Source organism: Nyctereutes procyonoides, unplaced genomic scaffold, assembly GCF_905146905.1.
Source record: "Nyctereutes procyonoides isolate TBG_1078 unplaced genomic scaffold, NYPRO_anot_genome, whole genome shotgun sequence".
NCBI classification, from domain to species: Eukaryota; Metazoa; Chordata; class Mammalia; order Carnivora; family Canidae; genus Nyctereutes; species Nyctereutes procyonoides.
In genome coordinates, this window is record NW_026575048.1 from 17,161,391 (window position 1) to 17,233,479 (window position 72,089).

The window sequence follows — 72,089 nt, forward strand, 5'->3', positions numbered from 1 at the left end:
TATTTGAAAGGAGTTGCTAAATTTTAACTGGAAATACTTCTTTGTGCTAAATAATCTTTATAGCATTCTAAATTATAGCCAAGTAGCAATATCATTACAGGGCTGTTTAGCCATAGCACTTTATGTGGAAAGTCAGAGAAGGTGATGATGCATATCAAAATATATAATAAAGAACTTTTAAAAATCATGGGTATCTTTATTTACTCAAAATACTTTTTATTTAGCCATTTTAATACATTCAAGATTGAAGGAGAGAATGAAACTAACCAGTGGGAACTGCAAAATGTCTGTAAAATGATAATAATAATATTTTTTTACTCCTGCAGTACTTTCCAAGAGAGAAGGTCAAAGCACTTTATAACCATTAACACATTCAACCTCACAGGAGCTGGAAGGATATGTAGGTGGTAAGCAGTTTGAGTTCACTTTGTGGGGAATGGGAATGGAGATGAAAGTGTTAAGTGGAAATGCTCAAGGCTGCAAGCAGTGTTGCACTTGGGTGCACTGGTTATCCTTGAATAGCTCACCCCAGAATTCCCACTGTGCATTACTGGGGCTTAAGAAGACCACCTGCAGCCCCTCACTGGATCCTTCCCTCCCTCCTTGCAATAGAGTTCCTCCCACATAACATCAGAGGAAATGCATGTATACTGAAGGAGGATAGAAAGAGGGCGTTCAATCTAGCTAGGTCCCCTCCCGCAGCATATCCCCCAGAGGTGCTTATAATGGCCTCTGCTTGAACAGCTGTATTCACAAGAACCTCATGATCCTATGGCAGTCCTTTCTAAAGATGACCTGCTCTAAGTAGGATGAAGAGTAGATCAATTAAGGGCTTATTGACTGGGGGAAAATTGGATAGAACTCAAGAACCAAGGCAACTCTTATAATTCAGGATTTCTCCTCAACTCTCTGATGTTCAATATACTTATCCAGAGAGCAGTCCTTCATGTTATCGCTGCCAAGCCATACTCTTTCTTTAGGGGTCATATATAAGGAGAAAGACAGTAAGACCAGAAATAAGACCAAGCTCATGATGTCCCCTCTGGTCAGAACCACTTCAGGCAACTCAATATTCTCTATTGTCTGTTTGAATATTCCCACTCCAGTAAGGGAGCTCCTCCACTTCACCCCAGCCTATGAGTATTTGGAGGTGCTTTAGCAAACTTGTTCTTTGCATATATAATACCCATGGATCTTCATGAGAAAGTAGTAAACTTGATTTTGAGTGACAGAAATACACCAACTCCTGAGGTAGTACTGAGGCATCTGCAGATTCAAATTAATAGAATGTTTTAAATGGAATTATATTAGAGTGATTCCCAGATTTTAAGAGATGATGGAGCTCAGCTTGGACAGCAAGGTCCATTCCATCATACAATTGCTAGAGAGCAAAAGTCCATTCTCTTTTCCACTTGCCACCTACCATGTACAATGTATTGAGGCAGAAATAGTCAGGAATCCAGTGATCTACAACCCACAACCCCTTGGAGGCAATAATGCTGCTGGGAGATGGAGATATCTACATTCCAAGAATTGATAGCAATCTAACCTTGTGGGATGCCTGGGTGGCTCAGAGGTTGTGCATCTGCCTTTGGCTCAGGGTGTGATCCTGGTGTTCCAGGATGGAGCCCCACATCAGGCTCCCTGCATGGAGCCTGCTTGTCCCTCTACCTATGTCTCTGCCTCTCTCTCTGTGTCTCTCATGAACAAATAATTAAAAAAAATCTAACCTTGTATAAGAAAAGTTGCAAGGCAGGTATAAACAAGCAGTATCTATGGATGATGTTGAGGCCAAGGCCTGCAGAAACTCAGGAAAGGGGAGAACTCCTGGAGGACATGGGAATTAAGTGGATTCTTAAACATGGATAACGGGTATACTTGTGGCAAAGAAGACAGGAAATTTTGCATTTTTGTTTTATCATGTATCACCATGTGATATACAGTTCCCCAGGTGAACTGTATATTGGTTTAATGAATGAGTAAGTGAATGAATGAATGAATGAATGAATGAGTGGGTGGATGAGTGAAGGTATTTCAGGGAAAGAGCCTGACAGGAATAAGGTAAAAATTGGAAGATGCACTCACTTTTCAGAGACAAGCTTAGTATTTCTAAGTCTATGATATATCAAATGGTGCTTATATCAGCAATGTTGATAGGAAATAAGAGAACAAAAAGGAGAGTTTAAAAGATCACACCATGATTTATTTCTACCTAAAAACAGATGGGCATGCAATAACCACTATATAAATGCTAGCTGACTTGAATGAATTACCACTCTGGAAAACCTACCACCTTAAATTTAGCTCTGGGGTGCCATGATGATGAGCTGTCTGGCTCCTTTGTAAGCCATCCAAAATCAGAACAGAGTGGGAACACATCAGTCTGAATCAGGGCCTGGCTCTGAACAGCTTGAAATGCCAGGCTTGGAGTCTAGACTTCATGCTTGTGTCTAGTCATGTCCCACCTCCTGCTAGAAGAGCAGATCCACACAAATGCCTTGCTACTGCTGGTGAGAAGCACCGCACCGTCTCCATGTTGCAAGACAGCCGGATTTTTAACATTGTGTTAAGTGGGATCACAATGGGGAAAACTGATATATTACAAACCTAAATAGTTTTCTTTCACTTCTGATTACACAAAAGGAAGTGCCCAACATTGAGATGAGTAACCTGCTGATGCAGAAAAATTTTTCCCAATTGATCTCTCCCATCCCATAATATAATCTCTTCTAATCTCAGCCTGAACCCAAGACCCAGGAGCTGATTATTTTATTTGTTTATTCCTTTTAAAATAATTTTTTTCATTCCTTATTTTTCTTTTACTGAGGTATAGCTTACATATAACAAAATGCAAAATCTTAATTGCTGATACATGCGATGACATGAATTAACCTCAAAAATATTGTGTTGAGCGAAAGAAGTCAGGCACAAAATAGGAAATATTTCAAACAAGCATTTATATGAAGTTCAAGAAGTGGAAAAAACGATTTATAGTGATATTTGTTTTTAATTGAGGTTATGTAAACTTCCTTCTCCTTGAAGATGCCAATGACTGAGTATTTGGTTTAATTTGCACTAGAATTGTTCCTTCTTTAAATGAATACTTGACACGACCTCCAAAATCGCTCCATAAAGTAGCTTGGGAGATGATTGTACTCAAGGATGACTTCCAGTTTCTTCTATTTTTTTTTTCTTATGTGAAAAACCACAAAATCAAGGGATCTTGTAACACAACAATCCCATTGTAGTATCTTGTACAAAGGCCACATTTCACAGATGGGAATGTTCAAGTTAATGAGAAGGTCACAGTGGCAAAGTCCCTACTGAAATCCACATCTTCCAACATACACTGCACATTATCTCAGGAAAAGTCAGAAAAAAATGACTGTATATACAGGTGCATGTGCACAAAACACTTCCAAAGTTGTCAGTATCTCCTGTCTCACAGCACAGTTTAGCAAGGTTAAGAGTTCAGAAAGGTATAAGAAATATCTGTTTTCTTTATCTGGATTTACTTAGAATCCCACCAACATCATCTAAAGGGATTTTAAAATGTGTGGCTTAAAAACACCGAGGCAGATAGACTCAAAACTGAACCCTCATTTAATTTGGGTATTCCTACTTATAGTGATTTGTGTCTCCTGTAACTCAGGTTTAAAGCCAAATAAAATGGGGAAGATATTTATCCAGAGTGCAAAGCCAATTTGATAGCTATAGCATGGGAAGTTATTGACACCACAGTAAAATTTCCAGCTAGCACATTCATTTTTTTTAAGATTTTATTTCAAACTAAGCATAAACTTTCCACTTACTTGACCAAATAGACCATCCTCTTAAGTAATGTGTTCCCACCTCCACCATAAAGCTTCTTCTCAGCCCCCGGCCATGTCTGGCTGATGAACATTTGGCATGCACATCATGTGTACTGTCTTATAACAGCTCTCACACTGTCACATGTCAGCAGACTAAGGTTTTCAGTAATTATTTGCATTTATGAGTCCGATCCCACTAAATATTTAAACACAGAAAACAAGTCTTAATCTAAGCCTCAGTTTCCTTACCCATAAAATGGAGGTAATAGCAATATCTTAAGGTGGTGGTAAGAATTGCATGTACTGATTGCTAAATTTTATCAGAGTGCCCAGCAGATGTTCAACTTCAGTAAATGGTACCTAGCATTGTTGTCATCAGCAACAACACAGGTACTGTTCTCATTACATTCCTAAAGCGTATAGTATACAAAGTAGATATGAGCCCATAGAAGACTATAGAATTCTTAATGCTTTGGAGGTGTCTGGCCTGACTCAATACCTAACCAACAACATAATAGCAGGGAGGTGCTTATTAAGCTTCTGCCTGAATACTGGTAGTGACAAGAAGCTCATCATTCTCAAGGAAGCCTCTTCCAAAGTCCAGAAGCAGACCCTTCCCATGCTTACATTACATCTTTGAGTTTAGGAAACATTTCTTGCATGAATCAGTATTTTCTCATTACACCTCATCTACAGAGGTAACTGACATTGAAGGTCTCAGGACCCAGAGTCTGAAACACTCTTGATACCAAATAAATGTTGTATTGAGTTAGCAAGGCCACTGCTTATTCCTGGTCTTTGTTCAAGTGGCCCTTTCCTCTCCAGAGAGTTTTCCCAGGCCCTGCTTGCCACAAATTCTGTACCTTTGTCTCTGAGTCTGGGTTAATAGTTTTTAAAAGTCTGTCATAGGTCCAGAAATCCTGGCTTTGCTGGCCCCAACAGCCACAAAAGAAACAAATATTTTTCCACTCTGAAGTAGGCCTTGTTGTCACAACAGAAAGAGTGTAATCCACTTTCCAAGGGGGCTATGGATAGGGGTTATTTTTATACATAGTTATATACGTAGATTATGCCAACTCATTTTCTTTGCAATAAAACTGAAATACTAGTAATAATTATTTTTATCACCAACTCTGATCTTCTCTGGCTCATGGCTTAGTGAATATATATATTTTTTTCAAAAATCAATATTTAATAAAGTTATCAGTGTCTGTGTCCTAAATTGAAGCCTCCTCCACATAAACACACACACAACACCCATATTATTTTTTGAGAAGCTAAAGAAATTGCTGCTTTCTACTAACTTACAGCTCTTCACTTAAAAGAATTATGCTTCCTAATAGTAGTCAGCACCCCCCAAATGCTAAGCATTGCATTGTTCTAAAACACTCCAGCCACTTCTTTATTCCTGCAGCAAGGATGGAAACGTATTTTGCTGTGGAATGTTCGGCCTGCTTCTTTGTACTATGTACTGCTGTATGCAGTACACCACGCCTCCAAGGTCTCCTGTTCTCCATGCTAGTCACAAAGCACATATCAGTAATATGACTCATTGGAGAGTCACCACTGTTTCTCACAACATCATTCACTATGGCCCACTTATACCAGAAATTCTAATAAAATAAATCCCAGCTCATTCCCTGAGTCTCTTTCAAGAAACATTTCCAGGAAGCAATGTACAAAGAAACAGGATACATTACCCCCTTAGACAGTATTTACCCATCTTTTCCATGAAACCATCCGTGCTTTTAGGGTCTTGCTTTTTCAAAACGATGTATGTGAAGATATCAAAGGCATATCACACAGCAGAGCCAAATGCAAAGTGTTCTCAAGTCTCCAGGAAGGATATAGACTTCCCCAAATTATTTAACAATTTTCCAAAATTGTCACAGATTCCCAAGTTTTATCTATGACATTTATAAGATGGAGGGCATCCCAAAGCAAATGGCAAAAAATGATGAAAATAATAATGATTTGATAATAGATAACATGTATTTTGCAAGCTTATTATGTACTTGACATCATACTAAGTACTTTAAATGAATTCTATCCTTTATCAAAATAATACCCCTAAAAGGAAACACGTTATCAGCCTCCATTTTCTAGATAAGGAAATAGATGCTGTAAGAAATGACTTGCCCACATCCTATCTGGTCAGGAGGTGCAATAATCATGATGAGGACCAAGAAAATGTTATTAGTTTTCTAACATGGAAAGACCTAACATGCGAGTCTGAGGCTTTGTCAGTGACCACCTTGCCTCATAGCCCTGTTCAAGTTTTGATGCACCACTGTGTGGGTGAAAAGAAGCACAGCAAAATAAACCCATTGAATGATGACCCATTCTTCTCAAGGTTTTTTGTATAAGTGAGCTAAGCTACTCATTCCAAATCTTCTCCTGATTCTGATATACTTTCCAAGCTTTCAAGTCAAAGTAACCCTACTAGCCCATTGAAGATCATGGGAAAAAGGGAATGGGATTCTGTATGTGATTTTGTGAAAGAAACTTTCTAATCTCGACCAATAATTCAACACCAAGCCTTTCATAGTCAAGCAGCCTACATTGTCATTGCATTTCACCACATACTGTGTGACTTACAAGTCATTTCATCTCTACTAGTTTAATTTTCATTATCTATAAAATGTGGGTAACAATATCTATCTCATTGAAAATTCATGAGTTTCAAATTAAATAATGTATGGGAAGCACTTAACAGAGTGACTGGCACATAATAATTGCTCAGTAAATAAGAAATGTTTATCATTGCAATATATCATCATCATCAAAGTAGAAGAAATTTTCCACTTTGGACGATTGATTCACAGACACTTAATTTCCATGAAATTAGAAAAGTGACCTCAAGATCAACAAATAATAATATGTATCCAGTGCAGGAATGTTCCCTTAAATTTCAGAGTTGACTGTGAAATTCTTATTCATAAAATTTTCTGAAGGAGAAATAGGCATTAAATTCAGCTTTACATGTTGAATTGTTTAGTTACTACCTAAATGAACATCGATGTTTTCTCCATATTTTAGGACACACGTGTCATTTTCCTCCATCTATTTCCTGTAAGTTCACTTCAGAGCTCAGATGATACACTGAGCTTTGATTTTGCTATTTAAAATCCCATGGTGACCCTCCAAAATGATGGCAAATTCATTTAAAATTGCTTTAAAATATGATCCAGTTTTTGGAGATCCTACAAAGCTTCAATTTTTAAAAACCATTTAGGGAATGTATAACCTATTTTAAAGATTTTATCTTATTTACTAGAGGGGGGGGTGGGAGGGGCAGAGGGTGAGGGAAAAGCAGACTTGGACCTCAATCCCAGGACTCTGAGATCACGACCTGACCTGAAGGCAGATGCTTAACAGACTAAGCCACCCAGGTGCCCCAAGTATAACCCATTTTGCGGGTAATATAATTTAAGAAGCTAGGCTTTAGGCAGAAACCAACTTGTGTGTGCTATGTAACAGCTGTATAAACTAGAAAAAACAATTAAAGGACTCCAAGTGCAAGTCAAAGAATACCCTATGAACTTCTAGGAGCTGTAGTTAAGATTACACACGATACAATGTGTATAACACTCATTAAATGTAAAGTGGTTGTGCTAATAGTGTTTTGTGATGTTAGCAGCTGTACTGAAGTAACTAGTGGTTATTTTGCCTGAAAGAAAAAGCATCCCAAAATAATGCACTTGGGGTCAGGGCACCCGGGTGGCTCAGGTGGTTGAGTGTCTGACTCTAAATTTCAGCATAGGTCATGATCTCAGGGTTGTGAGACCCAGCCCCACACCCAGCACGGAGCAAGCTTGGAATTCTCCCTCTCTCTCCTTCTTTCCCTTACCCTGCTTTCACCCTCATGCACGCTCTCACTAAAAAATAAAATAAAATAATAAAATAAAAAAATAAAATAAATAATTAAATTAAATTTAAAAATAATAATAATACACTTGGGTTAAGATTAGCACCAAGGATCCTGGGATCAAGCCCCCAATTTGGCTCCCTACTCAGCAGGGAGTCTGCTTCTCCCTCTCCCTTTTCCCCTCCCCCTCGCTCATGTACTCAACTCTCACTCTTTCTCTCTGAAATAAATAAATAAATAAATAAATAAATAAATAAATAAAATCTATTTTTTATAAAAAAGGGAAAATCACTGTTCAATAACACTTTCCCCCAATTCTAGCATCTCAAGGTAAAGGTTGAAGCCTTTTCTCTAGGAAACAGTACCAGTAAAACCTTCATCTATATTATGCCAGCACTAAACAAATTTTGATCATATGTACTTTATATTACTCTGTTTTGATGGATTTGAATTAACTCTAATAAAACTGCTCATCATTCTTTTTAGACTTCCTGAGCCTAAACTGAGCCCATTATGTAAGAAAAAGAATTAATGTTTATTCAACACCTACTATGTGCCAAAGGATATATGTAAATGCTATTTGTTTGCTTGTTGATTAATATTTATCTACAATTTCTGCCTTTTAATTAACTGGAGTATTTGTGCCATTAATACTTCATGCAATTATTGGTACCAATGGATTCAGAGTTCTCATTTTGTTATTTGGTTTTTGTTTGCTCCCTGTAGTTTTTGTTCCACTGGTCCTCCTTTTCACCTTTTTCCTTTTAAAATCTTTTATAATCCCATTTTACTGTAGCAATGGATTTTTTTTTACCTATACTTAACACTAGTTTTTTAATAGTTGGTCTACAGATTAAAATATATATCCTTAATCTTTTAAAGTATATTTAGAGTTAATATTGCATTACTTTAAAAATGTAGAAAATTCGAACTTTGGTGTATTTATTTCCCATATGCAAGAGTTGTCCTAGTTATTAGCCATCCATGTGGTGGAAACTCCAGAAGATAATGCTATCATTTTTACTTAACACAGACATAAGTATTTTACAGAAAATTATGCTTAGACTGGGATGGTGAAATAAGCTACAGATGGATGCAAGAGACATTGAGTAGTTCAAATCTTATCAATGATTTATATCTGAAGGTTGAAAGTAAGACAGAAACCAAGAGAGTACTTGATTTCTGCCTTCTTTAAATGGAGATGTATTTGTGCCATTTGCTATAAGAATAGGTGGCCAGATTTGGAGGCAAAAATATAAGTTTTTTATATCAGTTTTGGACATAAGTTTAAGATGCCTTTGAGACATCTAGTAGGAGATGCCACATCAGCAAGAGGATACATGAGTTTGAAGCTTAGAAGTTAAAATCTTGGGGCAGTTGTACATAAATGGCGATTGAAACCACGAGAATGAGTGATATTATTTAAGACAATAGTATGGAATGTTAAAGAAAGGAGGCCTCACTGTGGGAAAATGCTACACAACCCAAGTCAGGTATCCTTGGCTCTAGTACTAAGTGTTTCTGGATTCCTAAGTAGAAAGGAGGGAGATATAAGGAAAGCCTGTGAATATGGCATGATGGAAGTCAAGAGCAAAACACACAGATTTAAAGAAAAGGGGAACTGCCAATAGTACCAGATACTCCTGGGGTATCTAGCAGGTTAGGGAGTAAGGCATTCTTATTGAATTTAGTATCATGTAGGACCATGGGAACCTTAGCAAAAGCATTTTCTCTGCAGAGACAGGGATGGGAGCCAGAGTGAAGCGGGCTAATCAATGAGTGAAAGTTAGAGATGCATTTAAGTTGCAAGTTAACAAAAAAAAAAAAAAGTTGCAAGTTAACAATCCTTCAGTGATTAGCTGTGAGGTGGAAAGAAATCTTTCTTTTTCTTTCTTTCTTTCTTTCTTTCTTTCTTTCTTTCTTTCTTTCTTTTTTCTCTTTCTTCTATTTCTTTTAATTGGATTTCAATTTGCCAACATATAGCATATCACCCAGTGCTCATCCCATCAAGTGCCCCCCTCAGTGCCCATCACCCAGTCACCCCAAACTCCTGCCCACCTCCCTTTCCACTACCCCTTGTTCATTTGCCAGAGTTAGGTGTCTCTCATGTTCTGTCATCCTCACTGACATTGTCACTCATTTTCTCTCCTTTCTCCCATTTATTCCCTTTCACTATTTTTTTATATTCCCCAAATGAATGAGACCATATAATGTTTATCCTTCTCCAATTTACTTACTTCACTCAGCATAATACCCTCCAGGTCCATCCATGTCGAAGCAAATGGTGGATATTTGTCGTTTCTAATGGCTGAGTAATACTTCATTGTATACATAAACCACATCTTCTTTATCCATTCATCTGTCAATGGACGCCGAGGCTCCTTCCACAGTTTGGCTATTGTGGACATTGGGCTATAAACGTTGGGGTGCAGGTATCTCGGTCTGTCACTGCATCTGTATCTTTGGGGTAAATCCCCAACAGTGCAAGTAGCGCAAGGTGAGAAATTCATCTCTTGGATCACCTTTATCTTCTTTGTGAAGTGAGAAGCAAGGTCATTTGTTGAGAGCAAATGGAAGAGGAGGTGAAACTATAGGTTTGGAAGAAGTTGAATGGTTTAAAACATTAAAGAACAGGAGATCAGGAAAGAAAACATTAGCGTAGAGAACAGGAGATCAGGAAAGCAGAATGGATGGTGAGTATAGAGCGCTAAATTTGGGATTGAGATCCTAGATGTAGAGAGGAACCTATCTGCCTGCACATGTGCACAGGCTATTAGAGCAGACTTCAGAGATCACTTGTCAGTGGGCCCGGTGTTGGTATAACCTACTCCCCAGAGGATTCCCTCTAAAATCTGCTCTAGGTAAGTCCACATGGAACACGCTTTCCCATTAGTTTATGATTACCCACAAGAAGTAGAACTAATGCTATCTGCATTTCTCTGAATTTGAAACTTTTTCTTCCTAGAGCCACCAACTAGAATGTTGGAAAACCCATCTTCCATGATGTTAAATGGACACCCACATTTTTTCACAATGTATGATCACAAAGTCTATAATTTCTAGCCTAGTATATGTTCTGAATGTGCTTTAAATATATGCTACTTGTTAAAACTTTGGAACTGAAGGATTATCTTACTCAACTGATGTATACAATCTTTCACATGACCTAATGTGCAAAACAAATTTTTGCATCCACTTAATCAGTCAAATAAGAAAAATTTTTGTCAGAAAAAGCCTGACTTCAACTTTTTTGAGTTCAAATAAACTTAATAAATTATTTAATGGCCAGCATCTCTCTCCTGAGTTCGAATTCAAATACAGGTTAACAGGTAGGAAAGGCACAGAGCATTGCCAGGAGTTTGTCAGTGAGGATGAGGTTGGGCCCTACTATCTTGCTTTGCTTTCTCAGGACTCCTCTTTGAAGCAACACATTTCCTTCTGGTCCCTTGCTGGACGCCTCAGAAATTTTTACCTCCTCAGGGCAACGAAGCACGGTAAGAGTTGCTATGGGTGAGAAATTGATTTTCATTAAATATGAACAGGAAAATTGTGAAGACTGACATGGGTGAGCATAAAAGAATGGCAGTGCAAAGGAATCTTCACAAAGATCAATTTCAGTAAAGATGATACATAAATCTGAAAACTGATTTCTTTAAAGTATACACTCCCACATGACTTTGGACAGTACTTTTTTTTTCTTTTAAGATTTATTTATTTGAGAGAGAGAAAGAGCATGCACACATGAATAGGAGGAGAGGAAAGGGAAGAGGGAGAGAGGAAACTCTCAAGCAGACTCCCAACTGAACATGGACAGAGGGAGGCCGACATGGGTCTCATTCCCAGGACCCTGAGATAATGACCTAAGCCAAAATCATGAGTCAGACACTTTAACCAACTGAGCCACCAAGGTGCCCCTGGACAGTTCTTGTTTATCTTTAAGTGATCACACACTCCAGGTAGAAGAGAGCTACTACATACAACCTTTTGCCAGAGAAGTTATCTGTATTTCAACATTCACTTAAACACTTTAATTATGGGTGACCTGCGAAGTCCTAAAATGTCAGTACTGGGCAGTTGGAGAACATCTCCACATCTGAGGTCTTAACCATCCATATGTAGGTGAGAAAACTGAGTCTCAGAGAATTGAAATAACGTGACCCTGATTGTCAAAAATAGTTCTTTTTTGAACAATTATGAAATAAGGTTCAAAGTCTACAGAAAGGTCTAAATATACCCATGAATAAAACTATATTCTTTCATCACCTACTCCACTATTCCAGAACATAGTTAAGCCCCTTCATTGTTTTAGGAATTCCTAAGGATACTGTGAGAACTTAGGCATATATCCTGTTCTTAAGGAGCTATCAGAGGATAGAATGTATGCAGAAAAGTAATTATAAATCAAGGAAGGACATAAAGTTGGGAATGTGAGTACCAGAAACAGTGTCCTGCAAGTTTGGAGAAGCTCAAAGCAGTCTGGCTTTGGTCTACTGGGTAGAGCACCAAGTCATGAATTGATATCCAGAGCCACCACATTGCTGATTAAACATGGACCAGGAGATTCCTTTCCAATATTACCAAAGCTCTCCCACTTGCAATCAAAGTCTTTAAAGAGCAAAGACTGAGCCAGCGTTCTGCATTCCCAGGCACTGACCAACTGAGAAGTGGGGATCTAAAAGCTGAACTCCACCCTTCTTCTCAGGAGGCACGAGGGCTACGCATTCATTTCTATACAGATAACTTTCCAATGATCAGCAATGGAAGGTGAACAGGCCGTGCTAGTGGAAGAAAAATGAGGAAGAATTGCCTTTGAAAAATGAGACAAATATAAATAATCTAGAAAACTCATCTTTGTATTCCTTCAAAAATAATTTCTGGGAAATCTATAGTTTCTATCTACAAAGAGTATAGAAGTCAAACAATTCTATTGAAGAATCTGACATTCTCAGCAATAAAACATTGACATCTCACTCCTCCAAACTCCCAGCAATTTGTCATTGTGTCTCTTTTGACCCTGATTTTTGTCTCACTGAATTAGGGTTAATACTTTTATTATTTTCCCCCTGCTTCTAGACTGTAAGCTCCTGAAGGAAAGATGTGGGTCTACCTCACATTTGATCTCTCTGTAACAGGAGCAGAGAATAAACATTCATCTGACCTAAAGTACACAACCAGGAAATCCACCGGTGCCATGTAGATAATCCAAAATTAAGGATTTCTTCCACAGCTCCCAAATCAGCCTCCAGACAATGACTAAATTGTCCTACAAATATTTTTTCCACTAACTTTTTAAATCTAGGCCAGTATGAACTTACTGTAAACTATAATGTCCTTTTTTGAAAGCTATTTCCCCTTAGCTGGTTGCTCTGTGACATCACATGCCTGCCAAGTTAAACTACCATCCATCAGTGGCTTCTGAATGACACAAGTTTCAGTGACAGCCTCAGGGCCAAACCCCAGAGATGTGGCTATCAGGTAAATCAAGACAATTGTGTGTGTGTGTGTGTGTGTGTGTGTGTGTGTGTATTAGGAGAATGCTGGCTTAGATTTAACCCAAAGCAAACTTTTGAGTAAGCTGGCCTCTCTGAGGAATTCTGGCTTACAACAGAAGAACTGGCAGTCTCTTTTCTACAACCTCACAACCAGCTCTCACTCCACTGCCAACCCCTAACTTGATTTTTTTGTCTGTAATTCAATGAGAGGTTTTTGCTTCCAAATCACTTTCAAATCCTCCAGCTGTGCTTTCTCCTGGTGCACGATAGGTACATTGCCTTCCAATTGAATTATCACCCTATTTATCTATTTTTCTATATTAAAGTCTGGTTAGCTGTTCTCTTCCAATGCCCTGGGGTCTGGCCCCTTCCTTAGCAAAGCCTAGCATTACTTTCTCAGTAATAGCACTAGGTAGACTCATTAAGTTTCAATATTAAACAAGCTGTAGGAAACTTTGAGTTTCTTCTACAAAAGAGAAATGAAATCTTGATATACCTATATATATGTGGTGTTTTCAACCCCATCCCAAACTTTTTGTTACATTTTAATGCACATTAATATATGCAGAATAAGCTCTCAAAAGAAAAACTGCAGCTTAGTGAATGTTAAGAATGACAAAACCCAAGACTAATTGAGCCCCATAAGGGACTTGCAGATAATTTTAAATGATAAATTCTTTGCCTCTTCTCCTTATTATTTGAGCAAAATCTGGTGCACATGAAGGGAAAAAAAAGACAATGAGCTTGAGATAAAGCATTTCCAAAGTTATCTGCATATGAAGCTCCCCTACAGCTGCATTGATAGCTTTTGCTCCTCACTGGACTGGCCAAAGATTCCCCTGGATATGCACATCACTGTCTCCAAACATCAAAGATGCACTCCCAGACTTCCCCCAGAAAAAGCACAAATTCCCATGGCTTGGAGGGGGGATGTTCCAGGGTTCCTCCATCTTTGGGTCTGATATCAACCCTACAGGGATATCTGAGCAGGGTGGTATTAAGAGTCTGTGGCTTCCTTGGGCACGGTAGGGCTCTGTGCCCATCCCTTCAGCCTCCTACATGGTTACACTGCCAGCTCAGTCTCTGAATGGTCCAAAATTCACAGAAGAAGGGAAGTAAGGAGATAGCCAAGTAATTACAACAGAAGATGTTGAAGGGGAATTATTTTATACTAAATTACTATATCCTTGTAAATGAATGGGATTATTTCTGGGGGAAAGGGGAGAAAATTATGTTTACCCAAGTGGAAAGTTTTATTTTCAGTCTTAAGCTGAGGCTTCATATCCCATTAAGCAGCAAAAGAAAATAACTCTTTTAGTCTATTCTTCTTCCTGTCAGTTTTGATTTAAATGAAAGAAAAAAATTAACCAGGGCTACAGGTCAAAGGATTTTCTAGCTTTCAAAATCAGAACACTAGTATGGATGTTTTGAGACAGTCGACCAACAGGGAAAGAAATGTAGCATCTCTAGGAACCAGTTCCCACTACAGGTACTTAAGAGAGGGCTCAAGATATTCTGTCCTCCTAGCTGCTAAGGCTCTGACCCTGCCTGGGATGCACATTGTCTCTGCTCATTCTTTCCTGGTAAAGATGGTGAGGTGATTTAATTCCCATCAGGAGCTGCTATTCCTGTGAAGACCTGTCTTCACACACAAGGCAGGCAGGCTAAGTGGTGGGGAGAAAAGTGTTCCACAGTGTGATGGAGTCACACATCTGCCCCAGTGGATGAGTTGGCTCTACCTCCAACCACACACCGACATCCTTTATGGAAAGCACGAGAAGACAGAGTTGAGTGAGAAAAGCCTCAATGCACTGGGAAATTTGGAAACAGCAGCAGCAGCAATAGGATCAGGGCAGAACTCAAAGATTAACTGAAATGAAAGGCTTCAGACAGCCTGTCGCAATAGGATTTCACTATAAATGTGAATTGCTTCAGAATTCACCATCTCCTTCCCACCTGGTTCAGAGGGAACACCACCAGGGTCTATGCTGGTAGCATTTTCTTTCCCTCTGAGCCCTTAAGAATGGAAAGCTAGTAAAATATTTCAATAGCTATGGTCCACAGAATATGCACTCCCCAAATGATGATTACACTGTTGGCTTTAATTCAATTTCTTAGGGTTTCCTGATCAATATCTTGGTGGAAAAAGTTACAACTCCAAGAAAAGAAAGCTTTCTAAGTAATCCCCCCAATAGTCTTCTTCTGATGGTAATGTTAGTCCATAATGACAGAGTATTTTCAGATAAATTCTGTGATCTTTTCCCTTAGGGCATTACCCAGCTGAGTATATTAAACACCTTCCCAGACACACAGTAACTCCTTCCCCTCATCCCTCTTATCTTTCCTCAAGGGCTGTTCCTTCCCAGTCTTTGATATGTTGTTCTCTTTGTTACTACCTATCTTGTCAGGCATTTCCTCTGTGGTTTTAGACATTTCATGCATCATTGCTCCCAATGTCTTTTTTCTCACATTTTTTGCTTCCTAGGCCTTGAATCACTTTTTGGTGAAATATTTCATGACTTTTCATTTTTCATACAAATTTGTAATTTATTTCCATTTCCTTCCTGATCATATCACATTTCACACTCCTTAAGATGCTGAGTGGAGATCTTCTTCCAGAAGGGTCTCCCATGAAAAGAAGGAAAGGAAGAAAAATAATGTGCCATCATCCTGAAATCAGTTTATACACCTAGATGGCTCTAGAAGATGTTATACTGACCAAAAGTAAAAGTGTAGTTTGGGTCAATGACAAGACAAACATGTCTGTTAGAGATGCAGTTACTCTGCAAAGGAGAGAGAACTTGTCTTTCTCTGACATGATTAGTATTTCAATCCTTGCAATCAATCATAAAATCTATACCACCAACCAAGAGTTAAACCATCTTTTTAAAAGATGGTCTTCAAGGTTAGCAGATGTTGAGATAAAAATACATTATAACTCAAAGATAGGTGAAAATCAAGAGATCCTTAGCACAGAAGAAGGCAATGTGTTTTTAACTGAGTTTCAAAGCCATATGGAGAGCTGATGAGGTGGAGAAATGTAAGCAGGATTTTTTTCCAGATGGTGGGCACTTGAGTTGAGGAGCTGAATTTTGTAGAGGCCAAGGACCCAGGGAAAAAGGATTTTGAGGCTATACAAAATTGATTCTCAAGGTCGAAGGAAATGAAGTATTCAATTGTGAACAAGTCTAAAAAAATGGAAGGTCTAGGTAAAGGAGGTGACATGTGGAGCCAGCTGATGGTTTCCAAAAAATTTCTCAGTACATGTAAAGTTAAAAAGATATAAGAGAAACTCACTGATACAACAACAAAACTCCATGTGTTCCTGTGAAATGAGGAAAGGGTGATCTACATACAGAAAACATACTTAGTGAAGAAAAGATAATCAAACTTTCTCAAAATATTGTCCCTAAACCACCCACATTAAAATCACCTGTCTTTTTATGCAAATTCCAGGCCTCAATGCAATGTTCCTGGAAAGGAACCCCTAGTTGGGGCAGAATTTTTAAAAGTTCACCAGGTGGGATCCCTGGGTGGTGCATCGGTTTGGCGCCTGCCTTTGGCCCAGGGCGTGATCCTGGAGACTCGGGATCGAATCCCACGTCGGGCTCCCAGTGCATGGAGCCTGCTTCTCCCTCTGCCTATGTCTCTGCCTCTCTCTCTCTCTCTCTCTCTCTCTCTCTCTCTGTGACTATCATAAATAAATTTAAAAAAAATTAAAAAAAAAAGAGTGAGGAATCTCACTCAAATAAATAAATAAATAAATAAATAGTTCACCAGGTGATTCTTATGGTCACTAAAGACTGAAAAGATTACTGGTAACAAATTTGCTACAGATAGACTCAAGTGCAAAAAAAAAAAAAAAAAGACAATACACAAGAGAATATGCCTGATGCCCCCCAAACTTGTGGCTAATTTTGAAAGACAGTAAAATATATTTTACAATTGGAACAAGAAAGTTAGATGCTAAAATGCTAAAAAATAATCACTTGATTGGATACTGTCATCTCCAATGCCTCCATTAATCAGATACCAGATGATGAGAATTTCTGAATAATTTCATTTTCTACTTATTTAGTTGTTAACTAAAAAATACTGTGCAATATTAAGGTTTTGTTTGTTTGTTTAAATTCTACATCCCTCTTAGAGCAGAGTAATCATGATATATTTATGTTTGGGTCAGTAGAGACCTTTCAGATTTTCATGCTAATCACTAGGGACAAAATGTTTTAACATCTTATGTGGATATGGAAAAAATATGACTGGGATGACAATATATTTACTCTTGCATAAATCTGAAAACTTCCTTTTAAAGGTATGCTGTTTTTGGTGTTTTGTTTGCTTTTTATTATTTTTAGCTTTTACTTTTTCTTGTCTCTTAGAAGGTTAAACAAAAGGGAGTATTTAAAACCCTAAAAATATTGTTATGAAGGAGCCTCAAAGAGCCTGTATATTATAGATACTGTTTTTCCAGAAAGTATCTTTTTGTCAAGATTTCCTCCAAAGTAAGTCTATTACTGCACTGAGATGTTGCTCACAAAGGCCATTCTAAGTCAAAGGGTAATGGTTGAAAAATTCTTTTCACTGATTCATTGTAAAATGGAAAATGTAAAAATACTTCCTTTTCATGAAGACAAATTGCATTTTTAAATTCTCCTAATGAACCAGCATTCATCAATGCTTGCTCATTTGTCTTTGCAGGGGGAGTTCTGGGGCACAGATAAGAAGATTAATGTCTCTGAACTTTTCAACACATTGAGTTCAGTCATGGTCCTCCCCTAGTGAGCAGAATTAAGTCAATATCATTACTAACATTCTCAGTAACATTTTTAGATTTACATTATGTTTCTATTTTTTTTCAGACTCAGAGAGTTCGCACTGATACCAAAGTTTATGTTTCTAATTTACTAAGAATATGGCTTCAATTTCTTTTCATCTTGGTGAAAATAAAATTGTGGCCAACAGGGATGGGCCAATAGAATGAAAGCTAATAATGCTTGAGGGATTTAAAGAACGGAAAAGTAGACAGGCCCTTTGTTCCCTTAAAAATCATTATTTATCAAACATTTATTAAGCATTTACTCTAAGGTAGACATTGGAGAAGGCTCTAGAGAAGCAAAGATAAATAATAAACTAATCTTTCTCCAAGGACTCAAAATTGTTGGAGGAGGCAGGCAAGAAAACAAATCCATGCTATATGTGGTAGACATAGCACTGCTCAATGGAGGGAGAAATATTTTATGAAAATATCAGAAAAGTACTCAAAGAGAAGAGTTGTTTGACTGGAATAGGGCAAATAAAGTTAAGATGTTCCATTCTGCCCTGAAATTTATATCTCCAAGGACCCTGGGAATGTGGCTTTATTTAAAAACAGGGTTGCAGGATGCTCAGTGGTTGAGCATCTGCCTTTGGCTCAGGGTGTGGTCCCAGACTCTCAGGATCAAGTCCCACATCAGGTTCCCCGTGAGGAGTCTGCCTGTTTCTGCCTCTCTCTATGTGTCTTTCATGAATAAATAAATTTTTAAAAATCTTTTAAAAACCAGGGTATCGCTAATATAATGAAGTTAAGATGAGTTCATTCTACATTAGGATGGGACCCAAAGTATAAATTGCTCTCCTTACGAAAAGAGAAAAAGTTAAACACAGAGGGAGAATGCTAAGATGGCACTGAAGTGATAGTGGCAAATACTGAAGTGATAAATCCATCTAGGATCCTCCCTTGGAGCTTTCAGGAAGAATATGATCCTGTTGACACCTTGATTTTAGATTTCTAGCCTCAAGAACTGAGCTGATAATTTAGTGGATTTTTTTAAGACACCCAGTTCGTTTTGTTATGGCAGTCTTTGGAAACTAATACAGGTATAAGTAACAATGAGGGAAAAGAATGGTTCTATACATGCATGCCATATTTGGGGGAAATGAGTTTTTCAGGGAGTCAGAAATATAGAGACTGAAGTGGAAGGCATAATCAGGAAATGTGGTTGGATAGGTCAACTTGATATAGATTTATCTAGTGTACCCATATGGAGCACTTTTAAATTATTAAAAATTTTAGGTATTATTTTTGTACCTAAAAAAGTGGTATATACTTTAAGTTGGAAACAAAAGGAAGCTCTGGGATAGTTAACACAGGGGCAGGAAAAAAAAAATCAAAACTGTTCTTGCTCTTATTTCAGAAAAAACTACTCTGAATGTCCTATATACAAATGCATGTAGGGAGGAGTGCAAGGATTATAAACACAGAGATCAGATAGGAGAATGTTACCATGGTTCAAATAAAAGACTAAAGCAGATGAATAGGGAGTATCACTTCCAATAAATATGGGCTAGCTTGTATCAGTCTAAGCCTTGGAACAAAAACTATCATCAAGATAAAAAAGAAAACAATGTTGAAGTCATTGGACAGCAAGCAAAAGCAGGCAGAAATTAGAAGAGGTGTGACCTTTGAAAGCAATGAAACAAATTAGGTGAGATCAATATTAAACCAGTTCTTCTCTGGAGGGAATTTTCTTGTTTACAGCGCATGGTGGACAGACCTCAGGCAAAAAAGTCATAGTCTCATCTGGTGAGGAATAAGAGAAGAGCTCAGAACTGCCAAAGAGATATGAAATCGAAGAGAGAAACCCAAAGTAAAGAAAAGGAACCCCACATTCTTCATATAAATATCGATCAAATCTTGATCAGCTTCTGATCTGGATATGCAAAGAGCAAGAGTAGAAACCAAGTTTCAAACTGGAAGAATTGGAAAGGTTGGAAGGTTAAGGAGTTGAGCAGAGATTTTCAACAGCTATTCAGTGTCGGAGAGGATAACTTCAGGGATCAAGTCTTGCAATGTTAAAAGGTATTGACAAACAACTGAGAGTTACTTTTAAAATCTTAGAAGGGCAATGCCATAAGAGTAAGAATATGTTCAAGACTCAGGAAGGGCCTTGCCCTAGGATCATAGATAAAATTGAAATAACAGAGCTATATCTAAGCTTTCCTAGTATCAAGATGACCTACCAGTAATTTAACTGCCTGAAAAAATAAAACAACATTTAGAAGTTAACAGAATCCAGAATATCTATACTTCAGCTATAGTATCTATAGAATCAATAATTACTGTGTATACCAAACATCAGGGAAATGTAACCTATATTCAAGAGGAAAAAACATCCTATACACAAAATTGGAGCCTCAAAAGAAAAGAAAAAAGAAAAGGGTGCAGAAAAAATACTTGGAGAGAATATCGGTTGAAATTTTCTCACACTTGATTAAAGACAACAACCAATAGATCCAAGATGCCCAGCAAACTACAAACAGATAAAAATGAAAACCCCACTTAGGTATATTATACTCAAACTCCAAAACAAAACAAAACAACAACAAACAAACAAACAAACGGAGGGACATCAAGAAAATCATAAAAGCACCCAAAGAAACAAGAATAAGAATGATGGCTCACTTCCCACCAGAAACAACAGGAAAAAAAATCTGATGGAACAAAATCTTTAAAATATTGAATAAACAACATCTTAGATAACATCTTAGAATTCTATACCCAATAAAAATATCCTTCAAAAATCACTTTAAAATAAAGATGTTTTCAGATGAATGAAAACTGGAAGAATTTTGTAGCTAAAACAACCCAGTTAGAGATGAGAAGAAAGGTTTACGAGTTGAAAGGAAATGATACCAGATGGAAAATTAGATCTAAAGGAAGAAACAAAGAGCACTAGAATCAGTCCAAGCTTAAATCGATTTTTTTTCATTCCTTAAATTCTTTTTAAAAGCATTATTTAAAGAAAAAGAATAATAGTTCCATATATTGGGGTTTAAATACATGTATATGTAAATATATAGAACTAAATTAGCACTAAAAAGGAAGGACACATTGATTCTATGAGAGATACACTGATTTATATTTTAAGGTTTTACTTATTTACTTGAGAGACAGAGAGAGAGAGCTAGAGAGAGAAAGAGAGGATGAGCAGGGGGAAGGGTAAAGGGAGAGGAAAAAGCAGGCTCCTCACTGAGCGGGAAGCCCTATGGGGGGCTCCATCCCAAGATCCTGGGGTCATGTCTTGAGCCAAAGGCAGACACTTAACTGACTGAGCCACCCAGGCACACCCCCAACACTGATTTTAATTTTTATAAAGTTCTTACATTATAGACGACCTACTTATAATAACTCGAGCAATTACTAAAACTTATTACAAAATTAAAGCAAAAATCTAATAGAGAAGAAAATCTTTTAAAAAATTCCAGATCAACTATATCTAAATTTATTAAAAATAAAGATACCTATCAGTAGAAGCCAAAGAATGGAAAATTTAAAGTTCAACTATCAAGCTTAAGAAAGTGGAGAGGCTTTAATAACCTAAGACTTGAAGACAAGAGGTATCACTTGAAGAGAGGCATTTTGTAAGCATAGAAGGGTAATTTTGTCAAGACAATATCTGAATACTGAATAAATATGCATCTAATGGTGGATTTTCAAAATACATAACGATAAAATTAAAAGGAAAAAAATCCTAAAAAGAGAAATGGACTTAGTTGTAGATTTCAACACTCCTTTGTCAGTAATTGATAGACAGGTTGACAAAAAAAAAAAAAAGAGTTCAATAAGAATGAAGAATATTTGAATAGCAATAGAAGTTATTTTGGCTTAATTAATATTTATGCAACACTGCCTCTGACAACTTTAAATACATCCTATTAAAGTTGATATGGATAGTGCATCAAGAAAGATCATATGCCAGGCTATAATCATTACTTTTAAAGGACTGAAGTCATTCAGAGTATGTTCTCTGACAACAGAATTAAATTACAATCGACAACAATAACCACTGATGATTTTATAGATCTAAAAATGATAAAAAGCGAATATTATGAGCAGCTTTCTACCAATAAAATCAGTAATCTGAAATGGGAAAATTCCTCAAAAAACACAATTTACCAATTTGGCCACAGGTAGAAATAGAAAATATTATTAGTTGGTATCTTTTGAAAAAAATTAAATTTGTAATTCAAACCTTTCCCAAAAAGAAAACTAACTCCAGGTCCACGTGGCTTCACTAGTAAAATTGATCACCATTTAAACTACAAATGCTACCAAGCTTACATAAAACTCTCATAAAACAGAAATGGAGACAATACTTGACAACTCACTTCATGAAGGCAACCTAACCCTGCTATCAAAATTTGACTAGGTCCAGACAAGAGAAGATAATTGCAGACTAAATAACTATTAAAAGATATTCAATTAGAAATTTGATGATATTAAGGAACTGTCATATTTTTCGGTGTGATAATAGCATTTTGACCATATCTTAAAATAGCTCTTATATTTTTGAAATAGGTCCTAAAGCACTGCCACGTAAAGTAACATTACGTTGATGGTATAAAACTGATCTCTCTCGGTCAGAAAAATCTCAAATATCAGCAATTTCACAATTCAACCTAATACAAAGTCTGGAATTTATTCATTATAATCCAGTGCACGTGGAATGAGTGTATGAGAGTAGATAAAACTAGAACACTGTGATGATGAGTGCTATTTATGGACACACCACCTACCCCATGACCATTCTAATTACATAAAAAATGCTGTTTGTTCTGCTTATCCTATCACAAGCATTATTCATGCTAAGAGTCACATTTCAGATATGGGGGGGGGGGAGGAGAGGAAAAAGAGAGGCTGCAGAAGATTCACAGGACCAATCACAGTTCACATGGGCTGGACGTCGTGACACTGTAAGGTCAGTGTGTGCCCACTCTGAATGCCCTTGTGATAGAATTTTTCAAAAGATATCCCATCTTTTTCATAACTTGTAAGAGCCATTTCAATTTAGCTATTCTCTCTCATGCATTCCATTTGGAAATTCTTAAGCAAAACGAAGTCTCTGTATAAATCACTACACATTAGTAAATTGTTCTGAATTATACTTGAATTAGTCAATTTTTGAAGAATGTTACACACATTATCTTTCTTGTAAATTTCAAAAGGCATCACAAAGTATAATCTAGTCATTGATTTATGGACTTGAATATTTCAAGGAAGGTTTCAGATTCACTCTGTGTCCGTGAGTTGCTCAATCTGGCATTTAAGTAGGAAATATTGCCTAATGTGTACTCAGTTCCTCATTCTCTTCTTCCTAGGATAGAGATTCATCATCAGAATATCCAAGAAGTATAAGCTATACTCCCAACTTCAAAATGTACACAGACACACACACACGTGAGTGCACGCATGTGATCACACACACACACACACACACACACACACACCTTGATAGTGTCCTCCACCATTTCCCACACCAGGTGAGAAATGTGCTCCTCCATATGTTCTTCATATGTATCATAGGACTCCAGAGTACTCAGGCTGCTTGGCTTTTTCAGTCTGCATCCAATCAGGAAACAGAAACCACATGATAATTTTAAAAAGGGGAAGCTTGATACAAAGAATTTATTAAGCTATGACCAAAGGATCAGTAAAAATGTAGAAAGAACTCACACACGTACTCTAGGGCTAATGGTGAGGGTACGAAAGCAGAAAAAATTGGAGAGGGATGTCTCTCCAACAATCAAGTTCAGACCTCATTGAGGAAGGCGTAGTTTAATGAGTTTGCAGACTACAGGATGGTGGACAAGTTCACTGGCTAGCCTAGGCTAATGCTTGTCCACAGCTGCTGAACAGGTAGGAAAAACCCTCCAACTCACAAGTGAGCCAACACTGGTGAGTGGATAGGCTCAGGGATTTAGGGCATGGATGACTGCAGGTTTGGAGTGCATGGTGTTCATGTCAAGAGAACTACATGAAAGTGGTTCCTGGCCCGGGCTATGGCTGTGAGGTATCTGAGGTACTGTACTCTCCAGGAATTGCCAGGGCAGAGCACGACTGCATGACCCAGTACACTCACACCACAGACCAGACACGCAGCAGGAACAAACAGAAGCAAACACAACAACCAAAACCATGAAGAGAAGTCCTCTTCTCATGCAATGTACCTCAGTGCTCTCTCCTGACGAAGCTTCACACTGTGCTCATTATTATGGAGAAATGTTTAATCAAGCATACAGAGCAGGTACCAAAAAATGAATTCGGAGCAGAGAGGCAATGAATCCAGTTCCGTCTAGGGTTTTCTGGGATTTATATGTAAGCATAGTCTCCCAAAGGTAAGCCAAAATCTAACTTAGTAATTTCCTTGGCATTCTGAGTTCCATGAAAACAGCTTAACACCCAACCATCACCAGATTCTTTCACATGGTTAAAAATCTCATAGTGAGCCCTGGAGCTGGGCTTCCTTGGGCTAAAACTTGGTTTGTCCACTCTCCAGCTGTGTGACTTTAAGACAGTTATTCATCCTTTCTGTTTCTTCATTTAGAAGTGGGAATGACAGCCCCCACTCCTTGGAGTTGTTGGAAAATATTAAATGACAATATATGTTGGTACTTAGAACTGTCCTAGCTCATAGTCAGAGCTCAACATTTATCAGCTTTTAATAGTATTATTGACTGAGTACCTATGACATAGATCTTTTACCTCTCTGGAAAGAGGTAACAAGAGTCAGAGCCAGTCCTCCAATTACATTTGTTCACAGGCTCAGGTATTTCTTTAATCAACTCATATTGGCTTTATCATGTCTCCTCTTGCAGCCCACAGAAATTACATTGACATTGCTTTGTGCTTGAATCCCACAAGCTCCCAAGAATTCATTACTTTCGCTCCAAATTCCCACACCACGTCTAACTTTCCATTGACTCTTCCTTATATGTGCTCCTCTATTTTCCCTTGCCTCCACTGTACAACCTGAGATAGTTTTTCCAACCCCTTATTCCTCAGTTTATATGCTGATACATTAAGGCATACTCTATAAACAGGCAACTTATTTAGGGGTCAAAAAATGATGCTCAATTTTGAAATTCTAAATTTGAATGTCCTCATTTTCTGAGAATGTTTCCTACTTCATTTATTTAAAATCTAATTTATGCAATGAGATTGCCAGGAACATATGCCAGTTAGTCTTAAATGCTAAAATGAGAATCACTAGGTTTCCCACTACGACCTTTGGGTACAGCTCTAGTCTTCCAGTTTTGAAATATATTCACTTCTCTTGGAGGTGGGTGGGTGGGTGATAAAATTAACACTGAGACACTTCTACTTTCTAATTTCTTCTCCACTTCTGTTCATTATCCTGAGTGTGATACATAAACTTTTACTTCATCACTTTTCAAAATGATTAGTGTTAGGTCAGACCAAAGATCTTTTGTTTCCAGTTCCAAAGAGAACCAAGAGTGATCCTAAGCCAGACTTCTGACATATTCTAGATTAGTTCCGCATAAAGAAAAAAGTGGGACCTGGGATCACATTGACAGCTCCATATGCATACCCCAAGCATGGATATGACATCAATCAACATATTACTGTTATTTTAATAATTCTATCTCCCTTACTATACTGAATATATCTCCGCAGACAGACACTGTCTTATTAATGCCATAATCCAAGTAACTAGGACATTTTTAGCACATAGTATATACCAAATACATGTAAGTACATAAATGAATGACTGAAATTTGCCAAGTTGAAGTTTCATTTGCTCTTTTTTCCTAAATTTTTTTCAGGAAACACAATCCATCCAGATACATAGTATAGATATGGGGTCTTTTTCAATCAGCAGCATACAATAAAAAATTTCCACCAAATCTGAATGGCTCACAGAATTTATTTCAGTGTCAACTATTATAAGACAGGGAAACACAAATGTCACCTTAGGGCGGCTAAATAGTTGTTTATCTTTTCTGAGGATATCTGATGACAAACAAGAATGAGAGTCTCCATATTACTCGACACCTTTCTTCATCTAACAAATCTGTGTGCATGAAAGGCAAGTGTACCTCAGTGAAGAAAGTTTCCAGTAAAGGATCAGGAGAACCTCAGGAGATTTAAATACAAGTGTTTGAAGATGTTAATCCTACTTGCATTAGAGCAAACTCAGCTACAAAGAAAAACAAAGAAACATCAAAGGATGAATAGGAAATGCAAATACTCACATGTGGTAAATCAATCACGACCTGTGGTACAAAGCCTCAAATACAAGATATCGGCAAAGATGCTGACCAACTTTCCAAGTAGAGCCAGAAGAAAGAAAATGCACAGTTCTACCTAGAGAGATAGAAAGAGCACATTAAATGGATAAATCAACACAAAATATAAGAGGGTTTTATGGAGAATCAAAGAAGGTGGTAATTCTGATTTCTCTATGGTGGTCAGATGGATGTTTCTACATTTCTATAGGTCATCACCAGACAAACAGCAAACTACATGGATGACAATGGAATCAAGAGGAGTTCAGAATAAAAATCTGTCACATTATAGAAGTTTCTGGAAAGGTAACAGACTTGTTGAATACCTCCAGATGCCTACACTGCTCTAAAAATTAAGATAAATCAGATAACATTCCCATCATGAGAGAGAGCACAGTATTTAATGAAGATAAATACATATTTGTAAACAGCTAAATTATTGTGCAATGTTTTAGATGCTTTAATGAAAACAGGGACATTTCCATGAGAATGTAGAAGTATGGCCTATTAAGTATACATGGAATAGTAGCAGATTAGGATGTGAAAGCACAGTACAGATTACCTTTATTTTAGTCAGCTCAGGCTACTCTGACAAATACCACTGACTGAGTTAGCTGAAACAACAGACATTTATTTCTCATCGCTCTGGAGTCTGGGAAGTCCAAGGTCAAAGTGCCAGCCAGTTAGGTTCTGGTAAGGACTGTCCTCCTGGATTATAGACAGCCACCTTCCTGCTGTCTCCTCAACATGATGGAGTCTGAGAGGAAGCAAGTTCTCTCATGTCTCTATCTATACTAATCCCTTCATGAGAGCTCCACCATCACAACCTAATTACTCTCCAAAGGCCCCATATCCAACTACCATCACATTAGAGAATAGAGGTTCAACATACAAATTGGGGGTGGGGCACAAACATTCAGTCCCCAGAAATCTTCATTTCGTCAGTGGACTACCAAAAAACCCTTCTATCCAGCCTGGCCTCTCTCCAAGCCATTTCCCATAAAGCAACTAGACTGATCATTGAAAAATGAAGATCTGAGTATGTCATGGCACTGATTCAAACTCTTCAATTGCTTCCCATTCTAATTAAAATAAAGATGACTCTTTGCATGGTTTATAAAATCTGCAGGATCTAGCTTTGGTTTTATGTTAGTTTCCAGCACTGCCACAACAAAATACCATAGCTTGACTGGCTTAAATAACAGACATTTATTTCATCATAGTTCTGGAGGCTGGAAGTCCAAGGTCAAGGTGTTGCCAGATTTGATTTCTCCTGAGGACTCTCTCCTTGGCTTGCACATAGCTGTCTCCTCCCGGTGCCCTCGTCCTGGTTTTCCTCTGTGCATGCATATCCCTGATGTATCTTTCTCAGTCCAAATTTTCTCTTAATGTAAGGACATGAAATAGATTGGATTAGGTCCTAACCTAATGGCCTCACTTTAACTTAATTATCTCCCAATACAGTCACATTCTGAGGCCCTGGCCATTAGGGCTTCAACATTGGAATTTCAGGGTCAAGGGTAGGGGAGACACAATTCATCTCATTACAATGCATGTCTTTTTAGTTCCTAAAACATGCTATATATTTTCTCAACTCAAGTCTTCCCATGTGCTATTATTACTTCTTGGGTGCTCTTATCCTTCTGTTTCAGTTGATTAATATTTACTCATTGTTAAGATCTTAGGAAGTTCTTCCCTCAATTTCAGTGTTGGAGGAGCTACCCCATTACATAGACATTATTATATCTTATTAACAGAAATTTGCCCTCTTGTAATTATGTGTTTAATTTCTCATTATGGTTCTATTAATCTTCTCTTTAAACAGTGCATTCTATGAACACAAAAACAATGCCATTTATGCCTATATTCAATTTCTTACTCATTTCATGAAATTATACTCTATTTTTTGTTTTGTTTGCATTTGTTGTATTCTCTATTTTTTTAAATCAATTGTCCTTGTATTTAATTGCAAACTTCTGTCCTCTCTTGCTGTTATCTTATTTCTAATTATCTTGACTCCTTTGCCTTTATGTTCTGCATTCTTTTTATTAAAAATATAGATTCACATTTCAGTTGTGTCTATTCTTTGCTTCTGGTTTTATTTTATTTATTGGTTCTAAAATGGAGTTTCTTTTCACCTCATTTTTTTTAAACATTTACAATCGCCTTTTTCACACCATTCTATTATTTTATTGCCTTATCCATAAGACATACAAAGAACTTAACAATCATATAACAAATGTTAAGCATTAAAATAGAAATAAAATCTATGCTTTCCAGACAAGTAAAAGGAAAATGAATAAAAATCAATCAATATTAAAGGCATAAACAAATGAAATAAAGACAAAATCAATCCCCAGAAGGCAGAACATAAGAAAAACATCAATTGTAAGAAACAGTCTAATTTTAAGGATGTTCCAATGGAAAAACATAAAATAAAGCCACAAAGTCACAAAAGGTTCAAACATAGTAGCAATCTTGCAAATGTAAGGAAAATACATACCTACTTACTTATTTTCTCCCAGTAAAAACAAATAAATATTTTCCATTCAGATAAACTACTTCAAGAGTTAACTTTAGAGGAAAATGAACCCAAAATTTCATTGTAGGAGACACAAAAATACATTAAAGGGCAATCTTACTAAAAAGGAAGCTTTTATAATAGTGTCCATATGTGAAAAAAATCTAAGATAAAAACATTAATGGTTAAAAAGACAAAAACTATGCATTCTAAAAGTATATCCACTAAGAAGAAAATCATTGTGAACTGCAATGGCCTATAGATGCATAAATTATAAAACTAAAATAGAAATAAAAAAAAGAATAGTAATCGAAGAAGGAAATTTGAATTATATCTTCCAAAAATGGACTGATTATGCAAATAAAATCTAATATATATAGAATTTTTGAAAACCAATTGAAAAAAACAATCTAATTTTATAGAGATAATCTTTCACCTGAAACTAATATGTTACATGTCAATTACACTTCAATAAAAAAATCAATAAATATATGTGGGGGATAGGCAAAGCATCCATATAGAAGTATTCCAAATAAATGTATGCAGGTACTCCTCCCTCAAGTAGGTGGAACACAACTCACCAATCCTTTATTGTGCACTGTACACAATGACCCTTCAAAAGAATAAAATATGGAAAGAGGAAGAAAGAGTAATATTACACAGATCTCTGACAAGCACTATATCAAGCAAGGTGATCAAGGTCAACATCAACAACCATGAGTTATGTTGCTAATGCGTACCCTTGAAATTCTGTGATAAAAATGACACTTTACCTCTCTGGTCTTCCTCCCCCCAAAATCCATAATTCTAGTCTATGATGAGGAGAAATATTACATAAGTTCCAATTGATGAATACTTATAAAATGCCTCATTAGTACCCCTCAAAACTGTCGAGATTATAAGAAAAAAAAAAAGAAAGCCCAAAACATTGTCAGTCAAGAGGAGCTCAAGGAAACATGTTAACTAAATGCAATGTGAGGGATGCCTGGGTGGCTCAGTGGTTGAACGTCTGCCCTCAGCTCAGGGAATGATCCCGGGGTCCTTGGATCAAACTCCTGCATTGGGCTCCCCGCAGGGGCCTGCTTCTTCCTCTGCCTGTGTCTCTGCCCCTCTGTGTCTCTCATGAATAAATTTTTAAAAAATATAAATAAATAAATAAATAAATAAATAAATAAATAAATAAATAAATCATACATACATACATACATACATACAATGTGATATCCTAGATAAGATTCTAGAAATGAAAAAGGAAATCAATGAAAAAAAATTAAGGAAATCTGAATACAATACACATTTTAATTAACAATAATATATTAATATTGGTTCATTAATTGTGACAAATGTGCTCATACTAATGTAAGTTGTTAAACATAGAGGAAATTGAGTGTGGGATACATAGAAACTCTCTGTACTAATTTTGCAATTTTTTTTTTGCAAATTTAAAACTGTTCTAAAATAAAAAGCTTATTTAGAAAATCTACAGAACACCTACAACTAAACCTTGAGAAAAGACATACAAAAACTTTTTGAAGAAAAGCACAAAATGCAATTAAATGTTCATGAAAGAAAATCTGAATAAATATCCTATATGCACAGTTGTGAATGTTCACAATCATTTATGTGTCATTTGTGCAGAAATACAGCTATAAAATTAATATAATTTCAGAGAAAAATCTCAAACAAAATTTTAAAAGACTTAAGACAAACTTATTTTAATTTAAATGTGGTTAAGTTTAGATTCAAGAACATCTAAATTTTTTCTGATTATAAAAATAACAATATATTGGTTGATGTATGTCATACTGAATATCTAGAATTAGTACAGAATTGCACTTGATGGGATGAGCACTGGGTGTTATTCTCTATGTTGTCAAATTGAACACCAATAAAAATAAATTTATTATTAAAAAAATAAAATCATACAGTTTTCATATAAGGATAGACAAAGATCAATGGAACTGAATATGGAAATAAGATTTAGACTCATACATAGGAACGTTGTAAGTGACAAAGATAGCATTATAAATCAAGGTGAAAGGAAACCAGTATTCACAACTATAGCAGGGACCATTTTCATATGGAAAATATTAACTTAGATACCTAATTCTATACACAACTAATTTCAACATATATTTAAGAACTAGGTTTGTAAGATACATTATGAACTTATTAAGAAATAAATACCTTCTGTATATTAATGAATCACAAATAAAAGCCAAACAACAGAATTGGAGAAGATATCTGCAGTACATAAATAGGAACAGTATGAATGTCCACAATATATTTGATTTGCAAATAAGAAAACATGCAATCTAATTAACAAGTGGACTGAAATAATATGATGTCAAGGATTAATTCAAAATATCTGTACATGAAGAAGGAAGTGGGTAGGGATATAGATGAAACGAGATTGCTTATTATTTAAGTTGGGTGACAGATATATAGGGAGGAGAAATCATGATGTTATTTATCCTACTTCTGTGCCGTAAATTGTTGATGCCCCAAAGATGATCAATAAACCTTTTGATTTACCTAAATTGAAGTTGGTAAATGAGGCTAAATTTATCAGACTTATTATGACAAAGGAGAATACCATGATAGAGTCATAGTAGTGACTCAGAAAAAGGATATCAAAGAAGGACATTTATAGGTTGTTGAGTTTGGGTTCAAATGATACGGTAATTCTTTCAAGGTACAGAATTGCCTTATTTTGAGAGAAGTTTGTGACAAAATTGTGCTGGACAGAAAGAGGTAATGATCTTGAAATGAATCGAGATAAATGAACTGTTGTTTGATAAGCTAGTTGTTTACTCAGGTGAGCAATCTAATATCTTATGGGATGACCATTTGCCCAGATGAGCAAACTCTTTGTCCAGACCTATTGGTATGCAAGAATTTCCTGAAGCAAATAGTGAGAATACTTACTGGTTTATAGTCTCATTTTCTTGGGCAAGAATTTCCTGGAATAAATCATGCTGACATGCTGACACAGGTGGCCTTGGTTCTCAGTCATCGTATTTAAGCTATGTGGACACACATCTCAGTATATATGTTTTCCATAATAATGTTTGTTTGTCTTGTTAAATAGGCAATCCATCAAAAAATAAACACCAACAAATATATGAAGGAACACTCATCTTCTTTAATTATCAAGGGAAATTATCTATATGTTATTTAATACTAATTAAATTTAAAAACTCAAAATTCTGATATTGCCAAGATTTGACAAAGACAAAGGAAACTAAAACTCTCAGTCATTGGCTGGTGAGAGAGCAAAATGGTAAGACATTTTAGAGGGCAAGTTGTCAATCTCTGGATATTTAGATATATAATCTGTGACTCAGCAATGCTGACTTTAAATATATGCCCAGGAGAAACTCTTGCACATATTCACCACAGAAAATATGCATGAAAATATCCATTGAAGCAGTGTCCTTAGTTAAGGGAATGAATAATAAATTATTGTTCATTCACACAATTCATACAGCAATAAAAACCAGTTAATGCATGTGAACATGAATAGATCTCAAAAACAATACTGAGTAAAAAGATATTCTGGAATAATATATACACTATGACAGCATTAATATAGATTTTTAAAACAATGTAAAGCAATGCTTTGCTCTTGGATATAAAAATGACAAAATGCTAAAAGTATGAACAGGAATGATGCACATCATATTAGGGAGAGCGTTTATCTCTGGGAAAAAAAGAGATAATGTCATTGCAATGGTGAACAAAAAGGGCTTAACCATCTTCCATAATGTTATACAGTATACCTTTTATTTAAAAATAAAAAGAAACCTGAAGGAGAAGCAATAAAATATTAGCATTTCTTTATTCTGGCCGTCTGGTATTTTTGTATCTGATATTTTATTATGTGTATTTTTCTATAGTTTTAGAACTTATCAACTTTCATTAAGGGGAATGAAAATATTCATCAAGATGGGAAAATAGTTCAGCACAAGCTAAATAAAAGCAGAATGTAGGGCAGCTAGTATATTTTCCTGTGTTACTACTGACACTGGAAATCCCCAAACCAAAATGTTATACATTTAAAACCTCCCTAATCTTCTAGTTAGCTTAAAATCACAGAGATGCGTATCCCTACCCCACAAATGAATCTCTTTTCCCATTAATATAATAGCCTATATGAGCATCTCTCTCTCTCTCTCTCTCTCTCTCTGATGTCCAAATGCTTATATATTTTTACACTATAGATTTCTTGTTCTTTCAAACCTCCACTGAATCTTAAGAAATCCGAAGAAAAAGAGAAAGAAAAAGAATACAAGAGCCAAAATAAGAGAATAAAAGGTTCTTTGCCCTAATGTCTAAATTTATGAAATGCTAGATATCCCAGATTATCTAATATGGTGGTAACTTCCAACCAAGAGGAGACACATCCAGGTCACTTTACTGGCCAAGGGAAATAAAAAATACCAGAAGAGAGAATGAAAAAAAGAAAGAGAAAAGGAGATCAAGATCTTATTTGAAGTATACATGGACCCTTTCCCTCTGGCTCAATTATTGGACACAACACTGATTAAATTACATTGTGAATCCCAAGGATCCATCCTTCAAAATATGTGGCCAAATGGCTAACTTGATCATCCTTAGTTTGAAGGATAACAGAAGACTTTTGGAATACTATTAGAGATTTGGAAACACTGATGAACATGTTTGCAGAGATGACATCTTTGAGTGAAGAGAAAATGCAGCCATTCACTGAGCTGAGGATGATGGAGATGAGAGAGTTGAAAGTAATGCAAATCTGCAACTCAACATACTGCTATTGGGGTGCAACCATGGCTTGTGGAGTCAGAAGTATACTGAGAGTTGTTTAAAGCATGGGAGGAAATGAGCTTATCCACGAAGAATGCATCCATTGAAAAGAGAGTAAGAATGGAGAATAGCAAAATTTAATTTAATCCACAAAGGAAAAGAAGCCATTGAAAGAATAGAGGAGTAGCCAAAGAGTTTGAATAGGAATCAGTAGAGGATATGGGAAAACTCAAGAAATGAAAATGCTTTCCTGTGTAGGATAAAAAGGTCCATAGTACTGAAGGCCTTGAGGTATCTTATGATGAAACTTGAAATGATCCCATTGTATTAAACATCTGAGAGGTCCAAGGTAAAAGTGAGAGCAGTGCTAAGGGAAATGGAATAGTGGAAGCTCATTAAAGCAGTATGAGGAGTAAATGGAAGAGAGGAAACAGTTTTGTGTTTATGTGGTACTCCAGAGTATTTAAAAGTAGTGTTCAATGTGAGACGGGACAAACATGAAATGTTAAACCTTATCATCTTGCTGCTAAACTCTAACAAAAAAGAGGAATTTTTCTGAAATCTGAATAACCCATCTTGTAAAAATACTGTGCATTGGGCAGCCCTGGTGGCACAGTGGTTTAGTGCTGCAGGGTGTGATCCTGGAGACCCCAGATCAAGTCCCATGTCGAACTCCTTGCATGGAGCCTGCTTCTCCCTCTGCCTGTGTCTCAACCTCTCTCTCTCTTTCGTGTCTCTCATGAATAAATAAATAAAATCTTAAAAAAATATATTGTGCATTTAATCTCTAATAAATGCATTTTAAATCTATTATTTTCTTTAAAAAAATCAAAATATATGACCTGCTTTTGGAACTCATTATCATTTAAGTTTATTTATCCTGATTTAAGTTCTATCATGTATTTCATTTTAGCGAGACATAATTAAAGTGTACAGTTCTGAGTTTTGGTAAATGCATACTCCTAGATTCTCCACTGAAATCAGGATATGGAGCAATTCCACTGGCCAAGAAAATTCTATAGGATGTAGGCATCTCTTCCCTTCCTCTCTGAGTCTCACATGCACACTCACTGGTTTGCAGAATATCACAACAGAATAATAAAATATGTAGTATAGTGCACTATGCACCTAGCATAGTTTATTTGAGATTTATCCTTCTTGTTGCAGTTTTATTCACTTGTATGGACATATCACAGTGTGTTTATCCATCTGAAAAATGAAGATTTGTGTGATTTACAGGTTAAGTTGATTATGAGTAAGGCCACCAAATATATATGTATATGTGTCTGAACATAAGTTTTAATTTATCTTGGGTAAATACTTAGGAGTGGGATTACTGGGTTGTATGGCTATTGGATATCAGGTGGGATTCTGTTTTCTTTCTCATCTTCCTGGACGTTTTAATCAAAATGTAGTGAGATATCTCATTTTGGTTTAATATGCATTTCCCAACTGACAAATAATATTCAGTATTTGTATTAAGCATCTCATATTGACAATTGTATATTAATCTTTGGTTCAGTGCCCATTCAAATACCTTGTCCATTATGTTTTATTTTTTAATTATTTATTTATTCATAAGACACACAGACTGAGAGAGAGAGGCAGAGACATAGGTAGAGGGAGAAGCAGGCTCTTCACAGGTAGCCTGATGCAGGACTCGATCCCCGATCCCAGGATCACCACCTGAGCCGAAGGCAGGCGCCCAACCACTGAGCCACCAAGGCGCCCTGATTATGTTTTATTGCATTGTGTCTCATCTTATTATTGAGTATTGAATATTTTTTGTAAATTCTGGATAGAAATCATTTAGCAGATGTGAGTTTGGCAAATATTTTCCCAATCAAGAACTTGTCTTTCCATTTTCCTAATACTGTCTTTTAAAGAACAGAAATGTAATGTGCTTTATTTTTAATAAATTTATTTTTGATTGGTATTCAATTTACCAACATACAGAATAACACCCAGTGCTCATCCCGACAAGTGCCCCCCTCAGTGCCCGTCACCCAGTCACTCCCACCCCCCACCCATCTCCCCTTCCATCACCCCTAGTTCGTTTCCCAAAGTTAGGAGTCTCTCATGTTCTGTCTCCCTTTCTGATATTTCCCACTTATTTTTTCTCCTTTCCCCTCTATTCCCTTTCACTATTTTTTTTATATTCTCCAAATGAATGAGACCATATAATGTTTGTCCTTCTCCGATTGACTTATTTCACTCAGCATAATACCCTCCAGTTCCATCCACATCGAAGCAAATGGTGGGTATTTGTCATTTCTAATGGCTGAGTAATACTCCATTGTATAGATAAACCACATCTTCTTTATCCATTCATCTTTCGATGGACACCAAAGCTCCTTTGTTTTAATTTTAAATGAAGCCTATTTCTTATGTTTTTTTTGTGTGTGTGTGTGTGTTTGTGTCATACATAAGCAAATTTACAAAGATTCTCTTCCTATTTCTTCTAGACATTTTATAATTTGGGTATTACATAAGGCTAGAATGTATTTTGTGTTAATTTATATACTTGGTGTGACAGTGTCAGGATTAATTTTTTGCTTATAGATGTCAACAGTTCCTGAACATTTATGGAAAACACTGCTATCTCTGCATTGAATTGCCTTCAATTAATCCCAAAAGCTAGTTGTTCATATATACATGTGGGTCTGTTTCTGGATCCTTTATTCTATATCAATGATTTATGTGTCTAACTTATCACCAATACCATATTATCTATAGCAAATATTAAAATTTGGGAGTGTGATTCCTTCAACGTTTTTCATTTTCCCAAAGTTATTTTCAATATTCTCTGTTGCATTTCTGTGTACACAAATTTCATTTTAGAGATAGTTTGTCAATACTTAAAGTATCTTTTGTCAATTCTTAAAATATCTCTTAAAATATCCTACTGGAATTTTTATAAGATTATATTGAACTATATATTGTGGAGAATTGAGTCTTTAGCAATACTGAATCTTCCAAACCATCAACAAGATATAGTTACCCATATATTCATATTTCTTTGACTTCTTTCATCAATATTTTGTGGGTTTTGACATATAGAACTCACACATATTTTGATAGCTTTATATGTAACTTTTTATGTGTTATAAATGTTTAATTTCTATTTTCAGCTGTTTATTACAAATATATAAAAATATAATTTGTTCTTTTAATATTATTTTTGTAGTCAGAAACCTTGCTCAAGTCAGCCTTTAGTTCTAATAGCTTTTTTTGTAGAATCTTCAGAATCTTCAATGTAAACAATCATATCACTTATAAATAGAATTTCATTACTCCTTTTACAATCTGGATGTCTTTTATTTATGCTTCCTGTCTTTTTACACTGGCCAGTACATCCAGCATGATGTTGATTAGAACTGGTGAGAGCAGACATCCTTGGCTTTTTCCCTCCTAGGAGTAGAGCATTCAGTTTTGACTGCTTAAGTGGGTGGTTAGATAGGGGGTTTTGTAGATTCCTTTATCAGGTTGAAGGAGTTTCTTTCTGTTTCTAGTTTGCTGAAAGTTTTATTATAAGTGGATGCTTTTAGTTTTCAAGTGCTCTTTCTGCATCTATCAAGATGATCATATGAGGTTTTTTTTTTAATTTGTTGAAATGGTAAATATCATTGATTGACTTTCAAATGTTGTACCAACCTTGAATTAACAGATAAGCTCCATTTGGTCCCTGTCTTATGTTCATATATTGCTGGATTTGATTTGCTAATATTTTGTTGAGGATTTTTGCTTGTGTTTTCATGAGGCATGTTATTCTATTTTTTTTCTTATACTGCCTTTATCAGTTTATGTTTTCAGGATGATACTGACCTCAAAAATTGATTTGGGAAGAGTCTTCTGCTTTTCTATTTTTCTGGAAATTGATGGTTTAAGAGAAATTTATTGAGTTTTAAATACCTAGGATAAACCCAGAGATATATTGTTATTCTGAATTCTTTCAAAAATATTTCCAAATAAAAGTGACTGCAAATAAAACATGATCAAAATTTTAAAAAACTATTTTAAAATAGATAATGTAGAATGGGCTTCATATAAATGTATACATGTACTCCACATAAATGGATGAAATTACTGGATACTATACTACAATATTGAGAAAATTCATAACACTAGATAAACAAACATAAAGAAAAAAATGTAAAAAGGAATGTTGTATACGGACAGAGTAGTCATGGAAAGCTGAAGTCCTGGTGTTCATTACTTCTTTGCAGCATAGATTTAAAACTAGTGGTATACAAATACCATACATATGATTTCATTCATAAGTGGAATTTAAAAAACAAACAAACAAGCAAGGGGGACAAAAAGAGACGCAGTGAGAGAGAAAGACAAAGCAGAAACCAGATTTAACTACAGAGAACAAACCGATGGGTACCAGAGGGGAATCAGGGGAGGGATGTAAACAGGTGATGACAGGGATGAAGTAGTAGTATACTTGCCGTGATGTGCACAGGGTGATGTATGGAAGTGTTGAGTCACTATATTGTACACCAAATTTACTTTTTTTCAAGTTTTTATTTTAATTCCAGTTAGTTAACATAGTGTGTTATATATCTCTCAGTCACATGCAAATTCACTCCATGATAACTGGGTGATACAGATGTTACATACGTACATACATAACTGATATTTTGCAGGCATGTGCTCAGTGTCTTCTGGGGGTAGATGGAGAAGAATATCCACATTTTAAAAGCAAAACCAACAGGTAGGTGACTAATGAAAACTCTTCTGAGTGCTTTTATTACCCTAAGTGCTATAAAGTTTCTAATGTGTAAGTAAGGGTGACTTAACATATCAGAGGCATTATGTTACTTGTTTGTTTCAGTTTCTTTCAAGTTGGAAACTCTTTCACTTGGAAGAAAACTAGGGATGTTTAAAAGCCATGAAAATCTTATTCTTAACAGAATATTTTTATGGAAGTGATTTCATTTCTACAGTTAACTTTTCTCACTGTTACTGTTAGTCTATGGCTCTTGGCCCAAGTGGTTGTTACTTCTGTTGATTCAGTGTGAGCCTGGCCCAATTTAAGCTGCTGAGTAGAGGAGCAAAATGAGGAAAGGAAGGAACCTGGCATAAAAGTGAAACTAGAGTTTGTAGTTAGTACTAAAACATTACCAAATGCAAAAGATTCATGGTTTTGAAACATTAGTACAAACTCAATCAGTGTTTCTTTGACCTGGATCTAGAAACCAAAAAATAGTTAATGAGGTCTATAACTTAGAAAATGAGCTCAACAAGAATATTAATCTGAAAGTGCATGCCTGTGTCCGCTAGGCCTAGGCCCACACCTGGCATGTAATAAGTGCTTGATAAATGTTATTTCTTCTTGGAAGTAACAGAGGATGTAAAGAACTTTTGTTCATACCTATTAGCTTCCATATCATTCCCAAGAAGGGCCTTCTTTTACAGTTTTGTATATCAACGATACAGAACTATCAATAAAAGCACATTGCCGTACACAGGGTAAACCAGTTTAACCCACTCAGTTTCACATCAAAAGTTGTCATTGTTCTTTCTTCTAGGAGTATCACATCCGATTCCTTGCTAATTTTCTTTTATATTTTTCTAATCTGATTAATACATTTCCATTTTTATTAGGTCTAATAGATAGCTGATCTAATTTGGAGCTTATAAATTATACAGTTATAAGTGAATTGATTATAGCACATAACTCTAATAGACTGGCAATCTTTCCAGAGATTAGAAGTGCTGCTCCGTTCCCTTTCTATGGATGATTAATTTTCAGTGGTTATCAACTCTCAAACTGAAAATTAAGCAATACATATTTGCTTTGTGGATGACCAGTTTTATTAAAGCAGTAGAGTTGATGCAATTAATTATCGATACCCTATGAAAAAAAGCCAAAATTAAAATGGCTTAAAAGAAGCAGGCAGGTATCCATTGTCAATGGTAAAATTCAGTTACTGTTGTAAAGAAATAGTGCCAGACAGTTCATGATTTATGCAACAATCTGAGAATCATGCACAAACTACCCCTAGATTTCTTGGGTTTTATATCTTTCAAGGAAAATTGGCTTATATCAATAACCATTTAAAATAGAGTGCCTTGAAAATGATAAATGCTTCATTTGTGCAACAGAAATCTTTTCATCCCATTGGTGCTCAGAAGCTGCTGTCTATAGTGCTGACCAGTACTCAAAGCAAAAGAGAATTGTTCACTGACGTCCAAATATTTAGCTCTTATGCTTGTTTGAACACCATTTCTGAACAAAATAATGCAATTAGTGCTTTGAGAACTGAGAGAGGGTAGCTAGACTTTCATTTTGGTCCTTGAAATTCTACAAACGAGAGATTCTGTGACAGTGCTCCTGGCAGGGAAGCAACATTATAACTGCAGGCTGGACTCCCTTTCTCAGAACAGTGGCAAAATTGGCCCAGGTGGACTATCTCTAGAGATTCCCCTTGCAATATGGAACTCGTCTGTCATATTATCATTAATAATATCATTAATTAAGGCTATGAATAAAATATAAGATCTGCTATGCTTGCGTGGGGGCGGAGACTTGTGGTCATAGCTTTGAAGTTATTGATCACTCATATTTTATGGCAAAATAATTTATTAGATCTTATCCTTTGTGACAGCTAGCTGAGAGTATGACCTTCAGTAGAGTTTTGAAAGAGAAAAGATGAAGTCTCAAGAAAATCATCTAGGACAATGAGACCTTTTCAGGGAAAGGAGGGGATCCTGCATGTCAGACAGCCCTGAGGCTGGGGCTTCCAGGAGCAAAGAAAATAATGACAAAGAAAAACACTACTAAAGCTACAATCTTTGCTTCATTCTTACTGATAACAAACATAAATGTGGTCATGATTTCTGCCTTGACTGAAAAATCTATCTACATTCCCCAAACAAATCAAGCTTTAGCTTCCAAACAGATCTCATTCCAGCATCATTGTATCAGGTAAGCAATTCCCTAAAAAGAAAAGGCAGATAATAGTATTTATTCTTTCTTCTCCTCATAATACTCACTAGTTTTGTTAGAAACATAAGTACTCTAATTGGCAAACACACAAAGAAGATATATTCTCTGCTCCTTTGGCTCCCCCTTGAACCCAGATGCTATTTGAAGCATTAGTGTGTACCCAGCCTCCTGCCACAATGGACAATTAAATCCACGCTTTTTTATTATCTCTTGGCACCTGCAATTTCCAAGAATTTTTAACCTCCCTTCCCCTCTTTTGTCTGGTAAAAGACTTACTTTTCCACAAAGTTACAGTTTAAATATTAAATTTTCTGTCAATATCTCTGTCCCCTCCCAAAGAAGCATTAATCATCTGGTAATCAGTATATACCAAATTGGTCTCTTAAGGCTGACCAAGGTCATTTTCTCAGCTGGCTGGACTAGGTAGTGCTGGGCAGAGAGCTTTAAATGTACAATTTTATTTAATCTTCTCATCAAAAGTATGAATTAGGTACTATTATAATTCCATTTCACAGGTCAGAAGACTAGATTCAAAGGCTTAAAGAATATGTCCATGGTCATAGAGCTTATAAGAGGTTAAATCTAGGTCACCTAACTCCGAAGGCTATGTGTTTAACCAACATCACTGCCTCTCATATGCTGAGAAAACACAAATAAACTAAAGTTTATTAATAGAGTCCTGAAATAAGAAACAGACAGTTTAATACATCCTAGGCCTCAAATAAAAAGAGAAAGCATCAATTATGATGAGACAGTCATCAGATCTGGGAAGATGAATCCAGACAGGGATAAAAGAGAAAATATTCCAATAGCTAACACATTCGTTGCAGTTTTCAATAAATTCTTAAAGACCAGATATGCATTTCAGAATCCACTGTGTCTTAATAATTCTTTGTATATTCATTAATAGAAACATAGTCAATTTCTACTATTTTTTATGTACCAGGAACTATCCCGAGTGCTTTATATATTTTATTTTATTTTTTATATATATTTTATTTTAAATAATTATAGTAATCCTCTGAGACAGATGCTATTCTTAGACCACTGAGCCCCCAATTCCTATCAGGGAAAATTAGTGAGAGATAAATTGGCAAATAAATGTTGGAGCAAAGAGTTGAGTTTAGCCAGTCTGGCTCCAGAGTCCAATTTATCTAGGATATCTATGTTCTTCTAACTATTGTAGATCAAACAAACACAAAAAGAGCACTCCATAAGTATGTAACTAGAACATATTTCTTACCTTGAATCAGGCTGAGCCTTTCTCAATGACAAACCCTTTTTTCATTTCCATGTCCTCAATTGACATATTATTAAATATTTTTAAATATTCTAATCTAATAATCTAGCATAAAACCAGTAAGTATTTTTTCCAGTAGATGGTGGTTTTAACAAGTATCAGTTCAGTCTGATCATAAGTTTTATTAGTAAATACTACCAGTTGGGAGCCTGGGTGGCTCAGTCAGTTAAGCATCTGCCTTGGGCTCAGATTATGATCCCAGGGTTCTGGGGTTGAGCCCCCAACAACTGGCTCTGGACTCCCTTCAAGGAGCCTGCTTCTCTACCTCCCCTCTGCTCATGCTGTCTCTATCTCTCTCTCTCTCTCAAATAAATAAATAAAATCTTTTTGTTAAAAAAGTAAATATTACCAGCTGAAATTACTAGAAATTCCCAAATTCCAATAAAATACGGGAGTTTGAATAACCACCCCCCATGGGCCTCATTATTTGGTGTAGTGTAGGCTTTTACTTAATTCCCTTATCTTTGTGTTGGCTCTCTACTTTCACATGTGTTTGGTACCTCAATCACCTTCTTTTGGTTTAATCTCTCCAGAAAATAAGTGTCCAGACCTCTACTAGGTCGGGGAGGGGCAATTTCCAGATTGTAAGGGGTGAGGGGAGATCCCTGGGTGGCGCAGTGGTTTAGCGCCTGCCTTTGGCCCAGGGCGCGATTCTGGGGACCTGGGATCGAGTCCCACATCGGGCTCCTGGTGCATGGAGCCTGCTTCTCCCTCTGCCTGTGTCTCTGCCTCTCTCTCTGTGTGACTATCATGAATAAAAAAAAAAATAAAATAAAAAATCTGTAAGGGGTGAGGGAGGAAAGGGGTGTGTGTGTGTGTGTGTGTGTGTGTGTGTGTGTGTGTACACACATAGAGACAGAGAAAGAGAACTCTAAGATTCTAAATCCTTATTGGGCAATAGCCAAAATGAGTTAATATTCATTTAATTGATCTTTTTAAAAACAAGATATTTTTATTTCTCTCATAATTTACAAAATGTGAATATTCTGTAATTCACAGTCTTTACCGTAAACGTCATCACTGGGTTTCAATTCCCCTTAAAGTAACATACTCTTTTCCAGAAGGCAATTAGCTTTGCATCATTTTTTCTTGCTAGATAACATCCAAAAACAAATCCCACAGGGGAGAGTCTATGAATACACTGGTCATATGCCATCTGAAGTAATTCACGATGATGGCTTGGCCCCAGTGCCAGCAATGAACCCAAGGACCAAGGGCACCAGTGAGCTCAGCACCCCCAAATTAATTTAAAACAAAGGAAATCCTTTAACTGTAACATCATGTAAATGTGTGTGTTATCAAATTAGAAACAGACAGTTATTCAAATACAGTTGATTAAAAAACAATAAACTTGGAACAACTGCAGATGGAGAAACTGAAATTTTCCTGGGGGATAAGAATATGCATTTGTATTTTATAGAGACAATGCTCATATTTGCATAAACCATAAAAGGCAGAATGTCAGGTATCCGCAAACCTGAAGAGTGAAATTTGTTTTGGGGTTTGGGAGGATGAAATGGGCGGGTGTTAAGAAGATCTTCCTTTTACTGCAAAACTGTCACATGAGTGAACGAAGACTCTTTGAGGGGGGAAAACCCATACACAGGGAAAATACAAAACAAAATAAAGACTCTGATTTACACCCACCGGGTGTATGTGAGAATGGGGAGTGAGTAGAGAGATGGTGGACCCAGTCTCTTATCTCTGGTGTCATTTCTATTCTGATAAGAGTGTGTCACTTACTATCCAGTCTCAGATACTACAAAAGATGTTTCTAGTCCGCTTTACTTCTTAATTGATTCTCTTACTAGTTATAAGCAGATACATTTCTGACTTCAGTCAGAAACTGAAGCCTCGTAACAGCACAAAACTTAGGGAAATTCTATAAGAAGCCTTGAGATTATTCATCCTGGATGCATAAACATTTTACTAACCACTTATCAAGTCTGTGCAAAATTGCCAAAAGAACAAATGAACGCTAGCAAAGATTTAGCTGTGCCATTTGTCACTTCACTTCCGTACTGTAACACAAGCTCTGTTTTAACCAAGACGTTGCTTTTTTACTTAGATCATGAGTGGTTTTAGTGCACTGTTTCATCTTTTTCTTTAGAAGTGTTTTTCTTTAAATATATATGTACCTTACCAAAGTATCTATTAAATTCACATTTAATTAATTGCACAGTTCTAGAGACTTTTAACCAGCAGGTAAGATGCACAGAAATTATTAAAAGTTTTAACTGTTACACAGCATGGGTGTTTTCAGTACCTGCTTAGATTTAAAACATTTTAGTGAAAGAAGTCCAGGACCAAAGGGTCATTAAATCTCGACTAGTCTCTGGTTTGTTACCAATTAGTTGTGATACCTTGGCCCTGTTATTCAAATTTTTGTGGGTCTCAGTTCCAGAAAGGAATGGGGAAAGACAGATCAAAAGGGACGTAGAAAGAAATTCTAAAATTCTGTTTCTCAAGAACTGTAAAGGGTCTAACATGTTATCCTGCTCCAAGCTAGCAAGTCAGTTTGCCACAGTCTCATGGATGCTGGCACAAAACTCTTGATTCAGAGATGAGAGACAATTTATTATTCAGAACAGTAGCAGTAGCCAGAGGATCAGCAGTGTGTGTGTGTGTGTGCGTGTGTGTATGCTAGCTATCTAAGCTCCTATTCCTTAGGAAGCCAAATGAGACCCGCATGCACTACAGGTCACGTCACAGGAAACCTAAACCTTCTGTCCTGGGCAGTACGCATGCCTGCCCTGTGCTCTGGAGGGAAGCATTATTTCCACTTTCCATGCTTCTGGTGTATATTCTTGAACATTTGGTCCAAAACTACAGACAACATCATTCTTCTAAGACATGCAGAAGAAACATGAGAAAGACCCAGAGAAATATCTCCTCTAACATCTAGCCCTCTTTTCTATACCATCTTAGCACATGTGAATTTTCCATGAATATGCTACTGCCAACCACTCTGAATAATCTGACTGACAGAACTAGGAGCCAAATCCTTCAATTTAACTCACACAGCATATAATTAAGGCTACATCCGGAGGACTCCAGGCACCAGGATGAGGCCAATGGCAAATCTCAACCATGCCCACCAGGGTCCTATACCCATGGAGAACTGTCTTCACCACCACCCAGATGTGTCTTACTGTTAATATTTATGATGTGTCTGATTTATAAAGGCAAACTTGTTTTTTTAACAAGAAATTAATTCACAGTACTCATTTCCCTTCTCAGAAAAACTTAAATGTTAAAAGACATTTGGTATAAACTCCTCCTTCTACAGACAAGAAAAGTAAGACCCATGCAGAAGAAATTTCATTTGTTCTGGGTCACAAAACAAAGTATTGACCCAGGTCTATTAGCTCCCTGTCTACTTCATGGTGAAAATGGATGGCCAGCTAGTGTTCCCTGGCACACTACTGTGTCTAATATTGGTTGGTTGAGGGTGTGAAGTAGAGGGCAAAAATCCCTGCCTGTGTGAGGAAAGAGCAAGACCAGATAAGACAATAAGGCAGCGTTGTGGGAGACCCTGACAATCAGGGAGGTGAGTTTATTCCTGAAAAGCTGGAAACCAAAAACCCTTACCCTCACTCAATCCAGCACTTAGGCAAAGTCAAGCTTGGGTTCAAATACAAAACAGGACCTATGGTTATTGTACACACACACATATTTACACACTACACCATATATCATATATATATAGCATATACTACATATGTTCTAAGCCATAGTAAAATTATTCGGGGGGACAATTAAGTTATATATCAATACAAAATAAATATGTTTCCTAAATATTCATAAATTAGGATTTTCTATTTTTAGTTTATTGTTATAATTTCTACCAGACATTAGAAAGTAAGTTCTTTACTGAGAATCAATTAATCTGAAATCTTTACTCATTTCTTAATGATATAAGCCAATAAATCATTCAAAGGAAAAATGAACATATATTTAGGATTGGTTTTATGTATATATGTATATATGTATTATATACAAAACCAATCCTAATTATATATCCATTTTAATATGTAAATATAAAGTATATAATAATATTAAATATATATTTAATAAACATACAATAATATTAATTTAGCTAATATTTTAGTATTATATTAATATTAAAAATATATACAAATCATAATGTATATGTGTGTAGACACATTGTAATTTGCCAATGTATCAGACATCTACCATTCTTCAATATATGATCCTTCAAAGATTCCACAAGTACCAACTACGTAATGACCTAGCTCTCTAAAAATCACTGAAAGGATGACAGTGCAGTATAGACAAGAGTCTCTATCCCTGAGGTATCTACATTTCAGCTGGGTGGTATATACTTATTAACATTGATTATTTTTTCACATATATTATACACCTAAAAACGCTGATTATTTTAATATATAGTATATACCTAATATAGTATATGGTTCACCTAAAATTAAGTATATTAAAATATTACATATGTATAATAGTATATATCTATTCGTATAATGTACCTAACAATGCCAGACTGTAAGAGACAGAGAACACAGACTTGGTATGCATAGAAATGAAGAGCAAAGCTACATCCAATCTTAATACCTCCACCAATTAGAGGTGTGATCTTGACTAAGTTAGTTACTCATCCTCTCTGCACCTCAGCTGTTGCTTCTTTTCTAGTTTATACTTAATAAGATTTCTTCCGCTCTAAAATGACTTAAAACATGAAAAGTGCTTACTGCACTCCCTGGCACACAATAAGTCCTCTGGAAGTATTAGGTATTATGACTAACAGAAGGTAGGAGAGACAGATTATCAATGCTGATCGGAATAGTTTCAATACTGTATTTTTTTTCTTCAAAAACCTTTTTATTCCAACAACTTGCCTTTAAAACCCCAAGATCCCAACATACCAGACTCTTCATCTTTCTCTGAACTTGCCTTACTGTCACACACATGCCCACACGTGCGCAGTGGTGACATTTCACAGACTATGTTCCCTGAATGCCAGCCCAACCATGTCTGCCAAGTTCTGATGACTTCCTCCCTCATGAAGCTTTCCCCAGTTATTCTAGGTAGAATGAGTGGCTTAACTCCCTTCCATTCCCAAAGCTCTTTTTCTATGCTATTTCCCAGCCATGTGACTTTTGGCAAAACATTCAAACCTATCTTTTTTTCAGTATCCTTATCAGTAAAGTGGATATAATAACATCTAATATATTATTGGTATTTCTTTCATTACTAAAAGCATTTACATACTTTTTTATTATACTTTTGTCCACTTCTCATTAGACTTTATATTATGGGTGTGAGGCAAAGGGATCATGTCAAGTTTTCCTTATCTTGGTATCTTTAGCACCAATGCTCAAAACATGAAAGAACCAAAGAAATATTGGAAAATTGATTCATTTTATACCACTAGCATAGTGGATAATACAGAGTAGGTGCTCAAATTTTTTTTTTCAGGAAAGAACTTGAACAAGTTCCTTGCCAGACTACAATTTGAGCATGTCCATTCATGTATAATCTCTATAATTATTGTGACTATTTCATAAAGTTTGCTTTGATATATCTGGGAAATGGTAAAATATGATATCACACTGAGTGTTTTTGTTCTCCTGCAAGGTCCTATGTTGAAATACTAACTCCCAATGTGATGGTATTAAGAGGCAGAGTTTTGAGGAATTAATAAGTCTCAAGGGCCCAGAAGAGGGCTCTCATCATAACTGACCATGTTGGTACACTGATCTCAGCCATCCAATCTATGGTACTTTGTGAAAGCAGCTTGAAATGACTAAGGTAATGAACCAAGAATGCATATTGGTTTCCAAAAGGACACGCTTAAGAGAATAATAAAAGACCACAGAAAAATATAGAATAAGTACGTTTTTAGAGTGACTAATCCAAGAGAGGTCAAGAAATCAGGAAAGAAGAAAAAAGGAATATGAAATGAGTTGTAAAAATAGAAAGTAAATAGTAAGTTGGAATATATAAACCAAAATCACTAAAATACATTAACACATTAAAGGTAATTTTTTAAATGTTTGATTGAAAGACAAAATTTGTCAGAATTAATAAAATAAAACTTAACTAGTTTACAAAACACACAAATATAAAAATAAAATGGCTGAAAATAAAAGAATCAAAGTTGACATAAACAAAAAGAAAACTTCCTCAAAATGCTAGAAAAAGATCTAACATATGATATAGCAATTCTGGATATATACCCGAAGGAAATGAAAACAGAAAATCAAACTGATATATGGACAAGTTCATTGCAGCATTATTCACAATAGCCAGGGTATAGAAACAACCTAAGTAACTGTCAATAGATGAATGTATAAAGAAGATATAATAAGATAGTATATACATATACATATATATCAGCTACAAATATATTATATTCTTTTCTACATATAGTAAATAAATCTCAGATATGTAATATACAGCATGGTGACTATAGTTAACAACACTATCTTGTATATTTGAAGGTTGCTCAAATAACAGATCTTAAAAGTTCTTATCATGGGGGCACCTGGATGGCTCAGTGGTTGAGCACCTGCTTTTGGTTCAGGTTGTGATCCTGGGGTCCTGGGATCGAGTCCCACATCAGGCTCCCTGCAGGGGGCCTGCTTCTCCTTCTGCCTATGTCTCTGCCTCTCCCTCTGTGTCTCTTATGAATAAATAAACATTAAAAGAAAAAGTTCTCATCACAAAAAAAAATTAAGTAGGTGAAATGATAGATATTATCTTGACTTAATTGTGAACAGGATTTTGCAATATATACATATATTCAATCATGATATTATATACTTTAAATTAATGAAATATTATATATCAATTGTATCTCAATACAACTGGAAAAAAAATGACAGCAAGTAAGAATGAAGGAAAAAATTTGGTGTGATTTACTAGTAACTGTAAAAAGACCTGGAGTGAGACACCTGGGTGGCTCAGTCAGGTAAGTGTTTGACTTTTGATTTCAGCTCAGGTCATGATCTCATGGTCATAAGATCTAGCCCAGTGGCCCGGTCCAGACTGGGCATACAGCTTGTGTAAGATTCTCTCTCTGCCTCTCCCTCTGCCATTGTCTCCACCCCTGCCTTACATCTACACATATATGTGGGGGGAAAAAAAAAGCCTAGAGCAAGAAACCTAAATGCTTTACTCTAAAATTGGGAATAGACCAAGGAAGTCAGCCATATCCATTTCTATTCAATAGCATGCTGGAGGTTTTATCTAGTGCAATGGGGCAAGAATATATAAAAAATGTGAGGTTTGGAGAGAAAGTTATAAAAACAATCATTAATTTGAAGATGACAGAGAGTACATAAAGAAATCTAAAATAATCTAGTCAAACTATTAAAAGAGTTGAATTTGACAAGTTCACTTTTTAAGTTATTATATAAAAACTAATTATCTTTCTATAAAACAAAACAACTACATAGAAATAAACTGTTTCAAATGCCACCGTTTACAAAGCAAACTCTTTCAATAGGAAACAAAAAGGATAGAAGAAAGGATTTGACTATTGTAAAATCAGAAACATCTCTTCATTAAAAGACACAAACCATGGATTGAGAAAAACTATTTGCAATGCAGATATTCAATAAAGGACTCCAGAATATATGAAGAATTTCTACAAGTCAATAAAATGAAAGACACCCAACACAAATGTGGGCAAAAGCCCCAAATGGGTATTTCACACATACACATCCACACACACATCCACACACATTTACACAATCTAAATGGTCCAATAGACATGTGAGAAGGTGTTTAACTTCATTAATCATTAGATAAATACAAAATAATAGCAGGATTCAATACCTTTAGGCAAAAATCATAGTGGCTAGAGTTTCAAAAACCTGAAAATAATCTAGTGCTACAGAGGATGAGGATATGAAGCAACTAAAACTCTCATTCAATGCTAGTGAGAATGTAAATTTGTAAGCCACTGTAGCAATCTTCGATACTTTCTCATAAAGCTTAGTATAATTTTATCCTAGGATACATCAATTCCATTCTGAGGTAGACACCCAACCAAAATGTGCCCTTTCAGGCCCTAACAGATGTACACCAGACACTACAGCACTATTTCTAATAGTTAAATATGGAAAACAACCCCCATGTTCATCAACAGAATAGATATATTGTAGTAGATTCACAAAATTGGAAAGTACATAAGAATAAACAATTGCAGTGTGCAACAACATGAATGAATTTCAAGAACAAAATGCTGAGAGCAGGAACACAGTTACAAAATAACACATACTGGATGACTCCATTTCTATAAATTTCAAAAATGGCCAAAATCAATGTGATATAAATTAAGATAGTGATTAACTTTGGAGAGGGTAGATGAGCACATGGAAAGCCTCCAGGCTGCCAGCAGTATTTTGTTTTTTGATGCAGGTGGTGGTTCTATGAGCTTTAGCTTTTATAAAGTCTTTGAGCTGTAAATTTGGTGCATTACTCTTCATGTATCTGATTTTTCAATAAAAAGTTTATACATATATGTATGTGTGTATGTATATAGATGAGAGAGAGAGGGAGATGTATTAAGAGATTGAGCTGTATTGAACAGGTTTTATAAATGCAGTGAGTGTAAAAGAAGGATAATTCGCTGGTACCATATGCCATTCCTCCACAATAGCCAATCCATCATGTCTGAAAGAGCTCATAAAGTAATTCCAGAATTACACAGAGATTGTTGTGAAGTACAGAATCACAGTCAGCACAATAAGACCTTTTTTTATTAAATAGCTATGCAAATATTTTGGGATCTGTTACTAAATAACTTTATCAATATAAACATGTTGAATCAAAATTTGCTGGGGAAAAAAAAACACCTAGTTTTAATAATAAACACTATCCTATCTCAAATAGGTTGAAGACTCAGTTGGAAAGGAATGGGGTTTTTTTCCCCCTACCAAAGACACACACACACACACACACACACACACACACACAGTTTGCAGACTAGCCCTTGTACAGGGAGGGGCAAGGAGAGATTGAAGACAAAGGCCACTCCAGATTGGTAGGTGGAAGATTTAATAAACAAGTGAACTTACCTATCAGGCTTTTCGGGTGCCACAGGACAAGCACCTACCCACCAGAATTTTGGAGGTTTATAATAGTGACCTTAACTGGGTTTCATCTTATATCCCACCCCTATCACCTTAACAACACCTCACTCTCTCAAGGCCACTATCTTGATGCTGGCTTATCATGTGAGAGTGGTGGGTGGAAGGTAGATTCCAAGGACAGGTGAAAGGAACCTCTAATTAGCTGGATCCAGCTTGCAGGTCAAATGGAGGTCATATCCTCTCAATGCCTTCCTCCAACCCTCCACACCTCCTGACCTGCTCTTACAATCTTAAAGGCCCTGCCCCCTCCAAAACGTGCCTTGAGCATAAGCAAGGGTTTCCACTACCCTGGAGCTGTTCCTTTGGCAGCTATATGGCTGCATTGGAGACAGATGCCACAGCAACAGTATAGACACATGCAAGAGAGAACACAAATTAAGATAATGATTCCCAAAATAAGTGACAATTTTTTCCATCAAGAGCCCCATGATCCAAATCACTGACTTATTAAATCCCCTAGGCTGGGGGTGGTAGGACCATTCAGGGCATTCACCTGTGTCCTCGTGTGATTTAATAAAGATACATTAGCAGACCCATCAGGTGTGAACACATAACATTTGGTATAGATAATGGCCCAGGTGCCTCTTTGGGAGGCACTACTAATGTCCGAGGCCATCCTATTTTGGAGGACTGCTTTTCTCATTAGAGCACTTCAATGTTCAGTGAAGATATGCTTTGTTAGCTACCATGTAAGCCTTGCTGAGTGAATTTAGTAAGGTCTTCCATGTGAACTATAATGTCCTCCAGGCCAGCAGAGGGAACAAAGATAGCAAGCAAATAATCATACCAGTGGAATAAAGATTATGCTTAGCTGGCCTTAAGAAGAGGGAGATTGGCAGCTTTAGGAATTTGTCCTGGCCATGCACACCACACATTGGCCTAGGGAGGCAGCACTGTTAGCCATGAAGAGATGGACTGGGAGCAGGATATGCCAGACCAGGACCACCCCCCAACCACCTTCTCCCTTCTTTTAATGGAGCTTGTCCCATTTTAAGTACAGTGTGTTTCAATATGACAACAGATCCCAAGGGAGGCCGAGCAGTTCACCGTCACCCAGGAGCATGAAATAATTTATCCATCCTGGTGGGATATATTATTGCAAATTCCAGTAGATAATGCTTTTCCCAGGTATGTAATGGGCTTGGTGTTCTCAGCCACATGGCACACTGATCCACAGTAAGACTAGGGCCCGGGCTGTTTGCAGCAATTTCTACACCCTCTTGGTGTTGGATGTCTCAGCAGTCTGGCTGGGGGCCATGGAGCTATGGGCCCTACGAATTGATCATTCAAATGTATTGAAGCCTAGGACAGTATTTTAGTCCACTCAGCCAAGGTGGTTTTTCCTGTTAATAATTTAATCTGCCGTTTTAATATTTCATTCTTTATTTCTACTAATCTTGCTACTTGTAGGTCATAGAGATGGAAGCTTCCTTCATTCAATGTCATGTTCTTTTGTCTAGTCTTACCTTTGAAGTGTAAACTCCTATCACTGTCTATGCTATGAGGGTATCTGTCCACGGCACTTAGCTTCTCTAATCCCCTATTAGTGGCGGTCTGGTTTGCACCACAACAGGAAAAAGTTTGGGTTGAGCCAGACACAGTGTTCATATAAACTAAGGCATATTTAGAACCCTCATTTGGAGGCAAGAAGCCAATATAACCAATTTGCCAATCCCTTACCTGTTGAGAACTCTGGTGGATGGCCCCAGATTCCTCAGCAGTTGCCTTGAGTGTTGTTTAGAAAACACAGGATGTGCTATTATTGCATTAACCAAATTACTGTATTTCAAAGGCATTTCAGCATCCTTGGCAATATGTCATCCCACCATCCCATCCCACTGCTACCGTAGCAGCTTACCTATACACCCAATCTACTGGAGGAATGGTCATGAGGGTTTGTACCCAGGCTAGTGCATCAGTTTCCAATAGCCACAGGGTAAAAGGCTAATAGCCAGTACGGTAATAACCAATACATGGAAAACAGTGAGGACTGCCTCAGGCTCTTGCACACACACCAAAATGTCTTAACATGTATCCTGGACCCGCAAGGGCTTATTCATGTTTATTTGTCCCTTAGCAACCCATTGCCCAAGGCATAGGGTTAATTCCTTTAAAATAATCCATCTGTCAGGGAGAGATCAAAGAAAGAGACAGACCACTCCAGATTGATAGGTGGCAAACTTAATAACCAAGAGACCTTACATATGAGATTCATCTTGGATGACTGTAAAATAAGTAAATTTCTGTGCCTCCCCAAGAGAATCCTTGAGGTTTATAAAGAGGCCTTAATTGGATTCAGTCACTTTAGTCCAGATGATCAACAACACCTTATTCTCTCAAGGCTACAGCCTTGAAACAGCCCCTAGTGTGGAAATGGTGGGTAAGACATACATTCCAAGCACAAGGAGGAAGGAAGGAGCCTCCCCCTGCCCAGGTCCAGTGGTCAACCAGTGGCCATGTCCTCTGGGTGACCTCTTCCAACACACACACACACACACACACACACACACACACACACACCTTCTTTTTCTGTAGTAAGATTGAAGGATCAGAGAGGAATTAGAGAGATTACTGTTCATTTGTTTTGTTTCTTAAATTCTACAAATGAGTGAAATTATATGGTGTTTGTCTTTGAGTTATTTCACTTTGCATGATACCTTCTAGACCCATCACATTGCTGCAAATGGCAAGACTTCATTCTTTTTTATGGCTGAGTAGCATTCCATTTTACACACACTCACACACACACATACACATACATACACATCTTCTTTATCCACTCCTCTATGGATGGACACTTGGGTTGCTTCCATATATTTGCTACTGTAAACTATGCTGCAATAAACATAGGGGTGTTTTTTTTTAATTAGAAAACATTTTTTGAATTAGAGTTTTGATTTCTTGTAGTAAATACCCAGTAGTGGAATTACTATATCATACGGTGGTTCTATTTTTAAGTTTTTGACAAATGAACACAGTAAAAAAGACAAACAATAAAACAGACTCAAATATAGATAATAAACTGGTGGTTGCCAGAGGAGAAGTGGGTATGGTATGGGTGAAATAGATGAAGGGGATTGAATACATTTATTGTGATGAACACCTAGTAGTGTAAAGAATTGTTCAATCATTATATTTATACCTGAAACTAATATATAACACTATGTTAATTATACGTGAAGCAAACAAACAAACAGATCACTGACTATCCAAACAGGCTCTTGGATGACCTGCATTGGACAAGTATGGGGCACAATTATACTGTCAGAGACTTGCAGCCAAGTGTCTGATCTCCAGCATTGAATCCAGAAACCACATCTTATCCAAGAAGTTAGAGAAGACTGAACTTAAAGACATGAGTCAATTAACTAAAACCATAACAAACGGATATAGTACACTGATGCCATTATCATTAATTAATGAGAAAGTAAACTCTAAGCAAGTCAGAATGTTCTCATTGATCTGTCAGTATACACTCTCACTGTCCTAAATAGGAACGTGAGAAGTCAGGATATGCCCAGACTTTGGTAAGAGAAACGAATGGCTTAATTTTGATGACATTGGCATTGGACAGAGTACCTAATGGATCCATCTCCACTATGGGATCAAAAACAGCTGGCTGTAGAATCAGACACTCATGCAGGCTCCTTCCCCTTGGAGTAAAAGAGAGAGAAACAGGTAATTCTAATTAATTTTCTAAACTTCAGGCAGTTCAATCCTTGCTGCTTCCCTCATATGCTTCTAGACAATACCATTGGTCAAGCCTGTTCACAATGTGTGAATTTCATTAGTTAAATCCTTCTGTTTCCAGATTCTAGGGATATTTTCATCTAAGTCTCTATGAACTAACCTCAGGACTCTATCAGAATAGAAAAATATAATGCAGGGATCCCTGGGTGGCACAGCGGTTTGGCGCCTGCCTTTGGCCCAGGGCGCGATCCTGGAGACCCGGAATTGAATCCCACATCGGGCTCCCGGTGCATGGAGCCTGCTTCTCCCTCTGCCTATGTCTCTGCCTCTCTCTCTCTCTCTCTCTCTCTCTCTCTCTCTCTCTGTGTGACTATCATGAATAAATAAATAAAATCTTTAAAAAAAAAAGAAAAATATGCAGAGGAAAACACTCTATGTTTAATTAGTAATTGTATTAATATAAGTGAAAACAGAAGTTTCTTAAGAATGATTATTGGAAATCTAGTTTAAAAATAATGCAAAAGTGAAAATAGCAATGCAAAAGTGGATATCCAATAAAAGAATTCTCATAGGAAGAGATAAATGCTCTATACTTGCTTAAAACGAGTGGGTGTTTTGTTTTGTCCAAATTTACAAACTCGGAAGCTCCTGCAAGGAGAACTTGCACCAGCTCCAACAACGAGTCTGAGAGACATTAACCTGACACAGTTTACCATGAGACCTCCTCCTTCCAGAGGAACCAATGGATGCATTTTATCCTGTAAACTGATTAGAAGTTAACAGAAATGTGAAACCTAATTAAATATATAAGAAATCACCTTTAAAAAATCTACAAGGCAATAAAACCTGCAGAGAATAATATGGGAGATATCTATATTACTCAATTCATCCAGAAAAATAATCAGTAAATCATTAAATCATACAGATTATGGTCTGCTTAATGCTAAGTATTTGAATATTTATATCATTCATAGTAAATGATTGTTTGACATAACCCAATGGACATTTTGTACATTCTAGATACTGTATTATCATGCAAATATCACTGCACATTGGGGAGTGCCCTGGAATAAAAATCAGGGCAGTGGTGTAAAGTCACACAGGCTGTCCACTACTTACTTCCAGGGGCATGATTGGCACAGACTATGAAGAGATCACACATATGGAGCCCCCAGGTGTCGTGCATGTGGCAGTCTTAAAATATTCTCAATCCAATGAGAAAGAAAAAGTTATTTCATAAAGATTGGTATATGGCCACATTATGAAAATTTTTTAAAAATTTCAAAGTTACAATTTTATTAATTGACTGATGCCAGCATTACTACCTGTGACAATCCACCTGGAATATCATATATCACTGACCCCAAATCACATAGGACGCTAGCTAGAAGAGACATCATAGAATCCATATCTATCTCCTCGGTTTTCAATTATATTTTCCTGTAGACACAACTGTTTCTGAAATATCTTTGTTCTCCCTTCTATCCATATTTATAACCTCGATAGCTCTATTTGTATTATTTATATGTCTTCCCAAATGTTTTTAATGCCTTCAATTTAACATCACTGAAAAAGGCATTATTGTGCTTTGTGCTGCTTTCTGATCATTAATGAAGACATTACACTTTAAAAAAAAGTCCACCCTTGTTAAACACATTTTTGCAACTTCAAATTGTATAAAGCCTAAAATATGAGTAATTTGAAGACATTGCCACATATTATTATCTTTGCTTACCATCTTTTACCTCATTTTCAGTTTTTGAGGCTGAATTTTTCTGGTTTGATTTGAATCAATTTTGCCAGCAAAGTCTCACTGATGTTATATCAATTACTGTAGGAGGAGAATATAGGATGGGCACCGTACATAATCCTCTCTATTCAGCTCTGAATTTAGTTATTCTAACAAGAATGCTATTTAGGGTGTGTGTGTGTGTGTGTGTGTGTGTGTGTGTGTGTGTGTTGAGGGATAGTGGTGTTGGGAGATGGAGGGTGCTTTTTAAAAATACACAATTTGCAAAAATAGATTTACTATTCTGGGAGAGACCAGAATTAAAGTAAGAAAGAAATGAGCTCTGGCTCTGATCATCATGTGAAATGACAGAAGAGAAAAATGTGGACATCAGAATGGTATTCCCCTTAGACCTAGGTGAGCATGGCCCTTGCTTCAGGGGGACTGGTGCTTTGAAGCTCCTCTCTTAAAATTTTCTAATTTCAACTCTGGTCCACACTTTGGTGGCTAGGACTAGCTGGAATTGGCAGTGCCCTGGAGTAGAGCACCCTGAGCCCTGACTGGGACCCACACGAGCCCCAGTCGGTTTCTCTCCTTTGGAGCATTCTAACATCTCTCTTTATACGTACCCCTACACTGCAGAGTCAACCAGTTGCACAGATGTGCTTAGGGATTGTAGAATATGGGGTCATGCCATGGCTGGATCTCAGTCTAAGGAAGCTGACTTATTAAAATAATTGTTCTCATTTGTGGGCTTAGTATTTCTTTCACAGATTCATGAGAGACCGACCTAAAAGAATGGAGCTGACATGCTGATTTGGGGTGATGCAACTTGTTTATATAGACAAGCATTTTGCAAAAGTAATAATATTTGCTGGGGCTGGCATACTCTAGGCAGCGCCCTGTATGAAAATGCTTGGATGACCGGAAGTCCCTCTTAAAGAATTCTACACAAGTCACTGGAAACCCCATATTTTTTTTTAAAACAGATTTTAAGATAATCTGGCTATAGGGTATCTACATTTGATTTGAAATTATAACATGGAGTCTTGTCATTGATTGGTTATATAAAAAGGCATCTATCCATTTTCTTTTCTTTGAAGAAGTCTGGAAATGTCTAAACAGTTGGCACCTAATAAGCAAGATCAAGTGCAGATGTGTTTAATATCTATAATAAGTTGACCTTAAAAGGAAATCAAAAGGACATTTTAAAGGACATTATCTTCAGTAATCTGGGTGAGCCTCATCTAAGCAGTTGAAGGACCTTAAATACAAAAGGAAGATTTCCTTGACACAGAAGAAATTCTCCTCTAGACTGTAGCAGCAGCCTATGCCTGAGGGTCTCCAGTTTGCCCCCTACTCAATAGATTTTAGATTTATCAGTTCCCACAACCACATAGGCCAATTTCTCGAAATCTATCCATACATCCATTCATCCATCCATCCTCCTGGTTCTGTTTCTTGAATAGGAACCTCAGGGATACAAGTCAAATGTATCTCTCCAAAATGTTCAAATACATATTCTTACATTGAGTCGCCTTTGGCTAATGAGGAGGATGCCTTGCCTTTACTTAGCCAGTCACTGTGCTCAGAAGAATTGGAATACATTGGTGGGTCACAGGCCCACCCTACAGCCAGGCAGGTAAGGCATATTCCACAATAGCATGAACAGAAAATCAGGAGAAATAACTCAGCAAAGAAAATATTGGTTCTTTTATAGAGGAAAACGATGCTGGATAGACATTCACACTAAACATCCAACAAAGAGAACTTACACACTTTCTGGGTTTCAAATCTGACGTTAATGGGTACCAAGCAGATTCAGGTTGAATAAAACTTGTAAATATTTTGAGATCTTACCAACCTGGATTATATGTTCTGGTAAGGTCAAATTTTCTGCCTAGAATGCAGTTTACTCATGTGTTATATAACTTACAGTGGATACACTGGAGTCTTTCAATGCAACTCTTGGGTTCGTTTTGTTTTGTTTTTTAACAAACCAGTGCAGAGCCATGATGCCTGAAGTTTACCTGCAGTTTTGCTAACACTGTTTTTCAGCATTTGGCTTTATTTTCTATTTCCCTCATTGACACATAGACCTTTGCTGTCTCATATCTGCACTGTGTTTTCTATTGCTCTTGAACCTGCCAGGACCAGAACCTGGCAAATTTGCACTGTATTGGTGGGCTTGATCCTGACCACAGGGGAGTTACACTAACTAGCTAGGAAATGAAGAATCGGGGTTAGGGTAGGGGGAGGAGTGAGGGGAGAGGAGGAAAGTGCAGAAATACAGCGTGACTGAGGATCCATCTGGACTTGAGTTTGGCATTGAAGACACTACTGACCTAAATGCAATGTAGTCCCAGAAATGAAGAGACTTCCCAGGCACTGTGTTCCAGGGGTCAGGTTTTATCAAAGAGGGAGGTACTAGGGCCAGAGGAACCAGCAGGCCCCAAGGCCTGAGTAGGAGCTTGGGTTTTAGTTGAACTCTGTCCAGTGGGTCAAATTGGTTATGGAAAAGCTGAAATATAGGCATTCTGGGTGAAATCAGAATGATCAAAGATTCCATCCTCCCATGTGGGATTGTGAAGTGCTCAGCCTGGCTGAAAAACAGTGTGTGAGACAAGTATGGAAAGAAAGGCTGGAGTCAAACCATGAAGGACTCTAGCTGTCACTCATAATAATACAGGTGAGGAAAGAGGGACAACCTTCTTAATCCAGGAAGAAACGTGAGGAAATAGATATTTTTTTAGATTGTTTAGTGTCTCTGTTAGGGATACAGCCTGGAACTAGGAGGAGCTTGCAGAACATTCTAATAAATGCAGCTTGAAATCGAAACAAATAGTCGTTACCATTCATTTGGGATTTGTGCTACTTTACAATGCTCAAAGAATCCTTTCAAAAATATGGGATCATAATGGAAAAATAATGGGAAAATTGAAATACATTATGAAAGCAACAGAAACATGCACAGATTTTCAGCACAGTAATGCTAGTGCAGTTATATGTATTGATTCCTCATTCAACTACAATTAAGCTTTGAAATCAACTGCATATGGATTCAGACAGTTGAAAATGATATATTTCTTCAGTACTTAATAGATGTCCAAACTGTGTCTAGGAATGATAGAAAAATGGGTGAGTAAATTGTTCTATTTTACCGTGCAGCTAAATTAACTCTTCCTGATTTCGTCTGTCTGTAGTTTGTATTCCCCTTTACAAGTTTTCACTGCTTCCTCACTCTGCTAATCTCTGTGGATCTTCAAGCCATTCCATTGTACAGATGAGAAAAAATGAGTCCAGAGATGGCAAGTCATTTATCCCACATATCATTTGCTCTTTAGTGGTAGAGCTGCAGAAAGCTCGGACCTCAGCACTGTTCAGTACGAAATGAGCAGTTGGTCTGGGAGGTAACCATGAGCTCAGGAGGAGGCAAATCAAGGGGGAAATGAATAAGTCAAGACGGACGGGAATGAGCACTGGAGCTAAGGGGGAACAATGGTCTTATTTAGGTTTAGAAATGGGCAGAATCGACTATTCAGACTCTGCCTATTTTTTCCCCCTACATTCAGTGTACTTTCCAGCCAGGACAGATAGCAAGACTCAAAGTCCCCAAGGGTGGAAGCAGCTCCCCTTTGCTCTGGTCACACAGCACCAAGTCCTGTTCAGATTTCATAGATCAGTGCTACCTACCTGGAAGGAGGAATGGGGCACCATCAGAGGAGCCAGTGCAGCAGTGTGGCTGCCTCTTATCCCATTTGGTTGGAGAGCGGGGACATCAGCTTGCAGAATATAAATAAATAAATAATAAATAATAAATAAATAAATAAATAAAATATCAAATAGTCAGGGCTTCCACTGTAGTTGTGTGGGTTAGGCCCTACAGCGTGTCCAGCTGATGGCTGGAGAGGGTAATAGCTTATCTGTGCTCTCCCCAAGCCAGGCTTGCCCTGCACAGCTGTGTCTTCCCTCTTTCTAATATGCACAAAGACACCATCTGGGCTTAAAGTGACCCTGATAGAAGGTAATTCCTGTAAGAGGCCTGGCCATAGTCTCCCATAGCACTGGGCTCCCGTATGCCTCAATCACATGTAGTGTGTCAGTGTTCTGTGAGCAAGAAAGAAAATAGAAAATAATCAGATGGGTAAAGCAAGGATTCAAATCTATCAAAAAACACATTAGCCTTTTAGAAAAAAAGGTTTACTCATTTTACTGAAAAAAATCTAACAGTATATATGGTGAAGTCATTTATATCACACAGAGACCCAGTGGGAAGACCAAGAGAAGACAAAGAAGTAGCTCAGCATCCTTATCAACTTTCTTTGCACCCTGAGGTTGAGGTTACCAAAACACTTTATAGGTTCTAGAACCTGAGGTCATTGTAGCTGGTCCTTCTACCTACCCTTCTGAAACTACCTCTTCTCATTTGTATCATCCACTCAGTCTCTTTCTCTTTCTCTCTCTTCTTGGTCACTTTGCACCAGCTGGACACTACTTAATGGATTGAATATGGACTAATATCTCAGGCCTACAAAGCACCTCCATTTCTTTCCTGCATCCAGCCAGTATTCCCAGAATCCCTGCAAAAGACAGAGCACTGGCTCTGCCCTTCTTCTTTTTTTTTTTTTTTAAAGATTTTATTTATCTATTCATGAGAGACACACAGAGAGAGGCAGAGACATAGGAAGAGGGAGAAGCAGGCTCCCTGCAAGGAGTCTGATGCAGACTGGATCCCAGGATCCCGGGATCACGACCTGAGCCAAAGGCAGATGCTCAACCACTGAGCCATCCAGGGTGTCCCTGGCTCTCTGCCCTTTTGAGTGTGGATGCATACAGTGACCATTGTCCTACTGGAGGCAACTAGACTTGACCCAGATTAGATGTCTGAAGGTACATTTTGAGCAAACATTTTTTTATACTTGGAAAAATGGTAAGCTGCCATCATGGGAATAAGATTACTGAAATGGAAGGACTGCAACAGAATATTTCAGAGGAAAAGCCCCCCATCAAACTAAAGCCCTCCCTTCCTCACCTCACCTGTGAGATTTGGCCACCCGTGTGTGTGGTCTATGAATGGTAATTATTTGAATGAGTGTGCACGGTTTGTGGGAGTCAATAAATGTCCACTTCGGTACACCTTGTCAGTTGCAATTTGCATCAGACCCTCCTTTCTCATCACAGGCTGATCTAGGTTGAGAGGTAAGGAGAGGCTAAGGAATATCCAAGATTAATTAGCAAGTGTTTGAATGGAAGATGCTGTGAGCCAAGGGCAAGAGGTACATGAATGGGTGTCAAGAAATCAATTGAGGGAAATCAACAAGACATGTAATTAAATGAAAGACAGACTTCAGGACAGATGCCTGGGATGGTCTGACTTAATTCTAGGGAAAGATAGTCAGGCTTAAAGCTAAAATTTAAAGGGCAGAAAACAGACCTGCCCACTCACTTGGTGCCTTGCCTTGTTAGACATGTGAGCTCAGGTGGTAATAATAGCAAAGTGACACTTGTTACCTCCCAGGTAGTTTTAAATGCTTTGCATACTCTAACTCTCATATCATATGGCTGGTACCATTATTTTCCTCTCCATATTAAAGATTGGAAAATTGTGGTACAAAGTGGTTAAGAAAGTTTATCTAAGATCACCCCACAAGTAAGTTGGCATAGTTAGCATTTGGCTCCAAAGCATATGGTCTCAACTACTATGCTACATTCCCAAATTAGGAGGCATGTCTTTCTCCTTTGAAAAACATGAGAAATATATCAGATAGAGAGAGCTAACAAAGTGAGAGTCCCAAAGAAGCTGCCACAAGGAAATGAAAGTAGGCAGAATTCAAACCGAACTATGGATAATGTCTGAGGGATACTGCCCCTCACACCCTTAAAATTCATTCTCTCTGCTCTTTCTTTTTTCTTCTTTTTTTTCTTTTTCTCTCTGTTCTTTCTGCCTGGAGTAACACCACCGATTCCTTGTCCAGGTGAAACCTCATAATCTCTGTTATTGTTTACATTTTAGTTGGGCCCAGCATGAATGATAAGGTTCAACCATCCTAATAGGATCTCCTTACTCAGAGAAGGATGTGGCATCAAGAAAGAGATTCTGGGGATCCCTGGGTGGCGCAGCGGTTTGGCGCCTGCCTTTGGCCCAGGGCGCGATCCTGGAGACCCGGGATCGAATCCCACGTCAGGCTCCCGGTGCATGGAGCGTGCTTCTCCCTCTGCCTGTGTCTCTGCCTCTCTCGCTCTCTCTGTATGACTATCGTAAATTTAAAAAAAAAAAAAAAAAAGAGAGAGAGATTCTGTAAGGGGTGGGCAGAGTACCAGAGAATGCAGAAAGACCAGGAAGAAAAAGGGAGGATCCTAGTTATAAAGTCTGTACAATAAAGAAAGCAGAAGCTTTTTTTCTTTTAAATTGGAGTCATGACACTGTGAGTCCAGAAATAAATTGACTTACATCCTGAAATACACAGAATGAATCCCCAGATGGAGAAACAGTGATATCTATGTTGGAAATGCAAAGGAGAAAGTATACGTTTGAGTGTAATGATTTTCCATAATTAGTATTTTTTCACCTTAAAATACCAAGGGAATAGGCAACATAAAGAATAATACTGGATAAATACTATTGTTCTCCAGATTCTGTGGATCAGGAAAGTGAAGTTGAAAGAGATTAAGTCTCTTGCCCAAAGGCACTCAACGAGGGAGCCTGGTGTGTACTCAGGCTGGACAATTCCAAAGTCCATCCTTACGGTCCACACTGTACAGCTCTTTATGTGACACATGTGGGCAAAATGTTGGCTAGGTGAAGCCCACAAACTGTAATTGAGACCATAGCACTTTATTTGGCTCAGGGCAAACTCAACAGAGCAACCCTTTTCAAATCAATGCCTACACATATGTCTCAGCACTTTGTTGCATACTCCTGGGAAAACAAATATAAGACTCAGCCCTGAATGCAGGAGACCCTCAGCATCTCAGAGCATGGGGAACAACATAGCAGCAGTATCACACAAAGCACACAACATCCAGAGGGTCTAGACAACCTCTCCAGTTTGTGGGTTAGTTAGAATTAGTGAGGAGGAGCATTTATCCTGGATCTAAAGGAACCTGTCAGGTGACGTTGGCAAGGAAAGAGCCATTTCACTGCTCTGTCTGGCTAGAACATCGAGGCAAGCAGGAGGATAGGAGATGCAAGAGTAAATTATATTTAAAATTTAATACAAATAAGTATAAACAGGTAAGTGAGGCAAGGGTGGGTGATATAATGAAGAAAAGAGCAAGATTCAGAGTCCAGCCCAAGCTGGGTAAGGGGACAAGGCTCTATTCAGGTTAGAATTCAGATGAGTAGAGAAGCTAACAGTATGCAGTTTTATTCTATGCAAAAACTGTGGTCTCCGAGTTCAAGTGTCCTTCCATGGCTATTAGAACCCCTGAAGAGTCACTCATGCAAAAAAATCCTTCATTGCTATTGTTACCAGGATCATAAGTTTGCACAGCCAGATAAGTAGACACACGCTCCATTGCATCTTGTGAATATCACAGCTTTTGTTCAAGTACCACATTGAAATCCTAGGACTATGTCATTTACCCTACTATATATATATTTTTTTACTTAATTTAAAAATACAACACAAAAGATATGTGCATAATGGCAAAGCAACGACTCCCAAAGATTGCAATTTAGTTTAAAAATGGAAATTGGGAGGTACCCAAAGTTTTCAGTTAATATCCACCATATGAAATGCGCAACACACAATAATTTTAAATATTCACAAATTGAAAGCTTTGTAGATTGCTCTTTTCTCCTCACCCAGGTGAAGTAAAAATCAATAAATTCACACCTCTTTGTTAGATGATTTGGGAAATATATGCAAAGCAGAAAATATGTATTTTTGTCTTTCAGGACTTCGTAGTTTCATTGGAAGGGTGAGACTTACACTATGGACCTGTAAGTAGTGCCCTTATTGATGGATAGAAAGTAGTCTCACAGAATTATATACTTACAGGGCAAATAGATAATTCTAAAATGCTTTAAAAATAGCTTTATTCAATAAAGAATTTTCCCTGAATGTATTTTTTTAGTGTCTGGTATGCCCTAGATACTGTGAAAACAGAGAAGACTAAGAATGGTTTCCACCCTTAACAGTTCATCAAGTTAAAAAAAAAAAGACACAACAATTCAAGTACCATATAAAACCACGTATAACAGAGGGATGAACCATGTGCTGCAGGAACACAAGAGTGACCACCTCTCTCTTTACCATGATGATTTTATTACTCAAAAAAGTCATTCCACTAAGACTAATGCCAGGAAACTTCTAGCTTTTGCTGCCATGATCACAAAATTCATTTTAGACAAGTAACCCCGCTGACTCTATTTGAATGAACAACGTATCCAGTACTTGTCATTAATTTTAGCCTAAGATGTATGAGAGGGTAAAAATTGTGCCCAGTTTCAATTTAATTCTGAATAATTCTGATGACCATGAGACATGATGATTTATCTAAGCATAAAAGCACGCAGCAAAATCAAAGCCCAGATATTTGAGACTTAGATTCTTGTGGTTGTGAGAATCAAGAGTGAAGATAGCCAGGGTGCAAAATTTGGAGAAGCACTCACTCTCCCCTAAACAATCCTGACAGTGGGCACCTCTTTAAAATGTGTGTCCTTGGAAGCTAGTTGGCCTCACTCAGCCCTGGAGTGAATATTTTCAAGGGAGAGCAAAATAAAAGGAAATGTTGTTAAAAGAAGCTATAGCAGCTGGAGAAATAGACCTAGACCATCCATTTCAGAAAAGCCTTTCTGTGTGCCACATTGCCCCCTTTAGAACAGCACCACAATAACCCTAGGTCATTTCCTGTTGCAGACACAAGGCTTAGAATACATACTGGGTCTCTTTCTTCTTTTGACTAAGCCTGGTCAAAGTCATCCTTGACCAAGTCCTTGACTTAGCTATAATCAATGAAAGATACCACAGAACTGATTGGATCAGAGCTACTTTTGAGTGAAACTTTACATATTCTGATTTAAAATGCACTTGGGATTTATTTTAATCAAGTATGGTAACACATTCAGACATTTACATGAAGGAATGAATTTTTCACTCATAGATCCTAGAAACAGGAGGTACAGCATGCCATGCAGGGCACCAGGGTTGGTCAGAAGGAAGAAGTAGCAAGAGGAAAATATAGGAAAGGGGCTTTGTAGTGGTTTTCCATAGGTAGAAATGGGCAGGCAGGGTAAGCAGGTTACACAGGTTTAGGATGGGCTAGTTTGAATAATTTCAGCAGGCTCCAGCAGGGCAGGTCAGCCTCTGGTTATCTGATACCTGGCCCTGGGGTGATTAGGGCAGGATATAGTGGCTCCTAGGGTAAGAGCATGATAAAGGAAGTATGAACTCTGGATTGGTTGGCTTGTATATGAAAGGCACACTTCCTGGAGGGCAAGATGATTGCTATCTCTAGGAATGAGCTAACTTTGAAATGGAAGCCAGTCCCTTCTAGTATCAGCAAGATTCTAAGAAGTCAAAGCATCAGAATAAAAACTGTGTTTAGTATATACTCATATTTTTTAATAGTCACTGTCTAGTAAATTTCTAGAATTTCCAAGGCCTGTAAGAGAACTAAGCTTTAGTCTCTTTCTTAGAAATGACGGGGAAGCATTAATGCAGCAAAGTTTGGAAAAAAGGTACAATATCACTGCAGGAGCTATAATCAGAGGACCTTGGCTTCCCAGAGTTTTCAATCCAGCATTATTCACAACTCTGAAACTCCTTTTAAAAAATACATAGAGAGAAAGCTCTTACTGGACTCTAGGTACATATTTTTAACATTTACACTAACTCAACACCCTAGGGTTTTAATCACCAAAAAGCTTATATAAAAGGTGCAAAAACCATGGGCTTCTTTCTACGTTATGTTTGTGAAAGAGGTGGAAAGACAAAGTGTTCAATGCAAGTAAGAGCTATGAAGACAAGATTCAGGTTCCTGCAGCAGTTGAACACCAGGTTGCTGATGCGACCACTGGGCTCTCAGATAAAATTAAATGTGTCAGAAGTCCCTTCACAGATAATACAGGTGGCCACATCTTCATTCCCACTATATGAGGTACATGGTGAGATTTTTAGTGCTAGGAAAACTGCCAGCTGAGGAGAAAACTGAAGAAAAGAGCAGCTTACAATTATCGGGGTGCTGGAGGATCTGACTAACCAGAAAAGCCTCGAAGAAGGAAATTTTGTTCAGCTTGTGTTAACAATGTTGAAAGTGTGAGAAATGGAAATGAACTTAGTTTCAAGATATTTGAAAGGTGCAAACATCAAAGGGGCATAATTAGAAGCAAGTGTTTAGAGTGAAAAAAAATGATGAGAGATTCATGGCTGATAATCAGGAATTAACTTCAGATCTGCTATTTCTCCAAAGCTATAGAGACAGTCTGCCTGAATAATCCCTTCCTTCTTCTTCCCAGGAGATCTCCCTGACTATATCAGCATCCTTATTTGTAAACATTACCTGAGAAGCAGTCCATTCTCCGTATGGCCTGTATTCCACTCAGTGTATCAATGCTATGGGTTGAATTGCATCTTCCAAAGAAAGATGCATTAAAGTCATAACCCCTAGGACCTCAAAATATGACTTCATTTCAAAATAAGTCATTGAAGATGTTTAGTTGCAATGAGGTAGTACTGGAACAAAGGTGGTCCAATCCATTATGACTGGTACCCCTATAAGAAAATGGGCACATGAAGAAACAGAAACATGGGGACAAGGCATGTGATGGCAAAGCCACAGGTTGGTGTGTTGCAGCTACAAGCCAAGGAACACCAAGGATTATGGACCACCCACCAGAAAAAATGAAGAGGAAAGAAAAGATTCCCCTACAGGCTTCAGAGGGTGCGTGGCCCTGTGGACACTTTGATTTCTGACTTCTAGGCTCTAGAACCATGACACAATAAATTGCTGTTCTGAGTCACTCAGTTTCAGTGCTTGGTTACAGCAGCCTGAGGAAATTAATACACAGTCTCTAACTACTGACCAGAAGTCTTGTAGTACATCCTCAAACCTTAATTTTGAACACTTGAATCCAATCCTCTTTTTTGCTAGTTTTCAGGAAAGCTACTTTCTAGCTCTGATGTTGTTAGATTTTGCTGTGACACCATGAATCAATTCCTAAAGAGCAGAGAGTTAGTCAACATAGTAACACTAAGAACTTGTTCTTTGACTGAGAACCTGAGGTCTGGACACTGAGGTTTGGGACTCTTCAGGACTTCTAGCGTCAACAAAGGGTTACCAAGGCTGAGCTCCTGTAAGATATGAATGCCAGAGTACAATCATGAATGGCCAAGGAGTAAGATGTGACATCAAAACACTTTTGAGATGAATTTGAAATCAATAAAGCAACCCTAACCTCCTAGAGAATGTAATGATCTCCTACCACTGGAGGAAAAAAAATAATGAAAAAAAATTCATCCAACTACCCACTAAAAATAAAGCAAAATAGAACAGAACCACTTTGTGTGTTGAAAAAAAAAAAAAAGTGAGAATTCGAGTAATTTTTGTATGTGATGAACAGCAAATATTACTCAGTGCTCACAAGGTCTGGAGGAACAGACCACCCCCTATTTGCTGCCCACAGGAGTATAAATTAGGTTAGCTTTCTGGAACAGTACCTAATAATGTATACAAAGAATCCTTAAAACATGCATGCATTTTTCAGCAGCTCCTATTTTATTTCATGGGTCTACTCAACCACCAAGATATTTTGCAGTGTGTTCAGGTCTTCTAGTGTTCCAGAAGGTCTAGGGGCCAGCATTTTATTTTTTTCTACCCTTTACTCAAGGAAACAGATACAAAGGGGCAATTAGCCACACCCAGGCAGTTGTGCCTCTTCCTCCGTTGTGAGCCATGCTTCTGTCACGTGATGACACTTTAGTGCCACTGTATACATATACTCAAATCATACTCCTGTCCTGGAATATCTTACACCTTCTACCTTTACAAGTTCTACCTACCCTTCAAAAACAAACGCCATATAGCTCATCAATCTCACTCATAGAAATGAATACACATGACCCCAAATTCTTGTATGTTTTTAGTTACTTGATTCATAACAGCCAAAAGTTGGAAACAATCCGTATGTCCATCAACAAACTGTGGTATATTCATACAATGAAATATTATTCAGCAGTAGGATGGGACAAACAACTGATAAATTTGTCTTTATCTATCAACACATTTGTTGATAGATAAAGACAAATTTATCAACAACTGCGAATTAATCTAAAAAAACACTATGGTGAACAATAGAATCCATATGTGATTTAATCTATATAAAGTTCCAGAACAGGCATAACTAGTTTAAGGTGAAAGAAATCAGAATTATAGTTGTGTCCTATGGGGAAGAGTTAAGGATTATCTGAGAAGGGGAAACTAAATGTTCAATATCTTGATGGGGTGTGGGTACACAGGTGTATGAATTTGTCAAAGCTGAACAAATTGCACACTTAAAATGTCTGCTTTTCAATGCAGAATAATTATACATCAATAAGAAAATCAATCTCACAGAGGAAGACATAGACATGGCCAACATGCACATGAGAACATGCTCCACATCACTTGCCATCAGGGAAATACAAATCAAAACCACAATGAGATCCCACCTCACATCAGTGAGAATGGGGAAAATTAACAAGGCAGGAAACCACAAATGTTGGAGAGGATGCGGAGAAAAGGGAACCCTCTTACACTGTTGGTGGGAATGTGAACTGGTGCAGCCACTCTGGAAAACTGTGTGGAGGTTCCTCAAAGAATTAAAAATAGACCTGCCCTACGACCCAGCAATTGCACTGTTAGGGATTTACCCCAAAGATTCAGATGCAATGAAACGCCGGGACACCTGCACCCCGATGTTTCTAGCAGCCATGTCCACAATAGCCAAACTGTGGAGGGAGCCTCGGTGTCCATCGAAGGATGAATGGATAAAGATGTGGTTTATGTATACAATGGAATATTACTCAGCCATGAGAAATGACAAATACCCACCATTTGCTTCAACGTGGATGGAACTGGAGGGTATTATGCTGAGTGAAGTAAGTCAATCGGAGAAGGACAAACAGTGTATGTCCTCATTCATTTGGGGAATATGAATAATAGTGAAAGGGAATATAAGGGAAGCGAGAAGAAATGTGTGAGAAATATCAGAAAGGGAGACAGAACATAAAGACTTCTAACTCTGGGAAATGAACTAGGGGTGGTGGAGGGGGAGGAGGGCGGGGGGTGGGGGTGAATGGGTGACGGGCACTGAGGGGGACACTTGACGGGATGAGCACTGGGTGTTATTCTGTATGTTGGTAAATTGAACACCAATAAAAATTAATTTATAAAAAAAAAGAAAATCAATCAATAAATGAAAATCCAATTTTACATCTCTATTCTAGAAATACATACAAAAATTTTAATACAATAGAGATTGCCTTGTAGGTAAGGAAGAAAGGAAAGGATCCTAGACTATTTGTAAAAGAACAGTATGTTCATTTCACTATCTTCTGCCAGCCCTGGCCCAGGTATAATCACGTTGAGTGAAAGACAGGAAGGCCTTATTGCTACTGGTCAGCTCTCAAGGCCCAAAATTCAGACTTGCACTGATGTAGAGCGTGGCTGACCAGGGTACACAGCAAAGACCTGTGATGATTACAGAGCTCTGAGTCCCCATTAAGGACAGGCATGTACTATTTCCTTGTATTTACTATTAGTATTAGATAATTATCAGATAATGCCCTTTAATACCTTTGAGAGGAGGTGACCTATAGAACTCATCTCTTGAAGACACAAAATTCGAGATGGGTACTTGCATTTTCCTCACAGTGGCCATAGTGTCAAAAAAATGTGGAAAAACAATTTGAGGATGTGGTTGGACAGAAGCAAACATCAGTGAGGCTATTATGAGTGCATCGGTGGCCAGAGGTAACCAATGCATCTAGGTTTTGTGGTCACAGATTGTGACACAGAGAATAAGCCAGTGAAACTATTGTGGAAAGGTAGTGTATGACAAAGGAATTTGTATGGTCCTATGGGCCCCCCTTCACTCCACAGTTGACCAGTACTTACAATGGCCTCACTCATCAGGCTCTCTATAGGACTGAATCATTGGTTAGGAGAAGGGGCAGTGACCACTCCTCTGTCCACACTGAGAAGGGATATTTTGTCTCCAAGATCATTGGAAAAGCATTGTGGCAAAGTAGCCAGGAGCACAGACAAGAGCCAGAAGGCTTACATCTCAGCTTCACCATTTGCAGCTATTTTAACTTGGATAATTAGCTTAATTTCTCCTTCAGTTTTCTCATCTGTAAAAAAAAAAAAAGGAATAATGTTTATATACAGTGCTGTTGAGGGGGAATTAAATGGGTTAGTTAAATGGGTAGAGTGCTCAGAAAAATGTTGGGCAAATGGTCAGCACACAATAAATGCTCGTGATTATTAGTAATACTAAAGCTTGTTTTCTTATTGTGTATTTGTGCACAAATGTATCAATTCTGCTATAAGTAACATAGATTTTATCAGATATTCAGAGACCCAGAGAGACTAAGAATCAAGGAGGAACCACCTCAAGAAAGTCAGTTCTTAATTTCCTGATCCCATAGATATTCTGCAAGACTAATAGTATTCAAATACATGAGTCTGATTTCCAGACAACCACAGCCATGATTTGAAAACTCCCATCCACACCTAACACCCCCACCTCAACACTCACCCCCCACTTACAGTGTTACCCAGTTATATGCAGATCCAAATCTGTATCATCCAGAATGTTCCAAGATGCACTTCCCTCTGCAGGAAGCATATGCTGAAGAGTTTGTCTTTTAATGCATGTTTCCATTTTTGTTTTTGTTGTTAAAATTGCCAGAGTCTGAATTTTTCCCTAAAGAATTTTTTTTCTTTCTTAATTTTTGGGTTTGTTTACTTACAAGTTTCATTGACTTTATCAAGTCCAATATGCAACAGCTATGTTAGGATGAAATCCGTCTCGCTGATTAAAGTCTGCATCCTTCTCTCCAGGTGAACAAAAGCAGTGCAGGATTAAAGCAAATAGCATTAAAACATAATTAAAGGAAAGAGGTGAGAAAGTTTTAAGAAATCTATAATTTTAACTATAGTTGGGATTATTCTCTGCACTTTGCATTTAATTCTGTGTAGTCATTAGAAAATCTAAAACTCAATTCTTTTAGCTCTCCTTTTTACATGTTTATCCAGAAGCAAAGATATAAAAGTGGAGAATTTGCTTGGCCAAGAGACTTATTTCATTTACAAAATTTTATTTTTATGTTTCCCTGTTTCTTTAAAAAAAAAAAAAAAAAACATGAGGTGATCCAGTCCACCATGGTTTCACAAATGGTGAAGTTACAAGTGGACCACTCCATCCTGATAGTCATAATAATTTCTGCTCTATAGATTCAGCTTGATACGACACAACATTTCTAGACTTTTTATTTTAGTGACAAAATAAATTGGATGCATAACTTTTGGCCTGATGCTATGGCCTCCATAGTCTGTGTCACTTTCCCAGAACTAATAATTTAATTATGATAAGTACAGGGTTCTTTTGAATTCATTCAAATGGTGTATATGTACACACTTGCCAACTGCTTCTGCAATGTTATTAATAACTATGTGCTAATTATGTCAATAAATTAATTGTAACTGTACTCCTATTGGTATGGCCTCTACATCCCTCTGTTG